The 62918-nt window shown below is 37.1% G+C and overlaps 2 protein-coding genes and 1 pseudogene across 2 annotated transcripts; 1 reads left to right on the top strand and 2 right to left on the bottom strand.

Moving 5' to 3' along the window:
• Positions 1–15943: 15943 nt before the first annotated feature.
• Positions 15944–16326, top strand: LOC120187289 (indole-3-acetic acid-induced protein ARG7-like). Its single transcript, XM_039191040.1, has one exon. The coding sequence runs from the start codon at positions 16019–16021 to the stop codon at positions 16319–16321; it is 303 nt and encodes a 100-aa protein (XP_039046971.1). The 5' UTR covers positions 15944–16018; the 3' UTR covers positions 16322–16326.
• Positions 16327–21582: 5256 nt separating this feature from the next.
• On the bottom strand, positions 21583–24089 carry LOC120187318 (cation/H(+) antiporter 4-like). The gene is made up of 3 exons (XM_039191060.1): positions 23355–24089; positions 22156–23078; positions 21583–21586 (listed from the first exon to the last, which is right to left on the bottom strand). The coding sequence occupies exons 1-3, from the start codon at positions 24087–24089 to the stop codon at positions 21583–21585; spliced, it is 1662 nt and encodes a 553-aa protein (XP_039046991.1).
• A 15018-nt stretch (positions 24090–39107) lies between these two features.
• Positions 39108–42224, bottom strand: LOC120187310 (annotated as a pseudogene).
• Positions 42225–62918: the final 20694 nt, after the last annotated feature.

The following is a 62918-nucleotide window of genomic DNA, read 5'->3' as shown; positions in this document are numbered from 1 at the left end:
TAGTTAGGGGATTAGGGTTGAAACCCTAAATTGTTTTAGGGTTTGAAACCCTAATCTGATTTAGGGTTTGAAACCCTAATCTGATTTAGGGTTTGAAACCCTAATCTGATTTAGGGTTTGAAACCCTAATCTGATGGGTTGGTTCAGTCTGGGTTGTCAAGTGGGCCGGGATTGTATTGGGCCTCACCGAGTTTGGGCCTCAGTCTTGTAATTCTGCTGTTGGGCTTAGGGATTAGGCCTGCAAAAATTGTAAATAATAAATAATAATAAATAATAAGATAACGATAATAATAATAATAATAATAAAATAACGGAAAAAACCCGGACAAAAACGGGTGTCAACAGATGCCCCTCTTTGCACATTCTGTGTTAACAAGAATAGGGCAAGACGACAAGAAAACACGTTTTTTTTTTTTTTTTGGTTCTCCTCTTTTTGGTTTGAAAAAAAATGGATAGTTTTGTTGGGGGGGACGACACTGCTCATACGCAATGAAGAGGTCTGGTCGTCTAAGGGTGACACGGCTCCTACGTGATGAGGAGATCTGGTTATCTTTAGGGATGATAACTCGGTTCCTACGTAATGAGGACGACTGGTTATCAGGTTACACGGCTCTTACGTGATGAAGAGATCTGGCCATCTAAAGGTGATAACACGGTTCCTACGTGATGAGGACGGCTGGTTATCTATGGTTGACACGGCTCATACGTGATGAAGAGATCTGGTCCGGGGGATGACACGGTTCATACATGATGAAAACTCTGGCCATCTTTAGGAAGGGTGATAACTCGGTTCCTACGTGAGGACGACTGGTTATCCTAATGTTGACACGGTCCTACGTGATGAGGAAGTCGGTCAGTTGATGTTGACTGATTCATTGCTTCAATAAGTCTTGAAGATCCTGTAAAAATGGTTATATGCTGATTTCATGTTATCATATGCTCTAAGAATGATCTAATGTTTTAAAGGGTTGCTCAGTTCGTTCCTGGCATTGAGACTCTCTCATACTCTTTGATCGAAACATGCGATATTTATGCATTTATCCATGCCTGGTTACTTTCTTGACCTCTCATTAAATATTCTTTGACTTGGTCCTTCTGATCTACCCCGAGAGAGTTTATCTTGCATCTTGATTCTTTGGTCATTGATTGATTTTTCAGAGAAATTCATTCAGAATGGACTCTCCTTGTTACATGCCTTTAAATTGGGACTTCTTTGCTTGGGATATGATTATGTTGAAACTGATTTCTTTGATTTAAACCCTCTTTTTCCTCAATGATTTGTTTATGATGATGGGAGCGTGCCTTTGCATGTGTTCTCTGGTGAACACCTGTTTCAAAATCCCCATAATCTGACACTTTTCAGAGTAAAGCATAGTAACCGATGTTGTTATTGATTAGTAATTTGGTGAATATATGCGAGGACATTGAATCAAATTCAAAAATTTCACTGAAGATAGATAATGAGAAAGTACAATCTTTTGGGACAAGAAAGCAAGTATATACAAAAAAAAATGGGCAAATATAGTGAATATCAAATGCTGAGTCCTTCTATTCTTCACCCCAAATATTCTCGAAAGTTGACATGTGTTTCGAAGATTCAGATCGTACAAAAGATGTGTGAGCATGAGAGTCTTTCCCTAAACGTTAGGCTTCCGAGGGAATCCACCATTTCAATTTCTGATTATTCGAGCCGTCATTACGGATTTTCAACTCGAATCCTACTTTGGTTTCAAGATGCCCATTTTGGGTTTTCATTTTGAACCCTCCTTTATTTATTTTTTCTTCTTTTTTCATTTTTTTTTCATTTCATTTTTTTCCATCATTTTTTTTAAGTGTAATATCGCTTGACCGAATCTGAATTCACGGGATTAGGCAAATCTTCTCCATCCATTTCTGTTAACACCAAAGCTCCCTGAGAATGCCTTTTTTACAACATAGGGACCTTCCCAGTTCGGCATCCACTTCCCTCGAAAGTCTTTTTGCATAGGTAGGATCTTTTTTAGTACCAAATCACCTTCACGAAATTCTCGAGGCTGACTTTCTTGTCATATGCTCGTATCATCCTTTTCTGGTACATTTGGCCATGGCAGATAGCTCTCAGCCTTTTCTCCTCAATCAATTTAATTGATCAAACCTACTTTGTACCCAATCAGCCTCGTCCAGTTTCATCTCCATCATACTCTCAAAGAAGGTATTTCCACCTCAACGGTAAAACTGCTTCCATCCCATATACCAAAGAGAATGGTGTTGCCCCAGTAGATGTACGAACGGACGTGCGATAAGCAAGCAACGCAAAAGGTAATTTTTCATGCCAGTCTCTATATGTTTCAGTTGCTTTTGTGATGATCTTCTTGATGTTTTATTCGCTGCCTCTACTGCCCCATTCATTTTGGGCGATAAGGAGCCGAATTGTGATGTTTGATCTTTAACTTTGTGCAAACTTCCTTCATTAAATCGTTGTTCAAATTCAATGCATTATCTGTGATGATCCTTTCAGGTGTTCCATCTACAAATGATTTCTCTTTTAAAAATCTGCACACTGCTCCTTTTGTGACATTAGCATAAGAGGCAGCTTCAACCCTTTGGTGAAGTAGTCTATAGCCACTAAGATAAAACGATGTCCATTTGAGGCCTTCGGTGAAATTGCCCCAATGACATCGATGCCCCACATTGAAAAACGGCCAAGGTGCGTTCATTACATGGAGTGGTGAAGGAGGAACATGTATTTGGTTATCATGAATCTGGCATTTATTATCTTCGAGCAAATCTGATACAATCTCCTTCCATAGTGGACCAATAGTCCCCAAACCTCATGATTTTTCTAACCATTGTGAATCCATTAGCATGTGTTCCAAAACTCCTTCATGGACTTCCTCAAGTATTTTCTTGGCCTCGATTCTATCCACACATCTCAAAAGCACCTGATCCTTGCCCTTTTTATACAATATATCTCCATCAAGGACATACCCCATTGCTAATCTTCTTAAGGTCCGTTTATCATTCTCCGCTGCCTCTGCCGGTAGCCCGATACTTTACGTATTGAGAATATCATAATACCATGGGAGATTATCATCCTCTTCTTCCTCTATGTTGCAACAATGAGCTGGCATTTCTCTTATACTCATCCGAATAGGCATCATTCGAGATTGATCATCGGCCTTAAACATAGCTGCCAACGTAGCCAAGGCATCTGCCATTTGATTTTCTTCACGAGGAAGATAAGCAAAAGAAATTTCTTCAAACTCTTTGATCAACTCCATCACTAAGTTCTTGTACTCTATCAACTTGGAGTCTCGAGTCATCCATTCCCACGAAGCTGATAAATAACCAGAGCAGATCGCCGAATACTTCTAGGCTTCTAACTTTGCGCTCAATTGCAGCTTGAATACCCAAGATACATGCTTCATACTCTGCCATATTGTTAGCATTCAAAGGCGAGCCTACTAGTACAAGGATAATGATCTCCTCATGGAAACTAGTATTGCCCCAATTCCATGTCCCACAGCATTAGAAGCCCATCGAAGTTCATTTTCCATGCTTCATTTTTCGGAGTATCTTCTTCAGTAACAAATATATCATCAAGTCCTCATTCGGAAAATCAAATTTACTGGCTCATAGTCTTCTAATGCTCTGCTTGCCAGGAAATCTGCAATAGCACTTCCTTAACTGATTTCTGGTTCATGTAGACTATATCAAATTCGGACAACAACATTTGCCATCTCGCCATCCTTCCAGTTAGAGCCGTTGATTCCATCAGGTACTTTAATGGATCCAGTCTTGATATCAACCAGGTAGTATGATACAACAAATATTGTCTCAGCCTCTTAGTAGTCCATACCAAAGCACAACACAGCTTTTCGATGGAGGAGTATCGAGTCTCACAGTCAGTGAATTTCTTACTGAGATAGTAAATAGCTCGTTCTCTTCTTCCAGCTTCGTCATGTTGGGCCAACACACATCCCATTGACTTCTCAAAGACAGTCAAATATAAAATCAATGGTTTGTTTGGGATTGGTGGCATCAAGACAGACAGTAATTAAGTAACTCTTAATTCTATCGAAGCATTCTTGGCAGCTATCATCCCATTCTCCTGGGTTTTGCTTTCTCAGTAATCGGAATATTGGATCACATTTCTCGGTCAACTGAGAGATGAATCTGGCAATATAATTTAACCTTCCCAGAAAACCTCGTACTTCCTTTTGCGTTCTAGGGGGAGGTAATTCCAAAATGCTTTGACTTTATCAGGATCTATTTCTATCCCATTCTCACTGACTACAAATCCCAATAACTTCCCTGAAGTAGCTCCAAATGTGCACTTGGTTGGGTAAGCTTGAGCTGGTATTTTCTTAATCTTAAAATAGTTTCCTTAAGACTTTTACATGTTCTTCTCCAGTTTTGTGATTTGGCAATCATATCATCCACGTACACTTCTATATCCCTGTGCATCATATCGTGGAACAACGTAACCATGGCTCTTTGATATGTTGCCCCGGCGTTCTAAGTCCAAAGGGCATCACCTTGTAGCAAAACGTACCCCACATTGTCACAAAAGTTGTCTTTTCCATGTCTTCTGGGTCCATCTTAATTTGATTGTAACCTGAGAAAACCATCCATGAAAGAGAAAGAGCATGACCAGCCGTATTGTCAACCAAAGTATATGTGGGAGTGGAAAATTATCTTTGGGGCTCGCTCGATTGAGATCCCGGTAGTCAACACACATCCGAACTTTGCCATCTTTCTTTGGAACTGGCACTATGTTTGCTACCCATTCAGGGTACTTGGCCACTTGTAAAAATCCAGCATCGAATTGTTTTTTTACTTCTTCCTTGATTTTAATAGCATACTGGTCTCATTCTTCGAAGTTTTTTTGCTGAACAGGCTTGCATTCCGTTTTATTGGTAGCTTGTGCATCACAATGTCAGTCTCCAACCCCGGCATATCTTGATAAGACCAAGCAAATACATCCCTATATTCCCGAAGAAGGCTTATAAGACCATCTCTTATTTTTGGTGAGAGTGAAGTGCCAATTTTTAACTTCCTTTATATCCTCTTCTGTTCCCAATTTATTGTTTCAGTTGTCTCTTTGTGGGGCAATATTTGTCTATCTTCTTGCTCCATCATTCTAACAAGCTCAGAGTTTAACTCACATTCCTCTTCATCTTTATAACCCTCAGATTCTTCGAGACACATGTCATTTTCAAAATCAATTTGTGGTTCAAAAGTATCACTCGAACCGTTGATATCTGAAGACCTGCAATCAAAAGGAGTATATTTGGCTATGGACAAAATTTTATCTAATATTTATTAAGAGAATAATTATCAATAAGAATAAAGAATACTCAAGAGATGAATAAAATACTTGCTAAGATTAGAATGAAAGAAGAACACTGTTTCATTAAAGCAATGACAAATAACAATTTGTCCTTTTACAAAAGCCCTATTATATTGGGTCAAAAGGAGACAGATTTGTTATTATGCTTACTTTGAAAAGTGCTTATAGAACACAGGGAGTTCTTCAACAGTGTAATTGTTCAAAACATAGCCAGGAGGACACGGACGGATTGATGCCAATGAACACTCTCCAGTAGACTCTTCTGTGATAACGTTGATGCTCAGGCTTCCCAATAAATCTTCAACAATTCTTATCTTCAATATCCCCTAACGTTTCAGTGTCAATCACAAATCCTCCAGACACAAAAGATTTGGAGAGGTGGAATGACCATGGGTCCCCAAACAAGATCTTCTCCCTTTACTCTTGCCTTCCTCCTTTCCTTAAGCTTTTGTGCATCCTTGACTTTATCATGGTACGTTGGTTGTGTATCCGAGACCAAAATAATTTCTTTTAGGAACTGGAGCCGACCCTTCAGTGATTCCTTGCAATTTCTTTCCCAAGCCTTTCCCTACCTTTGCTCCTCTAGCTAAGGTCTCCTTTAATTGCATCTTTGTATTTTTTGAAAGATGAGGAATGGGAATTCTTTTGCCTTCAGAAATAAAAGTAGCATTAACAAATTCCAAGGACTGGAAGGAGGACTCTAGCATTTTCATCTACCCCTACATATGGTGCATCTGTAGTGATAGAGGCAATGATATCTTCTTCCGCTTTGATGGTCACCAGAGTCCCATCACAATGAATCGGAGCTTTTGGTGAAGGGAGGAAGGAACTGCCCAGCCATGTGAATCCAGGGTCTCCCTAGCAAGCACTATAACTCGGATGAATATCCATGACAACAAAATCTACTTCAAATGTTGTAGGGCCAATTCTGAGAGGGTTTCCCCATTATCTTGCGTTCCGTCCCATCAAATGCCCTTACAGCATTGCTACAAACCCTCATTTGTGATACATCCACAAGAAGTCTATTTAGAGTGGCGAATGGCATAACATTCAAGGCCGATCCGTTGTCAATTAATACACCTGAGACGATAACTCCTTTGCAATGAGCCGTAATGTGTAAAGCCTTGCCCCTGCCTTTTTTCCTTCTTCAGGTATTTCGTCATCATAAAATAAATAAAATTATCTGCATTAATATGATTACCATCCTGTCCACCCGTTCCACTGGTATATCCTTCCCTACAAAAGTTTCATTCAGCACTTTGATCAGAGTATTTCGATGTACTTCCGAATGCAACAGTAGAGATAACATTGAAATCCGCGCTGGGTCTTATGAAGCTGTTCCACAATATTATACTCGCTGTGTTTCAGAAACTTTAAAAATTCCTGAGCCTCCTCAATCTTAACAGGCTCATTCAATTTATCCTCAGGATCTTTAATAACCACATCTCTTGCTTTATCAGCCTTTCCAGGAGCATAGCATCTTCCACTCCTGGTGAAAAATCCAACTTCAGCAACCTCTTCCTTCTTACTCTCAGGAGTATTAATTTGGCATGTATAGTCCCAGGGAACACTCTTGTTACTCTTATAGGCAAAAGGCGCAGGGGTTTTGATCACCACCCTAGATGTTATACTTCCACTGCTGGCCTCGTAATTTGGCTTCGATATGACCAGGACAGGCTTTTTTAAATTCTTTTCGCTTCCCTTGAATTTTCTTCAGAAGCGCAGATATATCTTTCATTCTCACTCATTCTTTCTTCATAGAACTGCAACTCCTGCTTGTTCATTAATTCTTGGACTATTTGCCTGAATTCTTGACAGTCCTGAATCTGATGACCATTTTCACCATGGTATTCACAAAGTTCTCTGTTTTTTCCATTGAGCATTCATTTCTAGGGCTCAACAACCCTCTCTCCTTTATTTGAGCATATACCCCTTCATGGTGTTTTTATTTCTTCAATTCTCCTTTAACTCTCTGATTTTCCTCAATAACGTTTACTCCCTGATTCTGATGATTTGGAAGCGGTTTGCAGCAACACATGGTGCTTCAGAATCATAAAGGACCCACCTTTCTCTTGATCAGATCTTCCACCACTCTTTTAAAAGCGAGACACTTTTCAATGTTATGTCCTCTGAGATTTGCATGATATTCGCATGTCTCATTTTCGTTGAACCATTTTGGATAAGGTGGTTTAATTGGATCAATGAATTTTGGTGACACTATGTGAGCTTGGACTAATCCATGGAAGAGCTCGCTGTAAGTCATTGGTATGGGAGTGAACGTCATCCTTTCATTGTTATGCTCGCGCTTAGTCTCTCCTTGGGATGAAGAAGAATTTCCCATCTTCGGCTTACTCACAGAGAAATTTACATTATTCACCTCTCCTTCTTTCCTTTTCACATAGGGTTTCTTTGCAGGAGTTTGGCTACCGACAATCTGCCCCTTCTTTAATGCTCTCTCGATCATCTCTCCGCACATCACGATATCAGAGAAGCTCTTAGTTGCCACTCCTAACATATGATCAATATAAGGAGATTTTAACGTATCTATGAACATGGTTATAACTCCCTCTCAATAAGTGGTGGGTGCACTTGAGCAGCAATATCCCTCCAGCGCTGAGCATATTGTCGGAAGGTCTCATTATGCTTCATCTCCATATTTTGGAGAGTAACACGATCAGGCATCATATCGGTAACGTGTTGATATTGTTCTTTAACGCATTGGCCAAATCCTTCCAAGACCCTATTTTAGCTCGGGTTAATTGGTTATACCATCTGACAGCTGACCCCGTCAAGCTGGCCTGGAAACAGTGAATTAATAGCCCATCATCCTTCACGAATCCTGTCATTCTTCGACAAAACATGGTCAAGTGAGCAACAGGACAAGTTTTTCCATCATACTTTTCAAATTCCGGCATTTTGAACTTTGGTGGTAATACTAGGTCTGGCACAAGACTCAATTCCTCTGCATTCATTCCGTCTTGAGAACCCTGCTTTCCCATTTCTTTAAAAAACCCTTTGCACCAGTCCTTTAAATGCTCCGGTACTTCCGTTTTAGGTTTCTCCATTTCCTCAGGATCTACATCAATATACTCATAAGGACTGTTTTGAGGGTTAGTCGTGGCCATTTGAACCTTTACAGCTGAAGACCCTGCAGGATGTTCCACTAGCTTTTCAGGTGAGATAACTAGTCTCGGGGTAGACTCCTGCCTAGAAACTTCAACAGGGGCAGCGCTTGGTTCTTTAACTGTTTCAGTACGTAACCCAGACATCTTGGTCATCATCTCATTCATCATATTAGCCTGGCTTTGCAGGATTTGATCTATAATTGACTTTTGTGACTGATCCATCTTTGCCTGCCATTCTTGTTGTATTCTTATAAATCTTCTTGCATTTCTTTCTTTAATTGATCAAGCTTGGCCTCCATGGCTCTACTTCGCGTGTGATAAGGATTGGAGTTCTTACTTGCCAGAATCGTCTGTCACATAACCCTTCGAAATTAATTTTATTGTTCTTTTAAATTCGAATGCATATTATTGGTAATGTGCTATAATGATACATTTTATTGGTGATGCATTATAAATGATGAATTTACTTATGCATAATGAATGATGCAAGTATGAAATGCAAATAAAAGGCGTTGACCCAAGTAGTAACCATTCGGAAATACTTTCATTGGATAAAAAGTTTCACTCATTACAAAGGAGTTCTATTACATATAAGGCCTAGCCCTCAAACTCAGCTCTACAATTTCGTTCATAATGGCGATGATCTCCCTTGTATATTCAGAAACCGGATTTGTGCGCAGTTGGATGATCTCCGCTCTATTGGCTAATTCGTTCATGTACCGAGCCACTTCACCCATTTGAGCAATAGCTTCCCCCATCATGCGCTCGCGTTCTTCTACTAAGGATCGATAATGCTCGTATGTATTTTCCCATCCCTTATTGATGCGTTTGATCTCTTTTTCTAGATTGGTAATATGAATTCGACATTTCTGGAGTTCACCCTTTAATTCTCTGATTTCCTTCTGGAAGGATTTGTTTTCTTCGAGAGCAACTCTTAGGTCCACTGAAGCGGGAGGAACTTGTACTTGCAGAAGGGACTGCTCAAGGTTCGATACATGACTTTTGAGCTCATCATTCATAGCTCGAGATTGGTTCATTTCATGTTCGAATCTCATCTGTAATTCTCCCATTTCTCCCGTGAGCTCATCTACTTGCTGACTTTTTGTCGAGAATCTCTGCATCCACGATCCAATCTGCCTGCTTTCTATCGAGGAATCGATTCCATCCCTGTCTCTCAGACCACATCTCTTCTTTCTTTTGCTTTCTTTCTTCTTCGAGCTCTAAAATTCTTCGATCTTTGTCCTCAAAGTCCTCAATTATACTGTTCATCTCAGTTTTTAACCCCTGGACTTGATTCTTTTCTTCTTCTAATTCTTTCAGGCTGACTTCTTTTTCTTCATGGAGTTTTTGAGCTCTACGAGCCTCAGCTTTATACTGCTTGACCAATTCCTTTTTATCGGCCTCTAGCTCGCATACTTTTGCTTTTCCAGCTTCTATCTTCTTGATCTTACACTTGTTCTCAATTTCCAGACTTTGATTCGCCGTCTTGCAGCTGCTAATTCTCTGGATCCAAGTCTCTTTCTCACTTGCTGTACCATTTGATAATCCTTTTTTAAATCTTCTAAATCGGCTTCCACCTCCTCTTTCCGTTCTCTCATCATTATAAACTGTCTGGCATGAAATTCAGCCTCGATAGTCAACATGAAGTTTTCTCTCTCCATCTCTTCTATTTTCTTGGAATCTTTAGCCTTTTCCATTTCAAACTCGATTCTTTGGATTTCCAAATTCGAAGGGATATTTCTGATTTGTTCTTCCATCGACCCTGATCCCTCTCCAGATGTTAAAGGTATCTTATCATTTATCCTCCTGATTCTCCAGGCTTCATAATCAGGCGTCAGATAACATCCGCTCCAATTACTTTAGTCCTAAAAGTCATCCTCCAGGAATCAGCCGCATCTTTGATTTTCTTTCTATAATTGCCTTCTTTATAATCAAATTCAGCACCAGTCAACCCATGAGTCATGGGAACAAACTTTCGGGCACCGTACTGTCTCAATATCAACAAAGGAGCGTATCCCACTCCTCCCCACAGTCCCAATAATATGATCCAGTCCAAATCTCCGCACTTGAACAAGATTTGTGTATGCATCAGCCACGGTGTTCGCCATGCTATGTTTTGACTTTGTAGATTCCGGAAGAAATCAATCCATTGATCTTTCTGAGATACTTCAGGCCACTCCTTCGTAAGGTACTCAGCAATAGGAGAATAATCTTTCAAAAAACGGTTATAGTTGACTTTTTCTTCCTTCCAGAAATGGCTTCTGATCCACACAGTAAGCAATTGAGCACAGCCCATAAACGACCTCCCCCCAACCTTCTACATATATTCAAAGATCGAAAAGTTTCAGCAAGAATTGCATGGACTGGATTCACCTCTCTTCCTAACTTCTCAACCAAATCGACTACTGCTAGCTCGATCAATCCCAAACATTTTGGAAAGATTACCAAACCATATATACCCAAAGCAAATACATCTCTACGCACGTTTTCATCTACATGTGCTTCAGCTATCTTTTGTAAGTGAGACCATGGCACTCCCTCACTTTCTCCCTTGCGTTGCAAACGATCATTCACCCATTTGTCGCTTGTGCCCGAGATCTTTGCAAGCTTTGACTTAAAGGAAGGCCCTTTTATCGACCGGGAGTAAACTTTGTCCACTTTAACGCTTGTCAAATTCAACAGAAATTGGTATTCCTCGAGGGTTGGAGTCATGTCCTCTCGGTTGAATGTGAAACAACTATAGGCCGGATTCCAAAACTGTATTATGCTTCGTATGAGAACCGGGTCTACCTTCACGTATATCAGATGAAATATCCCCATAAGTCTGCTGAAAAGCTTGCCTCTCAATAAATTCCAACTTTCCCAAATGGTTTTCAATCCCTGAAGCTCATTCTGTTTTAAAGAAGATGGTGTATAATCAGACAGATCCGACACGTAGTTCCCTGATAGACTATCTCCCTGCTCTTTCTGCTTGGCCTCGGACCAGTTCCTTACATCTGCTGGATTCACTTCTCTGTTTAGGAAACTCCTTTCCATCGTGAAAGTCTTTCCACTTTATCGCTACTCACAGATCAATCGCCTTTTCTAATGATATGTCTATGCAGTATGAAAAAATAAACAAAACAAACAAACAGTTAGTCAAACAATTGCATAAATTTAACATAAAAATATAAGTAAAACAGGAAAAAATCTATTCTATTTATGCATTATCTACCTGAATAATATTCCTCAAAAAGGGTCCTACCCAACATGCTCTCTACCCTCCTAAATTAATTAAATTCTAACTGCACCTAAATTCTATTTCACATGCTTTAACAGAATAAATCTATTCTACATACTCAAAAATAAATAAATAAAATAAAAAGGTTAGAGGGTTTCTCCATTGTGTACGCCTATTTTGGGTACCTATTGACGGACAGAGGTTCAGTATGACTCTACCTAGTGTGACCGTTCTATGGTTCACTATATGCATGGTTTCAGCTCTAACAGGAAAAAAAGGAACTCGAATTGTCCTTGATGTCAGTGCCCCCTTGGGCTACCAAACCCTCAATCCTCACCCATTACAGGTTTCAAACGGACCGAGTTCAATTCGAGGGGATTCACTGCCTTATACCCATACGAGGAATAAATTCCTACGAAGGTATAATGTATGTATCCCATGGGTTATTTGCTAAAACTCATACGAAGAATAAATTCTTACGAGAGTAAAGCAATTACCCTAACTAATTTGGATCGAAACTCATGTCTAGAGCTCATGTTATGCTAATGAAAGTGATGTGTGTGAGGAGAAACAAACAAACCTTTGACACAAAAAACAGGAAAAAAAACACTCAACGAGAACTAAAAAATCTGAAAAAATGAAAACAATTATAATGTTAGTATATAAAAATCAATAAAAATTCAATACGTAGATCATAGTTTTACTAAAGATTCGAACTTATAATTTCCACCATAACGACCATATATAAGCGACCGACAGCCTGACTCTCTAGGTCCCCAGCAGAGTCGCCAAGCTGTCATAACCATTTTTTTTGCATAAATTTAACATAAAACAATTAAATATTATTTTAAAAACAATTACGACTTTATTTTGGAAAAATTGGTGATTTTGAATGGATTTGAATAAAATTTAAAAGAGTCGCCATCGACCTTTGGGTTAGGTAGGTTGAATACCTAAAAACGTCTTTTAAAAACAATTTTAAGAAAAATAATTTTATAAGACAAAAATTTGGTCTACGTTACCAAAGATTCATTTAAAACAGGTTCGGGAGTCGGTTACGTGTGGGGAAGGGTAAACACCCCACAACGCCCAAAATTGGTACTGTGTAGCTTACACATCGTCGTAAATGGTGGAAATTACAATTTGAATATGAAGTAAAAAAATATGATCTATTTATTGAATATTTGTTAAAATTAAAATAATAGAAATACTTCACTTGGTAAGAAATCTCAAGATTTGCAATCCTCCAACGGGAAAGCTATCTCATCTATTTCTTATCTATAAAGTATATCCTATCTTTGAATTACCACTAATAATATCGTCATGAGTAGAAAATACGATATGCTTAATTTATGTATCGTTAATATTAACATAACAACCATTGATACAATGAAAATTATGAAAATAGAATAATAAATAAATTGTGATTTATTTATTGAATATTAGTTAAAATAAAAAATCCTTTTCTCGATAAGAAATCTCGAGATTTGCAATCCTCCGCCGGGAAAGCTACCTCGTCTATTTCTTACTTGTAAAGAATATTTTCTCTTTAAATTAAAAGATAACGACGAAAATTGACATAAAATACATCATATTATACTTTTCCAAACATACATCACTCATATTAAGATTCAATGAAGAAATAATAATAAAGATTAAAATTTAAATATTAAACAATATGACCATCAAATAAATTAATCAAAAAATAAAAACAATAAAATAATTTCTATAAGCTTGTAAAAGGAAAAATTTGCATTTTTATTTATTCAGTTTGAACGTCGTATCGGATTGTACCACCTCGATCCAGTGATACTTTCCACGCCCGTTCTATAAATATGTGTTCTTGAAATTATTCGAATAATATACAATAGAGAAATACAATGGAAATAAATATAATAAATATGCAAGTAGAATCTTTACATTAAATGAAACAAACAACATTATTTACATAATACAAATAACCAAATAATAAATTCATATATAAATGACTACAATGAAAATAAGTAAATATTATAAACCAAGATAACAGGATCAAAAAGCAAGTAAAAAGGACTAGAATAACCAACACATAAACTCACAGAGCAAAAATGGTAAAATCAGAAACTTAAAGGACTACAATGAAAGAAACAGAAAATAAAAACTAAAATAACAATTTCAGATAAATCAGAGTTCATACTAAAAAAACTAAATAGCATATGTACTAAGCTAAAAATAGCCCATAATCATGTATAGGACTAAAATGAAATGAAAAAAACATAAAGAACTAAACCACAATTAAGTCAAATATTAAACAAGGACTAAAACGAAACATGCATAAAATAATATGGCCAAATTCGAACTTTAATAAAAATGTAATAATAAACAGATAAGGACTAAGATATAATGAAAGTAAAATAAATAGACATTAATCGAAATTCAACCCAAAATATGATAGTAGTGATCAAAATAAAAGTTTCATAAATAAAGGGTATAATGTCTAAACTTTCAGAAATATTAACAATAACCAGTCCAGTGACCAAAATGAAGAAAAACATAAATTACATGTCCAAATTCGAAGATCATAAAACCTACATAATATATAGACTAGTGATGTAAACAAAACAAAATAAAACTATAGGCTAAAATAAGCTTGCATGGATTTCCTTTAGTGACCAGATTACACCCTTACAGAAGCTTGGGGGACCTAAACTGTTGTTTACCCATAAATGCTAAGGACACGCGTGCAAGATTACAGAGGTAAGAGGACCAAATGGGCTATTAGCCCTTAATCCCATCACTCGGCCTCACTCATGCTTCAAAACGACGCCGTTCGACGTCTGAAATATAACCCTTTTAAGGGTTATTCTGAAACCCTAAAATCATATACTCTCCCCCTCATTTCCTCAGCCGATCTCCCTCTCTCCTTCTCATAACAGAGAGCCGAAAAGGCTCTCAACACTTCTCCTTCTCAACCCCTCTCTTCAGCAAACAGAGAACCCAAAACTCCCCGGCCACCGTGGATCGGTGGCCATGGGGAGTAAACTCATCTCTCTCTCACCTACAAAACCTAAGCGACTTAAAACCCCAAAACCCACCTCACTCCAACCCTAACCAACCTAGAAGAGGAGAAGGCTTTACCTTCAGATACGGGGCTAGCTGAGATCGGAGAAGGTCACAACGAGGTTCACGGTGGTGGTTCGAGGAGGAGGTAAAACTTTTCTTTCTTCTCTTTTTTTTTTCTATTTCGAATTTCTCTCTGTCTCCTCTGGTTTTTTCTTCCTTTTTTTTTCTTTCGTTTCCCTTGCTTCTTTATTGAGTATCTGGTGAGATGATGATATCTAGAAAAATAGGAGATGGGTCTCACTGACTTTGCATGATTACATCCCGATTTTTCGGGATTTAATCTGTTTTTAAATGGATTCTCGGATTTAGGCTACTGTTATTTGACTTGGTTACTGTTTTTACAGGAACCGGTCACTGTTCATGCAGGAGAACAGTCGGCGGCGACGGGACATCTCGGCTTGGTGGCTCGGGTTGGCTCACGGTTGCTCACGCGGCTCAGGCATGACTGGTGAAGATCAACGTGCGGCTGGGGATTGGAATCTGGCTTGAGCGGCGGCTGTGTAGTTAGGGGATTAGGGTTGAAACCCTAAATTGTTTTAGGGTTTGAAACCCTAATCTGATTTAGGGTTTAAAACCCTAATCTGATTTAGGGTTTGAAACCCTAATCTGATTTAGGGTTTGAAACCCTAATCTGATGGGTTGGTTCAGTCTGGGTTGTCAAGTGGGCCGGGATTGGTATTGGGCCTCAACCGAGTTTGGGCCTCCAGTCTTGTAATTCTGCTGTTGGGCTTAGGGATTAGGCCTGCAAAAATTGTAATAATAAATAATAATAAAATAATAAGATAACGATAATAATAATAATAATAATAATAAAATAACGGAAAAAACCCGGACAAAAAACGGGTGTCAACACAGTGATCGGTCGAAACCTATCACCTGTCATATGTTATGCCCAAGTTTCATGCACATCCCTAATAGAAACGATCACAAAACAAAAGAAGAGATACAAATTTTATAAAATAACCCTAAACAAAAAAGAAAATCAGAGACAAATGAGGATAAATTTCATCGATGTTGAAAATAAGAATACGTTTAGTTATGTGCGATTTTTTTATTCAATAAGTGAGTTATATCATAAATTTTTCGGATCGGATCAAATAAAATTCAGATTACAAAAACTTTTACAACATAGTGATTTGTGTATATATATGTGTGTGGTTAGGACTTGTCATTTCAAACCCACTAAAGCTTTCTATCATTGAAGCCAACCTTTAAATTTCCTCCATTTCATACTCAAAGATGGGCATCGGATTAGTTCATGCAAAGCAAAAGCTCCAACAAACCCTATCGGCGAGAATCGGGGACGCATCGGCGACGACACCGAATGTCCCGAAAGGCCATATCGCTGTTTACGTCGGAGAAGGCAACAAGAAAAGATTCACGATCCCGATATCTTTCTTGAACAATCCTCTGTTCCGGGACCTGTTGGATCGAGCAGAGGAAGAGTTCGGGTTCAACCATCCGATGGGAGGCCTCACCATTCCATGCAGCGAAGTGTATTTCATCAGAATTACTGCAATCTTAAACACTTCAAATAGATGAAGCAGTAGTAGGAGCAGCAAAACCACAACAACCTATGAAGCAGTGTCTTGTTCTCTGGCTCAGACAAATCCAATCCCATTTAATCAACTGTAATTTTGTACATTAAACGGTTTGCAAAAACATGTCCCATATCATTGAAGCCGTTGGTGCAGATTCACAGAGTACTAAATGCGGTTGCGGATACAGTCAATTAGTCGTAAGGCTACGGTATCACGATTACGGATACTACAGATGTTATGATATGTTTAAAAGAAAACAATTATGATTTTAAATTACGAATGTAATGTTACGATGACGGTAAAAATCATTATGATATAATTGTCGGTCGTAATTTAATATTGGGTAAAGTACACAAATTGTCACTCGGTTATAGGATACTGCTTTTTTAAGTTCGTCGATTATTAAAAATAATATAAATTGATCCTTTGACTATATAATATTGTTTTATTGAGTCCCTCGACTATTAAAAGTTACAAAATTATCACTCGTCTATTAAAAGTTACAAAAGTTAGCAATTTAATGTTAAATCCATAAATACCATCATTTTTTAAACAGAAAATGACGATTTTAGAACATATTAAATAGTCGAGTGACCATTTTGTAACTTTTAATAGTCGAGGGACTCAACAAAGTAACACTCTATAGTCGAATGACTATTTTATAACTTTTAATAGTCGAATGACTTATTAAAACTATATCCTATAATAAGAGGACTATTTGTGTACTTTACTCTTTAATATTGTAGTACAAAATATTGATGGTTTTCTCTATATTCATGGAAATTATGATGCAAAAGCAAAACAGTGTGAAGAGTAAGAGTAGGAATATTGTAAGATTTTTAGGTTATATATGGTTTTACCCTAGTTTGGAGAAGTCTATGAAAGTCCATTTTTATTACAAACTTTTTAGGATAATTACGTTAAACGTCCCCAAAGTATAACTTAAATTCTAAAATAGTACCAAACTTCAAATAGTTTTTTGCTCAAATCCTCAAAGTATTATATCTAACAAGAGACCATGGCATGGTAAAATTATTATTAAGTCCCTCCAAAATAAGTTAAAGCATGATAAAGTTGCATTTTGCTACCTTATATAATAAAATTATGGTGTAATCTTTCTAAAACTTGTAAAGTTATAAGCTAATACGTGATAAAGTTGAATTTCACATCTCATAAAATGGTAAATTACGTATTTAGTACTTAAACTATCATTTTTAAAATGTTTTAGTACCTAAACTTTAATTTTTTCCAAAAAATTCCTAAAGTTTAGTTTTTGTTTCATTTTAGTGCCCCCATTCAAAATTTAACGTTAAATTTTGAATTTTTTTGAAAGTTTAGGTACTAAAATAGACCAAAACTGATAGTTTAGATATTAAACGCATTAAGTTTTTAACGGTGTGGTACTAAAATGAAACAAAAACTAAACGTTAGGTATGATTTTGAAAAAATATTAAAAGTTTAGGTACTAAAACCGACAAAATCTAATTGTTTAAGTACTAATTGCATAGTTTACCCTATAAAAATTGTAATTTAATTTTATGTTCTGTAAATTTTATCATATTTGCCCATGAATCTAACGTGCAGCATATTTAAATCCCGCTGGGATCCAAGGGTCTTTACGCCAAAAATTTTGTAAAACTCCTATTAGGGACCCTTTAGAAATGATAAAATTATAAGTTAATAAAATAGTAAAAATTTCATTTTGGCCCCAAGAAAATCATGATTCAATTATGACCCCTAACTTCTTTTTTGACTTCACCTTGGCCTCTCAAATGCCAATGATATCGTTTTTAACGCTTCGGATTTAATTACACAAATAGTCCCTTAAATATAAGATACTACTTTATTAAGTCCCTTGACTATTAAAAATTAAAAAATAATCCTTCAACTATAGAAGGTTGCTTTGTTAAGTCCCTCAACTATTAAAAGTTATGAAATGGTCACTGACTATTCATTATGTTCCAAACTCGTCCTTTTTCGTTAAAAAAATTTACAATTTTTTAAGTTGGATGTTAACATGATGACTAGGATATGATAGTCATTTGAGATTCTAGGATCGAGTTTTATCGTATCACAGTCAACAAATTAACATTCAGCTCAGAATATTTGTTCATTTTTAGTGAAAAAGGACAAGTTTGGAACATATTTCATAGTCGGGTGACTATTTTGTAACTTTTAATAGTAAAGGAACTCAATAAAGCAACATTCTATAGTTAGAGGACTATTTTATAACTTTTAATAGTCAGAGGACTTAATAAAATAATATACTATAGTCGAGGGACAATGTGTGTATTGTACCCTATATTTTAATATAATTGACGTCAGATTCAAACAAGTATTTAACACCCAATTTAACGTTAAACTAATAGAAAACTTAGTGGATATTAGTTTGAATAGTACTCCATTAATACAATTTGAAGTTTAAAGCCTAATTTTGAATAAAGTCATAAATTTGAAATATGTGATACAATTAATCCATGGGAAATTACCAAAATTTGGATAAACATGGTGTTTCCTTTACGAGTAACAGTTTCATTTTGGCCCTGGTGGGGACCGGACAATTAGAAGTACGATGATGGACAGTGACGGTTTTGTCTTGTAAGTGAGTAAAGGTTGGCCATTTAGAACCCACAGTTAATCATCCACGTGGCAACATATGGGATACTAGAAAAAGACCACTCCTAAGTTAACAATCATTTTCTGTAATAATTTGCTTCATCATCGTCGTCTTCACCAACACACAATCAAATTTGTAGTAACAACTGTTGAAAGGAAATTAGTTGCAGAGAGGAAATGATTAAAACTAGAGGGACTAAATTCCAAGCTAACCCAAACGTAGAGGGAGTAAAAAACAAAATTAGACCAAAACGATCAAGTAGATTTACATTTACTGCTTTTGCAATAATATCCTCTTTGATGTCTGTCCCTAGTGTTGGAAAACATCTATATAGTTGGTGACTTAGAGTTATCAAGAGATGTCCCTGCAATATTAGTATAATGGACCAACACCGAGGACCTTGAAGAATGAAGACCCTTCACTCAAATTCACCATTCAAATGCACCCAAAGCTTTGATTCGAATCAATGAATCAATTTGATTGCAGAAGTTTGAAACGTTTCGGTTTATCTAAGCTCGGAACTCATCGTCTGTAATCTCGACTCCTAACGAAGCGAAAATGACTACACCGCGAAGAACTATTGCGGAAGTTAAGCGAATCTTAAAAGTCTACGAGAAATGTGCATTGAAGATGAGACCTAGAGACATTGCAAGCTGGCAATGACCAAGCCTAGTTTGGTACGTAGGGGAAACGACTCTGCTAAGCTTTTAAGGCTAAGTTCAATGCTTCAAGTACATGATGAAAACGAATCATCAATGTTAACTTGAGCCCTGTGATGTCTTTGATGTCGAAAGTGCATCGTAATTCAAAACAAAGGCGTCGAAAAATACGTATTTCGTACACGATTTCGCAACTTCTACATTGCACTTTTTCGAGTTTATTTGTAAAGGTCGGGCAGAATGCTTCGTATCAGACAAAACAGAACCACGTGGAACTTTAACTATGCTGCACAACTATATATAGGTGTAGGTACCAAAGGTGTCATTTTAACACTATTTTGATTGCAGTCTAAGTCTAATACGTGTATACAATCAGTGGGGTTAGCTCGGACCAAGAAAATGCTCTGCGGATGCCTTTTGTCGAGAATTTGGGATCCGTCTGCGACGAAGATTGTTGCGAAAGGCCATTGCAGTATACGTAGGGGAACCAGCAAGAGGAGGTTCATGATTCCTATTGCTTACTTGAACCATCCTCTATTCAAAGGCCTGTTGAATATGGCCGAGGAAGAATTCGGATTCGACCATCCGATGGGCGGTCTCACGATTCCGTGCAGCGAAGAGTATTTCATCGGTATTTCGAAAATGTTGAAATTTTCATAGACGGTGACCATAGGTCATGTAACTGTGCTATGTTGTTTTAGCACACTTGCAGATACTGCCCCATGCTGAAATATTCATTGGCTATCTGTAAATAAACACTTCTAGGTAAAATTGTGCTAATTAACCCTTCGCTGACAACAAAACACGTTACTTAGCACAATAAAGAATACATACATACATACATGCATGTGGTGTTTCAATATTTTCAAGTAACAGAACAAAGAGGGAGACAGATTACATATATCCTTTTTTGTCACTTTGCAATTTGCATGCATGAAGACATCGACATGTACTTCTGATTTTTCCAGTAGGATATTGTAATATCATCGAAACTTGTGCCTAAAGGGGACCCGCAAAGCTACTAATTTTAGTATATCAGCCCACTGGTTTTCCAGTTCATCTCTGATGTTTTCTTCGTCGCATGGTCTTCCTACGGTAGAGTGTTGTTTTGTTGATACCTTTGACTATTAAAAGTTATAAATGATCATCCGATTATTCATTATGTTCCAAACTCGTCTTTTTTTTATTAAAAAATTGAAGGTATTCTGAGCTGAACGTTAACATGTTGACTGTGATATGATAAAATATGATCACAGATTCTCATATGACTATCATATCTAGTCATCATGTTAATATCCATCTTAGACAACCGACAATGTTTTTTAATGAAAAAAGGATGAGTTTGGAACATAATGAATAGTCAGATGACCATTTTGTAGCTTTTAATAATTGAAGGACTTAACAAAGTAACATTTTATAGTTGAAGGACTATTTTATAACTTTTAATGATCGAGAGACTTAATAGTATCCTATAGTCGAGAGACCATTTGTGTACTTTACCCAATTAAAAATTAATAGATTGATTCTTATTTGATTAGTGTGATTGTTATTATAAAATTTAAGAAGACATGAGTTTTAAGCACATTTAACTTTATAATATTTTTTTTATTAAAATATCATTTTATTTGAACATATAATGTTTTGTACTTATTTTAGATTATAAAAAAATTATAATATTTTTTTAAAATAATGATAATTGAATTTTACTAACAAAATAAATGAAATAATCAAAATTACAACGCATCTAAGTATAAAAAAAAGAACAAGGACAATAATCACCAAAAAAAAAACTTATAACAAAACATTAAACTCAAAGATGCAAAGAAAAAGGAAACTTTCATTTGAGAATAAAGACCAACATCAAAAGAATCTAATAACCTTCATAAAAACTAATTATCTCTGTCGAAGGAAACACTTTATAAAGTGAAGAAGGAGTGGTGAGCGAATCAAACTATATGATAGACACCTTTTTACACAATTATGATTCTACCTGCAAACAACCTTTTATCGTAGAGGAGATCTAACAATAATGGACCATCGATAAACCAATCAGAAAAGAAATGTCGTGAGAGTCTTTGAGCGAGAATCAAAATGATCGTAAAAGTATGCGTAAACGAACTAAATCGTAAGGATCGTGCCACAAGAACAGAGAAAATATGTCACAAAGTTAAAAAAACATAAATCACCAGTAAAAAAATTAATAATCACCGATAATCGAGATCCAACGTTATGATTGATATTGTCGTCGACTAAACAAAAATCTAATAGAAACAAAAAGAAAACATAAAATATTAAAAAAACATAGGTTAAAAAAGGGGAATGTATTATTCTCGAATTTTGAAGATTGTTTTTTCCCCAAGTAAAACATGCACTTGACCATTTGGTCAGTTAGCGGTGCATTTTTCAAGATATTATATACGCCGTGACGTTATTTCTGATTAATGCAATTATGTTTTCCTTTTGAAAATATCAATTATTTAATTGATTTGTTTGAATAGATTGGAGTGATTATAAGATAATATCTGTTCAAAATCATTTTTAATCATTGATAATATATACCTTGCAGATTCAGTTCCATCAGTTACTTGTTCCTCAAGGTACGTTGACTTTACACTTTCTTTGATGTCACTCAACATCTCCTCATCAAGCATTCGATCAATCTCAGCCCGAAAGGTGTCTAATCTGTTGCTGGATTTGAGATGAATTACAGTAAGGCTAACACTTTCATCTTGAGAAATTCGTTTAGCTAAGGCTAGAGCCTCTCTATCATCTTGTCCCCCCATGAAGATCACAGCAATGTTGTAGGACGAGGAGTTATGTGATGATGATGATTTATCTGTGAAATTGAAGCTATTAAGATTGTGGCGTACGTCGACAAGGATACCTACCGAGCAAGGTGCCATTTCAAGGATATGGAAATTCAGATTTCTGATGGTTTGATCTTCAGATTCGGTGCTCCCGTCGATGCACCACCGGTGAAACGGAAGTAGTATAAACGATGTTAGTCGGTCCATGGCAAGCTTACATATATCCTCGTACATAGAATTCGGTGGTGAGACTGCAGTGAAAACTTTCACCGATACAGACTCCAAATAATTTCGCTGGAACTCACTGAAAGCGACGATTGCGTTCTCAGAGTACGAACAGTTCGACTTGGTTTTCGGTAGCGCGTCATGAGCAATGAAAATTGGTGTGGCTCGTCCACGGAGCTTGACTAGGTGAAGAACATCCAGAGCAATGAAGCTGTCTCTGGTTAGACAGCAGGCATGCAGTAGGCTGATAATAGAGTTAACATTGTCCGGTACGTGAATGCAACTGATCATCCGCAGCTCCTGGTTGAGTTTGGTATTCATGATGGTCCTTTTCTGAAAGCATAAATACTTCCTAGATGGATCATAAAGCCTTTTCACAAGTATTGGCACAATGCTTGACACTAGAATGATCATAATCGTCAAGTAACAAAACATTTCATCCGACATAATCTGCGATTGTTCAAAGAGAGAACAAAAACAATATAGCGTTAGGCATATTTTTTAGACCTATGTTGCTGATGTAAAACCCATTTTGTTCATTTAGTATTTTCGTATATGCTAAATAGTTGGCGTAATATGTGTCACGTAATCAATTTAGCACAACTAAAAATGTTAAATCAGCAACATATATTAATCGTTAGTGAATTAAAAATATTCATCCAACATGAGTTATTTTGTCCAAAAATTGAAACGTGATCATAAGCATATAAAGAAGAAGACACATACTGTCATGTCTTTCATGTTGCTGTAGGAAGCAATCTCAACGATGCCTTTGGATATCATGATAAGAGAAAATGCTAAAGAATCCTTTATGGGCATCTTGCAGAACATGGTCAGCACCAAAGAGACCCCAAATTTGACAAAAAGTGTGACCGCGGCTCCAACCACATGGTCCTTGGTGTACTGGGAAGGGTCTCTAATGTCAGATAGATTGAACCTCATGCCGGATGTTGCAAGGAACACAGGCAAAAATAGTTCCGAACTAACAGGGTCTAGCTTCTCGACTAGAGAAGAACCCAAAGGTGGTCCCTCCGGTACAGCCAAACCAAGAATGATCGGACCATATTTGGTTTGTAAACCAATCGTTCCGGCAAGCAAAGGTGCCACCATGAAGGCCACAACGATGACATAGAACCATACATCTTTTATACGGCCAGTCTCGGTCGTGTGGTTCGCCATCCATTTCATCGCAGGTCGTAGCACAAACGCTGCAATTACAGTAACAAACATTGTAACTCCCATATGAAATAGAACCCCTTCTGTTCGTTGTTGAAACAACTTGTTCAACCAGATGCCAAACAGCGTAATAACTATTGTCATCATGTCACCAATAAGCGCAGCCGCTAATCCTAGCCTACCGAGTTCCGAATTCAGGATTCTCAACTCCATGAGAAGGTCATGTATGACGGGGAACGAAATCCCGGCATACGTCGTCGCAAGAAAGTAAGTTATGTGAATCATATAGACACCAGTTTGACGAGTCGTAACCGTTATCAAACAAGATATGATAGGCACAATGACGGTGATGTTGGGGAAATCGAGTTATTTCCCACACGAACGTAGTTTCAAAATTGACCTAAAATGTCAAGATCAAAACCACCAAAGGTTGCACAGCGGATAAATCTGTCAAAATATTGAATATTGAAACACAATGGAAAAAACCGAATAAAAACAATAAAGGAGAGAACACACCAAATTTACGAGGTTCGATGAGAATATCGTCTACTCCTCGGGCACCACACCGGATGATAACTTCACTATATCGCCAATATTACAACAAATGGAATTCTTTAGAATTCCCAAAGTGGGAGAATGAAAATACAAGAGGAAGAGAGAACTTGTTTTGGGATGATTTCCAATGAAATACTTAGGCCTATTTATAGTTAGTTTTAAGGACTAAACTTATAAATAACATAATATTTTAGGGATCAAACATGAAAAATAAGTTGGCCACCTACCAAAGAATTTTCCAATGTGTACAAGTTAGCCACCAAATATGAAATTCCCATATTCAAAGTTTGGCCACCAACCAAGATGAAATTTCCAATAAATTGGCCACCAACCAAGATGAAATTTCCAACTTTCCAACTTAATTTCAAGCCAAATCTAACAAATCTCCACATTGGCTTGAAATTACCAAGCCTACTCAATTTCTTCAACTCCCCAAATTTGTTGTGCCTCTAATTGCGCTCACAAGCGCCACACACCCGAAGGTGTTCATACTTTCAGGATGTTAATCAAGTTCAAACAATGATTGAACTTGATTACTGTTACCACCTTGGTCATCATATCTGCAGGATTTTCTGATATCGCAATTTTCTGAAGTAGAATATTTCCTCCTTCAAAGATCTCCCGCACAAAGTGATATCTCACGTCGATATGCTTAGTCCTTGAATGGTGGACTTGATTTTTCGCTAAGTGAATAGCGCTCTGACTATCATAATAGAGACTAATGTGACTTTGAACAACTCCCAAGTCTTCCATCAACCCGTTAAGCCAAATTGTTTCCTTTACAGCCTCTGAAACAGCCATGTATTATGCCTCTGTAGTAGACAAGGCCACCGTATATTGCAATGTAGACTTCCAACTTACTAGGGCTTTAGCAAAAGTAAACAAATACCCAGTAGTTGATCGACGCTTATCCAAATCACCAGCATAATCAGAATCAGCATATCCAACCACACACTGACCAAGTGCTTCATCATGTTCAAAAACTAAACCAACATCCACGGTTTGTTGGAGATACCGTAAAATCCATTTCACAGCTTGCCAATGTCCTTCTCCAGGATCATGCATGTACCTGCTCACAACTCCAACTGCTTGTGAAATGTCATGACACATACACACCATTGCATACATCAAGCTCCCAACTGCATTAGCATATGGAACTTTTGTCATATACTCTCGTTCTCTGTTAGTTTTAGGAGATAACTGAGAACTAAGTTTCAAATGAGAAGCTAGTGGGATACATACATGTTTGGCATTTTCATTCATGTCAAAACATTGTAATACCTTTCTCAAATACTGTTTCTGTGTTAAACAAAGCTTCCCTCTCTATCTATCTCTGCTTATCTCCATACCAAGAATCTTCTTGGCCTCACCTAGATCTTTCATCTCAAACTCTTGATTCAACTGAGCCTTTAATTTATATATCTCCTTTTGACTCTTCGAAGCGATCAACATATCGTCAACGTACAAGAGAAGATAAATGAAAGATCCATCTTTGAGCTTTTTCAAATACACACAATGATCATATTTGCTTCTAGTGTACTTTTGCCTCCTCATAAAACTATCAAATCGCTTGTACCACTGTCTCGGAGATTGCTTCAATCCATATAGCGATTTGTTCAGCTTACAAACCCATTTCTCACAACCACCATCTTTGTATCCTTCTGGCTGAGTCATATAGATCTCCTCTTATAAATCACCGTGCAAGAAAGCCATCTTTACATCAAGTTGAGCTAGCTCCAAATTCAACTGTGCTACCAAGGCCAACAATATTCTAATGGAGGAATGCTTCACAACATGGAAAAATACTTCATTGTAGTCGATTCCCTCCTTTTGAGCATAGCCTTTAGCTACCAACCATTCCTTGTAGAGAACATCTTTCTTGCTATGAGATCCATCTTTCTTTGCAAATACCCACTTGCATCAAATTGCTCTTTTACCTTTCGGTAATTGATCCAGTTTCTAAGTGTTATTCTTTTGGAGAGATTGCATTTCTTCATCAATGACACTTTTCCACTTATCACTTTCCAAGATTTGTATTGCTTCTTGGTAAGTGATAGGGATATGATCATCAACAACTGGAAGGGCATAGGCCACCATATCAACAAATCGAGCAGGTCTACGAATTTCTCTCATTGGCCATGTAACTGCAAGTGGTTCTGGTGTCTCCAATGGTTCTTGGGTTTGAACATCTTCATCTTCTGATTCTTCTATTGGAGTTGAAGAATAAGTTGCATCAACTTCTGGGATCATCGTCTACTGAAACTCCACCTGTTTTGGAGTATGCTCCACATGATGCGGAGTACTACTTGTCTGGACAACTTCATTTGTTACCTTATTTATTAGGGAAGATTCATCAAAGGTAACATCTCTGCTACAAATTATCTTCTTGGTGTCTAAACACCAAAGGCGGAATCCCTTCACTCCATGGGTGATACCCATAAAGAAAGCCTTCTTTGCTCTCGGATCAAGCTTGAATTCCTTCACATGATAATAAGCAGTTGATCCAAATACATGTAAGGAATCATAATCAGTAGCAGGTTTTCAATACCATACATCCAATGGTATTTTTCCTTCTATCGCTGATGACGGCAGACGATTGATGAGATAACCAGCATATGTCACAACCTTAACCCAAAATGCCTTGCCTAACTCAGCATTAGACAACATACATCGAACTTTCTCCAATAGTGTTTGATTCATACGTTCTGACACCCCATTCTGTTGTGGTGTATTTCTAACAATGAAGTGTCGAACAATACCATACTCATGGTAAACGTTAAAGAATGGGTCACTTTTATATTTCCCTCCATTGTCCGTCCTAAGACGTTGGATCTTTCTACCAGTCTGGTTCTCGATCATATTTTTCCATTTCAGGAAAATTCGAAGCACTTCATCTTTAGGCTTCATCAGATACACCCAAACTCTTCTTCTGGAAAAGTCATCTACAAAAGTTACAAAATAATGGTTTCCTCCCAAAGACGATGTCTTTGAAGGACCCCATACATCTGAGTGAATATAAACCACAATACCTTTTATATTATGTATAGTGGTGCCAAACTTCACTCTTTTCTGCTTTCCCAGAACACAATGCTCGCAAAAGTTCAATTTGCAAGCCTTTGCACCTTTCAACAATCCTTTCTTTGCCAGAATTTGCAAGGATTTCTCTCCAGTATGTCCCAACCGCATATGCCACAACTGGGTTGCGCCCAAATTATCACCTCCGGAAGCTGCTGCAACTGCTCCAATAATTGTACTACCTTGGTAGTAATACAAATTATTTTTTCTTATGCCCTTCATCATCACAAGTGCGTCATATGTGACTTTTAAAACTCCATCTCTCATAGTGACTACTGAGCCTTTGGATTCCAAGGCTTCCAACGTGATGCGATTTTTCTTCAAACTGGGCACGTATCGGACATCCGTCAGAACTCTGGTTGATCCATATTGATTCTTTAATCGAATTGAACCTATCCCAACAGTTTTACAGGCATTGTCATTGCCCATATAAACAACTCCTGTATTTAGTTATACTAAATCGGAGAACCACTCCCGATTAGGGGACATATGATAGGTGCAACCCGAATCTAATATCTATTCATCTGAATGGAATGTTGTTGATGAAGCAACCAATGATATGTCAGAGTCATTTGCATCATGCTCTGCAACACATGCATCTGGGGCAACTTTTCCTTTCTTCTTCAACTTCGGACAATCTTTCTTTCAATGGCCTTTCTCATGACAAAAGACACACATTCATCTTTTCCTAGTCTGGACTTCAACTTTGATCTCCCTCTCCACTTTGGCTTTTGACTTTTTGAGCGACCTCTTGCCACCATGGCCTCCGCTGCTTTGTACTTGCTCTCCTTCTTGGTTTTCTTCCTAAGCTCATAACTATACAAAGCAGCAGTTACATCTTTAAGGGTAACATTATCCTTACCATGAAGTAACGTTGTCTCAAGGTGCTCAAATTCATCTGGAAGAGATGACAACAACATCAAGGCCAAATCTTCATCTTTGAAGGTTTCATCCATTCCTAATAAGTCTGCTACTAGCTCATTGAACACAGTGATGTGTTCATTCATATTGGTGTCTGATTGATAATCAAATCTGAACAATCTTTTCTGAGAGATTTTCTTTAGGAATTTTTCCTCCAATTCTTTCCACATCTTACTTGCAGAAGTCTCGTTCTTGTAGCCATACTTCTTCTCCCTGGAAAACAAGATCGAATTGTGCTGCGCGCCAAACGATTGATTGTTCCCCATTCTTTCTCCTCCATATATTCGGGCTTTTCTTCCTCAATGGCGATGTCTAGACCTTGTTGGATTAAAGCGTCTAACACCTCGCCTTTCCACATGCCAAAATGACCGGATCCATCGAACAACTCCATCGAGAAATTTGTATTTGACATCATCCTCCTCACCGGTCTGGATGAAGAGCTTGATGTCTCAACTGATCTGTATTTTGGCATTTTAATTCCAACGAACAATATTCAATAGCACGAATTGTATCTTTTCAGCAACAGAACCACCAGGATAACCTCAATCGAAGCTCTGATGCCAATTATTGGGGAAATCAAGTTATTTTCCACACGAACGTAGTTTCAAAATTGACCTAAAATGTCAAGATCAAAACCACCAAAGGTTGCACAGCGGATAAATCTGTCAAACTATTGAATATTAAAACACAATGGAAAAAACCGAATAAAAACAATAAAGGAGAGAACACACCAAATTTACGAGGTTCGACGAGAATATCGTCTACTCCTCGGGCACCACACCGGATGATAACTTCACTATATCGCCAATATTACAACAAATGGAATTCTTTAGAATTCTCAAAGTGGGAGAATGAAGAATACAAGAGGAAGAGAGAACTTGTTTTGGGATGATTTCTAATGAAACACTTAGGCCTATTTATAGTTGAGTTTTAAGGACTAAACTTATAAATAACCTAATATTTTAGGGATCAAACATGAAAAATAAGTTGGCCACCTACCAAAGAATTTTCCAATGTGTACAAGTTAGCTACCAAATATGAGATTCCCATATTCAAAGTTTGGCCACCAACCAAAATGAAATTTCCAATAAATTGACCATCAACCAAGATGAAATTTCCAACTTGCCAACTTAATTTCAAGCCAAATCTAACAGGTGAGGATACCGATATACATGGCCTTCATCCCAGAATGGAATGTCAAGCTGAGATCCGTCTTCACACCACACAAAAACAAATATAACAGTAATCCGAAACCTCCCACCGTCCCCAAAATCGCAACACTATCCTCCGATTTGTTACCGAAAGAGAATTTATCACCGAAAAACGTAGGACCAAGTATTACCCCTGCCTGCATTAACAAAACATGCATGCCGATCGCCGACGACCCTTCCATTAAAACTTCATCAAAATCAGAAAGAATAAAACAAAAACAAAATCTTTTACTATATGAGAGCTTTGCACTTACAAGGATCTGGGAAATGAACAATGGAAGTCCTAGTTTTTTTAACAGACTGTGAAGTATCTGCGTGAGAACGAAGATCACAATCACCTGGAGTTGAAGTCTGGGCCCAGAATAATCCCAGAGCTCTCCATTTCTATGTTTATCAAGAAGCAACGCAGGCAAGCCCGGAGAGGTTACCTTGGGAGGAAATACAAGACAAGCATGTACCGGTTTTTTTTTTCCATTCAGTTTTATTTTCTTGTTTCCTGCATGCTGCAAAGATATTGATGGAACGATGATGATTCTGTGTCGCCGTAAACCGTTGATACATCCCTGATTACTTGTTAGACAACTTCGTCCAAGCTTTTGGTTGCCGATTGAATGTGCCTAATAGAAAATCTGTTCACAATAATGATAATACAAAGGCTGATAGTTATTAACCAAAACGAAGTAAACCCAACAATAATTATATACGAGTACGACTTTTTTTTTATCATTTTATTTAATGCTAATAATATATTTTCTATTTTATTATTAGATTTTTTAATAATTTTGTAGATTTATTCGACTATTTATATTCAAATCAAGTACGGTTCAAGTTATAATTGGAACGATTCTCTCAATACTTATCTTACTTAAATGATTGTAAAATCTCATGGAGTAGTTAACCGATGATGGTGATTCAACCATATAAAAAACATTTAAAGGATTTTCTTGAAGTTTTTGAATTTTGTGTTTAATCTAGCGGTTTTACATGATATTCTCAAAGAGATTTACTTAAATAATGCTTAAATATACAAAAGGTGTACAACGTTGCTTTTGGCTCCAATTTAGTACCTAGCTTTCATTCCGTTACTCAAAACGGGTTAAGCCGTGATGGACCGTTTAAATCGTGACGGACCGTTAAGTGACACATTTTACAACTGGTAATTTTAAAATTTTTATTTAAAATTAAAAATTAAAGTTATATATTATATATATATATATATATATATATATATATTAAAAAGAAAATAAATTTTGAAATAAACCCAAAATTTGAAAACTTCATTTCAATCCATAAACCCACATCGATCTCGACGAAGCTCCACCAACTTCTTCTCCCCTCGAAGACCAAAACCCCCATGCAATCGTGACCGATCGATGGTCTATCGGCTGTTGGAATCTTGTGGGATCACAATTTTTATCATAGGGTTCGCTAGGTATAAAACGTTGATTCGCCATCGATCGACCATGATTCATGCGAGTTTTGGTCGTCGAGGGGAGGGGAGGCCAGGAGGAGCTTTATCGACAGCAAGAGGAGGCGATAGCTGGATTTAGGGGTTGGAACGAAGGTTTTCAAAGTTTTGAATTTATTTCAAAATTTGTGTTTTCTTTTTAAAATATATATATAATTTTCATTTTTTAATTTTAAATAAAATTTTTAAAATTATCAGGATGTGGCATGTGTCATTTAACGGGAAAATTAACGATGTTCCTAAACGAGTAATGGAATGAAACGTTAGATACCAAACTGAAACGAAATAAACATTAGACACTAAACTGAAACCAAAGACATACGTTGGACACATTTTATATATTTAAGCCTAAAATAAATATATTTTAATATTCAAGTTTAAATAGATAAATAATATTTATTAATTCAAAATATTCAAAATTTCCCCCCAAATTCAAAACCCTAAAAATTGGGAAATTTTCTTCAAATCCCTAAATCAAACTCATTGATCAAATTATAAAAGGGTCAGAGTTGTGACGATTCAAAAACCTATGAAGTTTAGAGATCAATCCTACCATTAGACCAAAATTTATTAATGTCCAACTCTAATCTTTTTCTCCCGCGCGACCGCTTCCATATTTTCTTATTTTATTTCTTTTCCAGTTGCGCGACCGTCGGCTATTCTTTTCCCTTTTTCATTTTTTTGCTTTCAACGATCGCCGTTTGTTCGCTCTCCCTGCCGTCGTTGTTTCTTATTTAGGTAGGTCGTCGTTCGTGTTCGTCTGGTCGTACTATCATCTTTGTGTGCTGGTTTGATCGTTTCAACGCACCTCTTGAATAAGGAGATTCAAACTGAGAACCCCTTCACGCCGTGATTGCGCCACCGTTTCTTCGAACCGGAAATAATTACAACGACGTTTAATTATTTCGTTAATTAGAAAAATGATGGATGAGAATTAAATCGGATGTTGAATTTTGCGGGAGAAATTAAACTAGGAATCGAGTTGCCTCCTCCGCCGTTACTCATGAAATTCAAACCGACCCGAATTACTCGTGTTGAGCGTGAGTGATAGTTGATATTTTTAGTCGTCTGAATTTATCGGTTATTTAGATTATTTATTTATTTATTAAATTATTTTGTAGTTTCCGATTCGGGTCAATATACTGTTCGGATTGACCGTGGAGAAAGTTGTTATCGTCTTTAGTTGTTTGTTGTGATGTGTCTCTATTCGATGCTACATTATTTTATTTGGTTTTTATTTGCTTGATTGGTTGAAAGTTGATTGAAAGCATGTCTAATTATGAAATTGATTGTGATAAATATAATTCGAAAAAATGACTGTCAGAATCAGAATATTGTTATGCATACGAAACATTTGAATGTGTTAAATTATCGGAATATATGTTTCAGAATATTTGATTATGAAATACTTTTATTCGGATTGGATTACACATCGAATATGTATGCCATTTTGCATGTTCTATTGAGTTGGATTTTGAAAGGGGAAGTTTAGTGCATTCATTAAGAGTAAATGTCATTTTCGGATTCTGTAGCATGTCTTTGTGGTAGACCCCATTTCGAATGGTGTGATTGTAGATAGTGTGGTTCTGTGGATCCCACTCTTCGAATGGTGCGACAGGTGTATGGGTGCATAATCATTTGCATGACATTCAAATTATGTTTATCTTCGATTGATTCATAATTGTGATTATTATTGGTTGATTCAAACTTTATTATGTTTTGTAAATTGTTGCACTTTAGAGAGACACTAAGTTTAATAGCTTACATCATTCTAGTTTTTCTTTCAGATACTTGAGTTAGGTATATCGGTAACTGGAGGGTTTCAACTTCTTTCTAGATTTTATTTTATTATATGGAAATTATTACTCAAATTTCGTATTCGGGTTTTGTAACACCCTAAACCAGTACAACACACGGTCGATCAATTAGGATGCTACACGAAACCACCGAAGTGGTTGACCAACACTTTTTCATTTCTCATACTTTAAAACGATCATTTTCATAATAAATCAATCATAAAATATAATTAAAACTTTACACTAGGGAGCTCCCAAAATAAATATGTACATACAACATAATACATACCACTTTTAAAATAAATTACGACTCAACTTTACAACAGGATTTATAAATATACATGCCCTTTTTAAAAACGCTGAGACGTACTCTGATCTGCACTGGGTCTGGACCTCGGTCTAAGGCTCCTCAATTGCTCCACCTAATCTACATAAGGAAACAAATCCCAAACACTAAACTAACTAGCTTAGTTCCACAATAACAACTAAATCATACTAAAAGTGTATCATTGAAAGGCTCAAGCTATCAAGTCTACTGCCTTTTTTAGTGAGTATACTTGTACACTCACTCTTTACTCTATAACAAACATCATGTTGTGGCTTAGGGTTCTGCATCTCAGAGCTCGCACACCCTTCTAGTCTACGAGGTGGTTACATAGAATCTCTGCATCAGTTAACCCCATGAACTAGCTCACTCCTTGAGTGTCGGACCTTGCACCCAAGCTAGTCTGCTTAAAGTGCCTTGTGCACTCCCTAAGGATATATTCGGATTCAAAACTACTGTAGCGTTCTAGGTAGGGGGTTTCGAAACCTACTGTAGAGGTTTCGAAACCTTTGTCTAAATTACATTCTGGACAAAAGGTTTCGAAACCAGTCATAGGGGGTTTCAAAACCTCTTCTATAACTTCAAATTTTTACCCATTTAAACACTTTCAAACCCTCACAAAACCATTCCAACATTTCCAATTGACCAACATAAGTTTATACATGATAAATGGATTATAAAGGGGCTTTAAACAAGTTAAATAACACCATAAACTAGAAACCATGGATGATCATACATGCTTCAATCTCAACTTTCTAGCTATCATGCATTTTCTAGTGACCCACAAATGGTATGAGGGAGTTGTAAATGTGTTACCTTGCTTTGGTGGCTAGAACTCTCCCAACTCACCCAATGTTCAACTTTTTTTACCTCTTGCTCTTGATCTTTCTCCCACCTCTTTCACTATACAAAAGTGAGCAAAGAGGTTAATTTATCTAGGGGTTGGATACAATCTAAATAAATTCTCTATAACTCAAATCCACTCAAAAATGAGCTAAACACCATAGATAATCATAAACCTCTCAATACCCATTTTTGAAAACTAATACTAAAACTTGCAAGATGGAGTTTAATGTGAAGCTTGAAGGGTGGGGAGAAATATTCTTACCTTGGTTTAAAGTAACCTAGCATGAATCCTTAAATTTTATCTTAGGAGAGGAAGAAGAAAGAAAAATGATGAAGAAGAAGAGGATGAGTGTTTGGTGAGAAAATAGAGGTGGTTCACGTAAATAATAAAATGAAGGGGTTTTTAGCTTTTTATTTGAGCTATGGGTAAACTACACTTTTAATCCCTCTACTTTTTATTTTATAAAATTCTCATCACCATATATAAAAACTCTTGAGCCCAACCCAAGCCCACTAATACTAAACTTGGTCCAACAATTATATAAGGTATTTTGGGCTCAAACTTTGGGTCTCGAGGGCGTTACAAGATTCATTATTATTTTTGTTTGGAATTTTTTACTATTTATATTTATTTATTTATCTTAGACTTTGGTTGTAACACCTTTAACCCGCATTCGAGCCCTGATACAAGTTAAGGATGTCACAAATATTCTGTATAACGTTTCTTGTTTGAACCTGATAAAATTTTGTTTCTTTTCAAATCTCCTAATTTAACATATATTATCAGACTATTTAACAACATAAAATCATAATGTAATATTTTAATATCCGATTTACATTCGATCTTGCACACTATCTGGGCAGTTTTATATTATTTAATATCATAATTTAAAATTGTCTAATTTAAAATTTAATCGATTAATCTTTATAACATAATGTTTTACTACACTCATACATAACCACTTAGTATCTTATCATATTTTCACCTTTCTTTATTACATTTCCTATACTATATTATTTTCCATTTAAGCACAGTTTCTAAAATTTCTTTTTACAACTTTATATATAAAATAATTGTAACATCAATAATCAAGATTATTTCAAAATAGGTTTCTTTTGTTGTTGTCTACCACCACACAACCACCCGGTAACAAAAACATTTATTATATTATCTTCGTTACACAAATATACATATCATTCAAATGTAAATTCAAACAAATATAATTCACTATCTATAAATCATTCAGTGTAATTTACACTATGTTTATAAAATTATACTGTAAAATATAATTAAACTTGTATAATTCATTTTTCCTATAATGTTCATTTTTTATATCGTTTCTCTTTTCTATCTTGTTCATTTATCTTATACCGTTATATATCTTGTACTATATTATTTAATATATTATACCGTTTATTGTACTATTTCTTTAATTTCATTTTATAGCTCGATACATAATCAATATTCTAAAAATAAATTCCAGCATAGTTCTTCAACTATTAAACAATTACACTTAACTTCTAAATTTTCCCATAAATTCGATTAGATTCTTATAATTTTACAAGTTTCTAATTTAATCTAAATCATCATCCAAATATCAAATTAGCACTCTAACATTCAATTTAATCATAATACATCAACTAATAAACTATTGCACATTAATCACCCATCTTTCTCAATTTATGCGATTAAATCCCTATATTTTAACAATTTTCAATCACATTCCAAGCATGTAGAATCACTCGTACATCATTTCTAAACCTTGTATACTTTTTCCACTATTTTTCTTTATTTTCTTCCCGTAGGCCGAATTGAACAAAGTGTATTAAACTTAATTTTCAACTTGATGCAAGCATGATTTCATCTTCTTAACAACATAAAAGATAATGTTAAAGTATGAAATCTAATCGTTTGAATTTTTTAAATAAATTTTAAAAAGTAATTATTTGAATTTTTTTTAAAAAAAAACCAACCTTACCTAGTTGTTTAATTCTTCAGCAAAAGTCGACCTCCAATTTTATATATAGTAACTGGCAAGTTGATGGAATGTTCGTAATGCAAAACAATTAAATAATATGCAAAATTAAACAAAAAGGAAAGTAAATTTGCAGAGGCTACTTACCTTCTTTTCTCATATGGGGTTCACGGTCTTATTTATAAAGGTGGAGGAATTCTAGATAATTCTCATGAATTATCTTATTTACACTTGTAAAAATTTAGTTAAATAAATATAAAATTCATTTAATGCAAAATTACAATTTTATCCTTTAAAATCTTAATATATACCATTTTTTTCATGTATGACATCATCCCTTACCCCATCATAATCATTAAAAAAATCATATTTATTAATTTTTCATGTTTGCCCTTGCACTTTTTTCAAAGTCTGAATTTAGTCACTTTAATTCAACAATTACACTTTAACATGAAAAATCTACTTAAATCTACCAATCCGTGCTAAATTTTACTGATTAAAAATATAAATATAATATTACTAACCTCATACTATCATCCTTCGATTTTTATAAACTTTCAATTCTGTCAAATTATCCGAATATTTTACTAATCTTTAATACTTAATAGACTTTTATGCAAACTCCAAATCAAAAATCTAAAAGCCACTAAAATATTATTCTTGAGCTAAGCTACTCATTTACAAACCCAAAATATAACTTCTAAAAATTTATATTTTTAGTTCATGTACTTTTATAAATTTACACTTTGATCCCTAAATTTTGAAACTTACATTTTCATCACTAGTCCAAAATATGGGATATTACATTGGTATTTTGAAATTTTATTTCGAACATTGGATTTAGAATTTTGGATGACATGAGATTGTCTTCAATTTAATTTATAAACTGAATTAATTTTTTCCTTAATTTTTGAAATCAATAACGTGAAGGATAAATTCGATGTTTTATTAAATTACTTTTGGGCTAATTTTTGGGAAAGTGAGTTAATGAGCCGTTAGGTTTTTTCTAGGTCAGGTAAAGAGGGTTATATTTAATAGTATCAGAGACAAATTTAACTCTCAGGCTGTGGGGCATGACCACAAAATTTATAACTCAAAATTATTTTTACATGATAAAAATATTTTTGGGTTAAAATAAGAATTTTCGGAATAAAAAAATTATTACTTTTCCTTTTCTTATTATTCTTTTTATTATGAAAATAGTAAATAAATATTTAAATTCGGAAACCTCGAGTATCAATTATGGCATTATGACTCTGTCTTTTGTAGATGGTTCATATGACCTATCGTAAGAATTCTTGTATAATGACAAGTCAAGGTTGGGGTCGTACTACTACGGCTAGAGTTAACCTTTCACCCCCAACGAGTCAAATCCAACATACGAATGAGGTTAATGACATTGAGAGAGATTCGCAACCTGCAAATTAGACTGGAGTTCAACAGGTCGGGAATGAAAACTCACTTGCACAACAGACTCAGGGTGATGGTTTACATGAATCTGAGGACGGTGAGACAGTTGGTGATAATAATGCTGCAGTGAACCGTGAATTATTTCATTATCTCCGTCAGACTGAGGGTGCTAGAGAACTTATCTTGACTGAGTTATTAGTTATTGGGATGATTATGTTTGTGAGTAAGACTGGATTTGACCCCGCTGATGCTGAGTATTGGTTAAAGAAGATGTAACGATTGTTTGAAGAGATGAAATATCCCGTCGATCGTAGGTTGAGAGCTGTTGCATCACTGTTAGACGGTAAGGCTCAAGACTGGTGGGAATTTGAGCAGGATACTGTTTCGACTGGGCAGGTTACATGGGAGTACTTCCGACAGATTTTCCGAGATCATTATGTGGGGGTTGAGTCTTTTGCAAAGTGTCGAAAGGATTTTCTTAAAGTTTCAGGAGGCTTTTCGACACCTTTTGCTGCTGTTGTTGAACAATAAACAAGACAAAATTGCCAAAATAAATCTGAAGATGAAAGCAAGTCCTCAATAGTCCCAACTTCTTGAAATTCACACCATTCTCCCAACATTATAAAAATGCAGGATATGGGAGAGATCAATATGTTTGGTTATGAAAACTCTAAGGAAGTTCGATTTCTCATTTTATATTATGGATGGATGGAGTAGTAAGGTTTAATATATATAAGCATCCACGAATATATAATTTTATATTAGGGAACGAACTTGAACTTATAAAATTGTAGGGGACGAAAATAGATTTTCAATAGAAAATACATAGAAAAATATAAAATATAAGATAATTTTAAATTTTCAGGGACCAACTACTCCACCCGTCCCCTTCGATCCATCCCTGTATACAAGCATGGGAGTGTGACATCTGGCGAGATGTGGGCGAGATTTGATGGCATTGACTACATTTCACGTTTTGTTTTATGTCGGGCATATATAAGTTTGCTTCCTCTTTAGGATGGATGGAGTTTTTCTATGTCATTCATTTGTGTTAGTTCAAGTTTTGATTGTATTATTTTGTAGGTTTCAGATTGTGAGGTGTTATGTAGAAAGATTATGGAGGCATAGGTAATATTCTTGTATAAGGATATTTTCTTAAATTTTTTGTCATATTCTTTGTTTTAGGATTGGTCCTTCTATGGATCCTTTTGAGGATCATTTTGCATTCACTTTATGTGGATTTTTCAATAAATAAAATATTTTGTTGTGTGAGAAAAATAAAAATGCAATGAACTCGAACAACTTGATTTGGTTTGAATTTCATAAACTTGATTCGATTCAAATAAATTTTGGATCATATAATCAGACTCGTCAACTTGAAATTTTTTTACTTGAATCGACTTGATCGGATACTCACCCCTAAGCTAGATATCCCCAAATTCCTCTAGAAACCTTCCAGATTAGATCATCTGCAATTGTTGCACAATCAACAGAGAGTAATTGCCAATAAAATCTACATATGAAAGTAAGTCTCCAGTAAGTACAATTTCTTGAAATTCACACTGTTTCCTGGAGACCCAAGATTTGGGGATCTTTCACACTTATATCGTCTCCCGACAATGATAAGCTGATAGTCTTCCACATTGGATCGAAGAAAATTTGACGTTTCAGTTCCATCATTTACTTGTTCCTCAAGGTACCTTATCATCTGCATCGGGTATTAAGCAGACCTTTGCTGCTGCTGTTGTTGAACAATCAACAAGAAATAATTGCCAACAAAACCTGAAGATTGAAGTAAGTCCCCAATAATCCCAATTTCTTGAAACTCACACCATTCTCCCAGCCCCAAGGTTTGTGGATCTTCACACTTGTATCGTCTCCCAGCAATGATAAGCTGGTAGTCTTCCACAATGGATCGAAGAAAATTTGAAGTTTCAATTCCATCATTTACGTGTTCCTCGAGGTACGTTAATTTTACACTTTCTTTGATATCACTCAACATCTCCTCATCAAGCACTCGATCATTCTCAGCCCGGAAGGTGTCTAAGCTGTTGCTGGCTTTGATATGAATTACGGTAAGGCCAACACTTTCATCTTGGGAAATTCGTTTAGCTAGGGCTAGAGCTTCCCTGTCATCTTGTCCCCCCATGAAGATCACAGCAATGTTGTAGTTTGAGGAGTTATGTGATGATGACGACGACGACGATTTATCTTTGACTGTGAAGCTTTTTAGATTGCGGCGTACGTCAAGAAGGATCCCTACCGAGCAAGGTGCCCTTTCAAGGATGTCGAAATTCATATTTCTGATGGAATGATCTTCCGATTCGATGCTCCCGTCAATACACCACCTCCGGTGAAATGGAAGTATTATAAACGATGTGAACCGGTCCACGGCCAGCTTACATATATCCCCGTACATCAAATCCGGTGGTGAGACGGTGGTGAAAACTTTCACCGATACAGCTTTCCAAAAGCTCCGTTGAAACTCATTGAAAGCGATGATGACATTCTCGGAGTACGATCGGTTCAACATGATTTCCGTTGGCTTGTCATGAGCAATGAAAAGAGGTGTGGCTTGTCCACTAAGCTTGACAAGGTGAAGAACATCCAAGCCAATAGAGCTCTCTCTGGTTGGACAGCAGGCTTGCAGTAGGCTGATAATAGAATTAACATTGCCTGGTACGTGAATGCAACCGATCATCCGCAGCTCCTGGTTCAGTTTGGTATTCATGATGCTCCTTTTCTTAAAGCATAGATACTTAGATGGATCGTAAAGCTTTTTCACAAGGATTGGCACGATACTTGACACGAGAATGACCATAATCGTCAAGAAACAAAACATATCATTCGGTATAATCTGCGATTGTTTCAAAGAGAGAACAAAAACAATATAGCATTAAGCATAATTTTTAGCCTCAACGTTCCCTTTAACCCTTATCTTTTGGAGTATTTTAATTCTTAACATTTTAAGCTTTTTGTCATAATAATTCAATAGGATGAAAACCGTTAATTAACTTACAATCAACGCATGTTGTTGATTACTATTTTTACATGTTATAAATTACTGATGTGTAACAACATATCATGTCATCACATTGAATGACATGACACATGTCATATCCACATTAGATGATATAACATATATCATGTCATCACCTTGGAGTAATATGGCACATACCATGTATCACCTTGGATTGATATGTATAGGTCATTTCATCATCCTAGGTGATTTGGTATATGCCAAAACCTCAAGAAACTCGATGCGTTATATCATCATCTTAAGTAACGTTACACATGTCATGTTATCATCTAAGATGATATGACATGTGTCATGTTAATAATTTAATACATATGAAAATATCCTACCAATAAAATGTAAATGTTTTCCTCTATTAATGACTATTTTTACGTGCGTGAAGGTTAACTTTAATATTAAGCCTATCTCTTTACGTGCGTGATCTTAACATATAAAGAAGAAGACACTTACGGTCATGTCGTTCATGGTGCTGTAGGAAGCAATCTCAACGATGCCTTTAGATATCATGATAAGAGAAAACGCTAAAGAATCCCTTATGGGCATCTCGCAGAACATGGCCAGCACCCAAGAGACCCCAAATTTTATAGCAAGTGTGACGGTGGCTCCAACCGCATGGTCCTTGGTGAACTGGGAAGGTTCTTTAATGTTAGATAGATTGAACCTCATGCCGCATGTTGTAAGGAACAGAGGCAAAAGTAACTCCGTGGTAATAGGGTCTAGCTTCTCCACCAGAGCAGAACCCAAAGGAGGTCCATCCGGTACAGCCAAACCAAGAATGATCGGACCATATTTAGCTTGTAAATGAAACTGTACGACAAGCCAAGGCGACAACATGAAGGCCACAACGACGACATAAATGTGTACATCTTTTATATGGCCAGTCTTATGCGTCTTTTTCACCATCCATTTCATCGCAGGTCGCAACACAAACGCTGCAATTACAACAGCAAGCATAGCCAATCCAATATCAAGTAGAACCTGTTCTGTTCCCTGTTGAATCCATATTTTCAACCACATGCCAATCATCGTAACAACTAGTGTCACCATGTCACCTATAAGCGCAGCCGCTAATCCTAGCCTGCCGAGTTCCGAATTCAGGATTCTTAACTCCGTCAGAAGGTAGTGTATGACCGGGAACGAAGTCCCGGCATACGTCGTTGCCAGAAAGAAAGTTTTGCCCAATATCAAGTCGACACCACCTTGACGGATCGAAATCGTTATCAAACAAGATATGATAGGCACAATGACGGTGCGGATACCGATATACATGGCCTTCATCCCGGAATGGAATGTCAGGCTGAGATCCGTCTTCACACCACATAAAAACAAATAGAACAGTATGCCGAAACCTCCCACCGTCCCCAAAACCGCAACACTTTCCTCCGATATGTTAAACAAATATAATTCATCACCGAAAAACGTAGGACCAAGTATTATCCCCGCCTGCATCAACAAAATATGCCGATTGCCGACGACCCTTTCATTAGAACTTCATTAGAATCAGAAGAAGAAGAAAACAAAATCTTTTACCATATGAGAGCTTTGCACTTACAAGAATTGGGAAATGAACAATGGAAGTCCCACGTTTTTTAACAGACTGTGAAGTATCTGGGTGAGAACGTAGATCACAACCATCTGGAGTTGAAGTCTGGGAACAGAATAGTCCAAGACATCAATTCCATGTCTATATGCAAGCAAGCCTCGAGTGGTGACTTTGGGAGGATATGCAAGACAGATCTCTATCTCTACTTCCCTTTGATCCATTCGAGTTCCGTAGATTGTTTCATTAATAAGTGACATTGTTTCCTGCAAGCTGCAATGATATTGATGGGGATGATTGTTGGGGAAAACGGGTTATTTCCCACACGAACGTAGTTTTAAAATTGACCTAAAATGTCAAGATTAAAACCACCAAAGGTTGCACAACGGATAAACCTGTTAAACTATTGAATATTGAAACACAATGGAAAAGAATCGAATAAAAAACAATAAAGGAGAGAACACACCAAATTTACGAGGTTCGACAAGAATATCGTCTACTCCTCGGGCACCACACCGGATGATAACTTCACTATATCGCCAATATTACAACAAATGGAATTCTTTAGAATTCCCAAAATGGGAGAATGAAGAATACAAGAGGAAGAGAGAACTTGTTTTTGGGATTATTTCTAATGGAAATACTTAGGCCTATTTATAGTTTTGTTTCAAGAACAATATGTTCAAAGTTTGGCCACCTACCAAAGAATTTTCCAATGTGTACAAGTTAGCCACCAAATATGAAATTCACATATTCAAAGTTTGGCCACCAACCAAGATAAAATTTCCAATAAGTTGGCCACCAACCAAGATGAAATTTCCAACTTGTCAACTTAATTTCTAGACAAATCTAACAAATCTCCACCTTGGCTTGAAATTACCAAGCCTACTCAACTTCTTCAACTCCCCAAATTTGTAGTGCCTCTAATTGCGCTCACAAGCGCCACACACCCGAAGGTGTTCATGCTTTCAGGATTATGCATGTACCTGCTCACAACTCCAACTGTTTGTGAAATGTCAGGACGCGTACACACCATTGCATACATCAAGCTCCCAATTGCATTAGCATATGAAACTTTTGCCATATACACTCGTTCTTCGTTAGTTTTAGGAGATAATTGAGAACTAAGTTTCAAATGAGAAGCCAATGAGATACTTACATGTTTGGTATTTTCATTCATGCCAAAACATTGTAATACCTTTCTCAGATACTGCTTCTGTGTTAAACAAAGCTTCCCTCTCTGTCTATCTCTGCTTATCTCCATACCAAGAATCTTCTTGGCCTCACCTAGATCTTTCATCTCAAACTCTTGATTCAACTGAGCCTTTAATTTGTCTATCTCCTTTTGACTCTTCGAAGCGATCAACATATCGTCAACGTACAAGAGAAAATAAATTAAAGATCCATCTTTGAGCTTTTGTAAATACACACAATGATCATATTTGCTTCTAGTATACTTTTGCCTCCTCATAAAGCTATCAAATCGCTTGTACCACTGCCTCGGAGATTGCTTCAATCCATATAGCGATTTGTTCAGCTTACAAACTCATTTCTCACAACCACCATCTTTGTATCCTTCTGGCTGTGTCATATAGATCTCCTCTTCTAAATCACCGTGCAAGAAATCCGTCTTTACATCAAGTTGAGCTAGCTCCAAATTCAACTGTGCTACCAAGGCCAACAATATTCTAATGGAGGAATGCTTCACAACAGGGGAAAATACTTCATTGTAGTCGATTCTCTCCTTTTGAGCGTAGCCTTTAGCTACCAACCGTGCCTTGTAGCGAACATCTTTCTTGTTATGAGATCCATCTTTCTTTACAAATACCCACTTGCATCCAATGGCTCTTTTACCTTTCGGTAATTGTGCCAGTTTCCAAGTGTCGTTCTTTTGGAGAGATTGCATTTCTTCATCCATGGCACTTTTCCACTTATCACTTTCCAAGCTTTGTATTGCTTCTTGGTAAGTGATAGGGATATCATCATCAACAACTGGAAGAGCATAGGCCACCATATCAACAAATCGAGCAGGTCTACAAATTTCTCTCCTTGGCCTTGTAACTGCAAGTGTTTCTGGTGTCTCCAATGGTTTTTGGGTTTGAACCTCTTCATCTTCTGATTCTTCTATTGGAGTTGAAGAATCAGCTGTATCATTTTCTGGGATCATCATCTACTGAAACTCCACCTGTTTTGGAGTATGCTCCACCTGCTGCGGAGTACTACTTGTCTGGACAGTGTCGAAACGATTTTTCCTTAATGGTGAAAAGGTGAGATTTTAAAAACCACATTAATTTTTAATTTACCTCTTTCAATTGATTTTTAATTTAAAAACAAATGCGATTTAAAAAACCTCTCGTTTCGAAAAATTTTGGATTTCCTTTACGATCGAAAAAAAAATACAGTTCAAAGAGTCGCCACCAATCTTTGATTAGGGTGTGATTGGGCACCCAAAAATACTTTGTCATTTTAAATAAAAATTAATTTTAATTAAAACAACAACTTGAAGTCTGCGTTACTAAAATCCGAGTTCGGGAGTCGGTTACGTGTAGGGAAGGATTAGCACCCCCACAACGCCCTAAAACGGTACCTAGTCGATTAATTAACGTCTTTGCAATGAACTTTACAAATTCGAATTTATTTTAATTTTTGATCCCATAAAGCAAAAATGTAAATTTAAAACATTCAAAAACACCCAAACAAATTAAATTAAAATTACCAAGTCATTTTAGAAAGATAAAGAATGTTCGATTATTTACAAATATCGAGACCAGATCTTAAAGGTATAACAACCTTTTCTCGATATATTTAAATAAACGAACATTTCTTTTTCTCTCGTTCCCAAATTTTAGGTGACGAATCAATTTTTTTGGTTTCACTTTCGGGATACACTTTTAATTTAAAATCATTAAAAGCGGACCTCAAATCAGTTATGACTGCCCACTTAATACAATTTTAAATTAAAAGTGTATTACCCTTAGTCCGATTATGTAACAGATCAAGTTATGCAAATGAGGTTACCATGCGAATCGTGTATAAAAAATATCATGTCAAAATTGATTAAACAAAATTAAAAATACCATACAACGTGACATACAAAAAATCATATACACATATTTTCACTAAAAAAATCATAAACCGTGCATATTAACATATTATGTACACATATGACTTAAAATATAAAAACAAAATCATAGCGTGCTAAACTATAAATTAAAAAAAAAGTATATATATACATAAATATAATGATTAAGTTCAAATACACATAAAATTAAACATACTAATTAGGAATTAAAACAAAGACTTAAAGAAAAACAAACATAAATATAATGGACTTAAGCCTAAAATAAAGTATGGTGATATGGTACATACATGCATACAATGACATTGACGTACATTAGAATTATACAATAAAACATACTATTAATAATTCGATTCCATATTCAAAATTACCATGAAGGACCAAAATAAAATAAAATAAATATAGGAATGCAAAAATGTAAATCTAACAATAAACTAAACGAACATGCCATAGGTCCAAAGTGTAAAGAAAATAAACAGCAGGCCTTTTCCATAAAAATTTCATTTTAAGGCACCTCAAACCTAATATAACCCAAGTGTTACATGGGACCAAAATGCAAGTTCCTAAAATTACATATCAAATGTAAAAATAGTAAAAAAAATAGCCTCAACACAACACTGGACTGAAATGAAACACGGAGAAAATTAAGAGGCAACATTAATATACTAGCAAAGCTCGATTTAGGGATCAATACGACACAATTCAAAGCTGCGAGGACCTATATAGATATTACCCCAATGTCTAAAACGCAGTTCATCTCCACCAGACAACAACACGCTGCTGTTTTGACTCTCTGGAACGACGCCGTTTTGGTATAGAAATATATAGGATATATGGGGTGAATATTTAACCTAATTTACTTCTTCTCTCAACCCCTAAGCCAGACAACTCTTCCCCCCCTCGCCGCTTTTCTCTGGTTTTTTCCCAACTTTATCTCCCTCATTCTTCAAACCAAGACGAAGCGTAGCCCTCAACCATGGCAACCACCACAGCTGCCACCTCCCCGACAACGAGCCTCTCAACCGCTAAACCAAAACCCCAACGCCTAGGTTCTAATTGTTCCCTCGAGACCCCTCAAAACCGAACCTACGTCTACTGTAGGTTTCCTTCTCCCTAAGTTTCGACGAGAAAATGATAAGAACCCCTCTATCCAAGGACAATCCCGACCGAGACCTACTTAAAACCCATCAAATAAGGTTTAAAACCAACATGCATGACTGGAAAATAGCAAAAAACAAAAAAAAAGTGAAGGATTTACCTTCTCACGGGTCGTGGGTTCCTAGCAAAGACGACCAAGGCTTCTGGATTCAAGAGGTAAGTCTATTTTCTTGTTTTTTTTAGAATGGTGATTTCTATATTTTTTTTTGATCGTTTTTGGTTTCGCTGTGGTTGATGTTTTTCTTCCTCTCGTACTTGTCAATGGCTGTTAGTTTCTCTCCTCCTTTTTTTTGTTTTTTCGTTGGTTTTTCTTTTCACTGTTTCTCCCTTTTCTTTTTTGATTGTGTTGCCTTCGTGAAGTATCCCCTTTCTGATGGTTTCCAGTAGTTAAAAAAAAAACTGACCTCCCTCTTTCTTTTTTAGTGGTTAAATGTCCCACGTTTCTGGTAGTTATTTCCCCACTATCTCTTTTTTTTTTTTCTGGTTTTTAACTTCCCAAACAAATTAAGCATCTACAGCTGCCCCTCTTTGTTCATTGTCGTGTAACGAGAATAGAGCAAAGATCAAAAGATGATTGAATTTGTCTGGTCCTGAGAATGTTACGTCAGGATAAATGAGACTTGAAACATCTTCAAATGACGAGCCTGCTCCCTATTCCTTCAGGAAGTATAAGACTCGAGCAATCTTCATAAAATGTGTCTGCTCTCTATTCATTCAGAGAGTATAAGACTTGAACAATCTTCAATAAAACGGGTCCGCTCTCTATTCCTTCAGAGAGTATAGAACTCGAAAAATCTTAAATAAACAGGTCCGCTCCCTATTCTTTCAGAGAGTATAGGACTCAATCTTTAACAAACGTGTTCGCTCCCTATCCGTTCAGGGAGTATAGAACTCGATCTTCAACGAACTTGTCCGCTCCCTATTCATTCAGAGAGTATAGGACTCAATCTTCAACGAACTTGTCCGCTCCCTATTCATTCAGAGAGTATAAGACTCAATCTTCAACGAACTTGTCCGCTCCCTATTCATTCAGAGAGTATAGGACTCAATCTTCAACGAACTTGTCCGCTCCCCATTCATTCAGAGAGTATAGGACTCAATCTTCAATAAACGAATTTGCTTCACTACTCTTTCGTGAAGGCTTAAATTTGCTTATTTTGAAGGTCAAACTTGTTTGAAAGCCATTGGATATTTGAATATGCTTTAGCTCAATTTTCGTATAAACATCATTCTTTTCAAAATCTCCAAACCAAATATCTTCATCTCAATGCTTCAATATCTTCAATCTTCAACTATCATTGAGAAACCTGCAAATGCTTAAGTCATCATGCAATTACGAATGCCATGATCCTATTCATGCCTAAATGTATGCAAATATGCAATTTGATGCATTTCCTTTTTCGAAGGAACTCTATCTCCTTTGGATCTCGATGGAACTCGGCTTCATCTTGGGCACAAAACGTTTGACCAGTTCACCCCAGTTGACACTCTCAATTCCATATCTCTTACCTTAACAGTACCTTGACTTATTTCTTTCTTGAAACCCGTCAGTACCCATGACCAACTTCTTGATTAATGGTAACCTCATTGGGTCATCTTTTAATGGCTGAGATTTTCTTTGAATTTGAGGATTTTAGTTTCCCATGGCCACACAAGCTTACATGTTTAAACCATTGTCAACTTCAGAATACCTGCATTTTCCAAAACCTTTTGCACAATAATACAAAATGATCTCATGTACTTCAAGTTAAGCTATATGTTTTAACTTTTCAAAATAAGATACTTGTAAAAGGGAAATTATCAAGAAAAGACATCTCTTTATTTATATAAATACAGATAATTTTAGGCAACTAAATGGCAAACTTTTAACTGGAACCAGTAAAAGAACAAAAGAGTAGGCGTCTTCAAATATCAATAATGCAAATGCTTTTGAACTGGCACGCCGTTAGAATGTCTCGAGCGTAGCTTCTGTCAAAAAGATCTCCAAAATTATGATGCTTAAGAGTATGAAGCTCTTTCTAAACTCCCAAATCTCATCATTGGATGCCCTAAACCAGTATCGAATCTCATATGCATTCAATTTTTCTCCTGGTTGTTTTCATCGAGACTCATTAATCTTTAGTCTCATCCTTGATCACCAACTGTCATTGTTACCATCCATATTAGGAGCTCTTTCCACTTCCAAAATTGATTCAGAACCTCCACCATGCGCGAATTCTGAATTTCAAATTCAACTCAAGTCGCCCTTTGCGGGTTTTCAACTTGAGACCTCATTTGGTTCCAAGACGCCCTTTTGGGGTTTTCATCTTGAACCCTCCTTTTATTTCTCTTTTTTCATTTTTCTCTTTTTTCATTTTTCATTTTTTCTTCCCTTTTCCATTTTCTTCTTTTTCTTTCTTTTTGTTTTTTCCATCATTTTTGTTTTTTCTCATTTTTTTCTTTTATTTCTTCTTCAAGCAAAATATCTCTTAACAGCGTCTGAATTCACTGGATATGGTAATTCTGATCCGTCCATTTCAGTTAGGACTAGAGCTCCCCCAGAAAAGGCCTTCTTGACAACATAAGGTCCTTCCCAATTGGGCATCCATTTTCCTCTGAAATCCTTCTGAATAGGCAAAATCCTTTTAAGCACCAAATCTCCCTCATGGAATTCTCGAAGGCGAACTTTCTTACCATGTGCCCTTATCATACGTTTTTGGTACATCTGACCATGACAAATAGCTTTCAATCTCTTTTCTTCAATCAAATTCAACTGGTCATACCTAGCTTGGACCCATTCTGCCTCATCAAGCTTTACCTCTGACAAAATCCGAAGTGAGGGAATTTCCACCTCAATAGGTAAGACAGCTTCCATCCCATAAACCAAAGAAAACGGAGTTGCCCCAGTTGAAGTCCGTACTGAAGTTCGATAAGCAAACAGAGCAAAGGGCAACTTCTCATGCCAATCCTTATAGGTCTCAGTCATTTTCTCTATGAGCCTTTTGATGTTCTTATTGGCCGCCTCTACTGCCCCATTCATCTTTGGGCGATAAGTAGTGGAATTATGATGCTTTATTTTGAACTGTTTACAGACCGAGTCCATCATCTTATTATTTAAATTCAACGCATTATCGGAGATAATCCTCTCGGGCAAACCATATCTACAAATGATCTCTTTCTTCAAGAATTTACATATTGTAGACTGGGTAACATTTGCGTAAGAAGCTGCTTCTACCCACTTGGTGAAATAATCTATGGCTACCAGAATGAAGCGATGACCATTTGAAGCCTTGGGCGAAATTTGTCCAATAACATCCATGCCCCACATTGAGAATGGCCACGGAGCTGTCATTACATGCAACGGATGAGGAGGAGTATGTATCCTATCTCCATAAATCTGACATTTGTGACATTTTCGGGCATAATTGATACAGTCTGTTTCCATAGTTGACCAATAATACCCAAATCTCATAATCTGCCTAGCCATAGCATGCCCATTAGCATGGGTACCACATATTCCCTCATGCACTTCTTCAAGAATCAATTTGGCTTCTTTCGCGTCCACACATCTTAACAAAACCTGATCCAAGCTTTTCTTGTATAGAGTCTCACCATCAAGCACATACCCTGATGCCATTCTTCTAATGGTTCTCTTATCATTCTCAGTAGCCTGTTCTGGATAACTCTGATACCTTATATATTGCAAGATATCATAATACCAAGGGTTTCCATCTTCTTCCTCTTCGATGTTAAAACAATGGGCTGGATACTCATAAGCCTTCATTTCAATGGGCATCATATTTGAATGCTCGCTCATCTTAAATGCCGCTGCCAGTGTGGCTAAGGCATCTGCCATTTGATTCTCTTCTCTGGGGAGGTAATTGAAAGTTACTTCCTCAAATTCTTCAACAAGTTCCATAACTAACTTACGGTATTCTACAAGCTTGGGATCTTTTGTCTCCCATTCTCCTCGGAGCTGGTATATTACCAAAGCTGAATCTCCATACACCTTAAGCATTTTTACTTTGCGTTCAACAGCAGCTCTAAGACCCAGAACACAGGCTTCATACTCGGCCATATTGTTTGTACAATCAAAATTAAGCCGACTGGTGAAAGGATAATGTTCTCCCTCTGGTGAGACCAAAATTGCCCCGATTCCATGTCCCATGGCATTTGAAGCACCATCGAAGTTCAATTTCCAATATTTACTAGTGGATGCAACTGCTTCTTCTACTGAAATAGCCATTAAATCTTCATCTGGGAAATCAAAGCTCAACGACTCATATTCTTCCGAAGCCCTGCTTGCAATGAATTCCGCTATAGCACTTCCTTTAATTGCCGTCTGGTTTACATACTGGATGTCAAACTCGGACAATAAGATCTGCCAACGAGCTAATCTTCCAGATAATGCAGGCACACCCATTAGATATTTCAAGGGATCAAGCTTGGATATAAGCCAAGTAGTATGATACAACATATATTGTCTAAGCCTTCGGGTAGCCCATACTAAAGCGCAACACAACTTTTCAACGGGTGAGTATCTTGTCTCACATTCAGTGAACTTCTTGCTGAGATAATAGATAGCCCTTTCTTTTTTTCTCAGTTTGGTCACGTTGCCCCAGCACACACCCCATTGAATTTTCATAAACTAACAAATAAAGAATCAAGGGTTTGCCTGAGATGGGTGGCGCTAAGATTGGAGTGCTCGACAAATATCTTTTCACTGCTTCAAAAGCTCTTTGACAATCTTCCCTCCATTCCCCTGAGTTATTCTTGCGAAGAAGGCGGAATATGGGATCACACTTTTCTGTCAGCTGTGAAATAAACCGAGCTATATAATTTAATCTCCCCAAAAATCCTCTGACTTCTTTTTGTGTTCGTGGGGGTGGCAAGTTTTGAATAGCCTTTACTTTATCTGGGTCTATTTCAATTCCTTTTTGGCTTACTACAAATCCCAACAACTTTCCAGATGTCACCCCAAAAGTACATTTATTTGGGTTGAGTTTTAGTTGGCATCTTCTTAGTCTTTTAAAAAGCTTTCTCAAATTCACAATATGTTCTTCCTCTGTCTTAGCTTTGACAATCATATCATCGACATAAAACTTCTATCTCTTTATGCATCATGTCGTGAAATAACGTCACCATGGCCCTTTGATATGTTGCCCCGGCGTTCTTCAATCCAAACGGCATTACTTTATAACAAAACGTTCCCCACATGGTAACGAACGTCGTTTTTTCCATATCTTCAGGATTCATCTTAATTTGATTGTAGCCAGAGAAACCATCCATAAAAGAGAACAAAGAATTTCCAGCAGTATTATCCACTAGAGTGTCTATATGTGGCAAAGGAAAATTATCTTTTGGACTGGCTCGGTTGAGATCCCTGTAGTCAACACACATTCAAACTTTCCCATCCTTCTTCGGTACTGGGACAATATTAGCTACCCATTCAGGATATTTGGCCACTTTAAGAAACCCGGCATCAAATTGTTTTTTAACTTCCTCTTTAATCTTGAGCAGCATCTCAGGTCTCATTCTTCTCAGTTTTTGTTGTACCGGTTTACATTCAGGCTTTATTGGCAGTTTGTGAACAACCAACTCTGTATCTAAACCCGGCATATCTTCGTATGACCAAGCAAACACATTCTTGTATTCTTGAAGCAATTCTATCAAATCATATCGACCTCTAACTGACAGAGTGGTACCAATCTTTATTTCTCTCTTATCCTCATCTGTCCCCAAATTCAAAATCTCAGTAGGCTCTTTATGAGGTAGAATCTGCTTATCTTCATTCTCCACCATTTTCATCAATTCAGAAGGTAGTTCACATCTCTCATCATCATCACAATCTTCGATTTCCCCTTGACATATAGGCTTCTCGAAATCAATCTCCGGGTCAGAGTCATTGGCATTCATATTATTGATATCTGAGCTCCTGAAAAAATAATGAAAGAGAAGATATATATACATATATACATATGGGAGGATCTTTTCCCATATAAATAAATAAAAAGAAATAAATACATACATATATACAACAAAGAATGAATGAATGAAATGCATGGGAGAATGTTTGCCATTTGGAACTAACAGAATGCATCTTTTATTGAAAGCAAGAAAAAAACAAACAGCTTAACCCTTTACATAAAATCACCTATTTCCCCAGGGTATGAACAACAGGGAGAAAGTTCCAGTGCATTACTCTGTAACAGATTTGTAAACTACAGGCAGTTCTTCCGCGGTCCAATTGTTCAACACGAAGCCCGGTGGTGCAGGATAAATGCTCATAGCTCTCATTTCCTCGGATTCATCATCAGTTATACCATTAATGCCTAAATCTCCCAAGGCATTCTCAACCATCGTCTCAGTGTTCCTTGAATTCCCTTGAAACATATGCCCCCCAGACATGAAAATGCTACTCAACGGCGGGAAGGTCATGGGTTCCCAGCTAAGGTCTTCACCAGCCAATCTGGCCTTTCTGATTTCTTGGCCCTTCTTAATTCCCCTCATCTTATCCCTCGAAGTTGGCTGATATCCCAAACCAAATCGATCTTTTTTAGTAATAGGGCATATGGGATTCACCGGTCCTTGCAACTGTCGGCCTAAACCCTTTCCAACTTTTGCTCCTCTTCCAAGAGTCAATTTAAGCCCCATCTTGGTACAGTTTGACAATCGAGGCTTTGGTATCTTCTTGCCTTCGGCCAAAAACGTAGCATTGACAAATTCCAACGATCTGAAAGAACACTCGACAGCTTGCTCATCAACTTCAATATACGGAGCAGTAGTAGAAACAGAAGCAATAATGTCCTCTTCAGCATGAATACATACCAACCTTCCATCAATCACAAATTTCAGTCTCTGGTGCAATGTGGACGGAACTGCACCGGCCTGATGAATCCAAGGCCTTCCCAACAAACAATTGTACGTAGGCATAATGTCCATTACAAGAAATTCCACTTCATAAGTTGCTGGACCAATATTCAGAGAACATCAATCTTGCCCAACACTTCTCTTTTAGTCCCATCGAAAGCTCGAACCACACTTTGACAGGTTCTCATAAGTGTACTATCTAATGGAAGCTTTTTCAGAGTCACTAAGGGCATCACATTCAAAGCTGAACCATTATCAACCAAGACCCGGGACAACACATACCCTTTATATTTAACTGTAATGTGCAAAGCCTTCTGACTACCCATCATCCCCGAAGGGATTTCATCCTCAGAAAAAGATAAAAAATTATCAGCTTGTATATTGGAAACTAACCGATCCAACTTTTCAATGGGTAACTCTTTCGGAACAAAAGTCTGGTTCAAAACCTTTAACAGAGCATTCCTATGGACCTCTGAACTCAAAAGTAATGATAAAACAGAAATACGGGCAGGCAACTTGTGTAATTGTTCCACAACACTGTACTCACTGTGTTTCAGGAACTTCAAAAATTCTACCGCTTCACTCTCGGTTACTGGTTCATTAATAACAGGCTTATCCTCTTCTATCTGCACATCCACTTTTTTCCCTTTATCAACTGCAACCTTCTTCTCAGACTCTTTAGGTTGATTAAGAGAATAACACCTACCGCTTCTAGTAAAGCGTCCCACCTCATCTACTTCATCATTCTCCTTTGTTACATCTCCCATCTGGCAATCATATCTCCAAGGCACTTGTTTATTATCCCGATATGAGAATGGAGATGGAGGTGTAATAACCACTTTCGGGGCTACCTTCTCAACAACTTGATTTTTGGGAGTAATAATTAGGGGACAACTAGCATTGTATACCCCTTTAGACGACCCTTCTGAAGCGCAAACTTCCGCTTCCTCTTCTTCAGCAATCTCTCTAAAGAACTCAATTTCTTTATTGTCCATCATGTCTTGTACCAAAGATAGGAAATCATGACATTGCTGAATACTGTGTCCTTCATTGTTATGATACTGACACACCTCTCCACTGTTAAACTGTTCACCCATCAAACTGGGCTTCAACAATCCTACCTTGACCATCTGGCACCACACCCAACTCATGGGTGATACCACCTCACTAACATTCTTTACAATTCTCTTTCTTTTTTCTTCAGTAATCGCATTAACTCCTGCCCATGCATGGCTTGGCAACGGATTCTGAGCTATATTTGGCTGCTCACTGTCACCAAAGTTGATGACATTCCTCGTTCTCAAAGCTTGGACAACCTTCTTAAAAGCAGTACAATTCTCAATGGAATGGGGTTCCCTGCATGGTACTCACACTGAGCACTAGCATCATACCATTTGGGAAAAGGAGGTTGCATTGGTGTCACGTGATATGGCGAAACCACATGTCGATCATACAAAATCTGAAACAATTCCTTATAAGTCATCGGAATTGGATCAAATTGAGGCCTCTCTCTCCTCTGGTCCCTTGCCCCTTGTCTATTGTCATTTTGTGTTGATGACCCTGCTCCTTGAGGACGGGAAACAGTAGTGTTATTAGAATCGTACTGCCTCACATTACTGACTTCGTTTTCCTTTTTCCTCGTTGGTGGTCTCTTACTAGACTCTCCTCCTTCGAGCTTTCCACTCTTAATCGCCATTTCAATCATTTCCCCTGCTGTAACCACATCAGCAAAACTTCGATAAGGATTACCGATAAGATGCGAGAAAAAAGGAGCCTTTAAGGTGTTGACAAAAAGCATATTTGTTTCCTCCTCTTCCAATGGCGGGTGGACTTGCACCGCTACATCTCTCCATCTTTGAGCATATTGTCTAAAACTCTCGTTAGACTTCTTTTCCATTCCTTGCAACATCATTCTGTTGGGCCTAACATCCTTCACATGTTTGTATTGCTCAAGAAAGGACTTAGCCAAGTCTTTCCACGATTTAATATTAGCTTTACTCAACTGGTTATACCACCGGATTGCCGAGCCAGTTAAGCTTTCCTGAAAGCAGTGTATCAACAATTGATCGTCCCCTATGTATCCGGTCATCTTCCTACAAAACATAGTGATATGCGCAGAGGGACACCTAGTACCATCAAACTTTTCAAAGTCAGGAACTTTAAACTTTGGAGGCAAGACCAGATCGGGAACTAGACTTAACTCCTTTGCGTCAAATCCATAGACACTGGTATCTTCCTTCATGGCTCTGACCTCTCTTTCTAACTGCTTCCATTTCTCTTCCAGCTGATTGTTTTGATCCTTCTTGGCTTCTTCATCAAGGTCCGGAACTTGATGATATTGATGTTCTTCCTGATACGAACTAGATCCAGGCTGTACGTTAACAGAAGCACCGACTGGATTAATGTGCACCTTCCCGACATGAACAGGGGTCACTTGAACATTCTGAGATTGTTCTGGGGTTAACCCTGGATGATGAAGTGGGTCTTCAGTTACACCTTCTGGCATAGGGCTTTTCCCATGTTCTGGATTTCTTCCATCCAACATACTCGCAAACTTGGCAAACATCTCCTTTTGGGCATTCATCATATCTTCTTGCATTTTCTTAATATTATCTTGTAACTCCGACTGAACCTTCTCAATTTGGGCAAGTTTGTCTTCCATAACTTTCTTCCTGGTTCTGTAGATATGCTTGGGATTTTCCAGTATTACTCTGTCACAGAGTCATTTTGTTATCGCTGATATTTATTAATGAATATGAAACATATGATTATGAATGAATAAAATGCGATGCAAAAAATTAAATGCATTAAAAATGCATATGCAAAATGCAGGGTGTTGATCCTGGAACGACTCCTTAGAACAACTCTTTATATTAGAACGACGTTCAATTACAAAGTTGAAACATATCACAAATAAATTTGCACCATCTCTCCTATTTCTTGTACGTGTGCTAGTAACTCTACAATCTTCTGGTTTTCTTCAGCCTCTGGATCCAGTTCTTCATTTTACATCAGCAGCTTCCTCAGATAGAATGACCAAATATTGAGCTATTCCCCGCGCGTGGTTTAGGTAACAAGCAATAAAATCCTCTATTTGCTTAACTCTCGCCTGAGCTCGCTCCCATCGAAAACGCCACTGTATATCCCCCTCATAGGGAACTATCGATAGCTCACTTGCTTGCCTCTGAAATTCTTGAACCATGGCTTCAAGCTCACTCACTTGTTTTTCCAGTCTTTCAACCTCTCCTTGGCTCGAGCTACCTTCCTTGTTTCGATATCGTCGTAATGTAGTCTCTAAACTTGAAATTTTCTCCTTCAACTTTTCATTCTGGGCTTGATTCTTTTGTAACCGCTGCTCTAAAGAATCCTTTTCTTTCGATAAAATTTTCACTTGGTGCCTGCTTTGCTTGAGCTCTTCTTGACTCTCTCCGGCTACTCTTTTGAGGCTCGCCACCTCTTGCCTCAGTTCGACAGACTTACTCGAGCTAGAACCTACTTGAGCTTTTACCATTCGCTGATAAGTTGACCGAAGATCGTCAAAGTCTAGCCGAAGTTGCTTCTCTACTTTTTCAATTCGATCTGCTCTACTCTTCTGAATGTCAATCTCCAATCCTTTTTGATACACTTCATCTTCTAGCTTCTGCAAAGTCATTCTCCATTGTCTCCGTTCTGCTTCGAAATCGTGCTTGGCTAACTCTAATGGAGATGGCACCACTTTCAACTGTTCCTCCACCGGCTGAATATTTTCAGGATTCACCATCAGGATATTGTCATTTACTCGACCGCTTCTCCACTTCTCGTACTCTTGAGACAACTCGAGATCATAGGTAAACAGATTCACACGATGAGTTTGCTTCCAGGCCTCAGCAACCCCTTTAACTTTACCCTTATACTGATCTCCTTTGAATGCAAAATCCGACCCTACCAAGTCCCATGTGGCTGGAATGAACTGCCTTGACCCATACTGTCTGGAAACTAGTAGCGGAGCATACCCAACAGAACCCCATATACCTGGCAAAGAAACCCAATCTCGCTCTCCACATCGGTAAAGTATATCTGAAGAAGTATTCCACGAAGCTCGCCACAAAATATCTCCATCCCTGATATCCTTGAAGATGACCATCCATTTTTCTTCGGTAAAACCCCCAGGCCACTCTTTAGAAAGAAAATCCTTCAAAGGTGAGAAACCGTCTAGAAATACTCGTCCTGGTGCTCTTTCAACATGTTTGAAATGACTCAGAATCCACACTAGCAGCAAAGGCGCACATCCTATAAATCGTCCTTCTCCCTCGCGCCTACAAGAACTCAAAGATCGGAACGTCTCAGCTAGAATAGCTGGAATTGGATCCACACGCTTGTCTAATCTTTCAAACAAGTCAACGACTGATACGTCTACATATCCTAACACTTTTGGAAAAATAACGAGCCCATAAATCCATAAAGCAAACAAGTCCAGCTTCTTTCTCTTATCAGGATGATGAGCAATTACTTCTTTCAGAGCAGCCCAAGAAATGCACTCGCTGTCTCCCTTCTTCTTAATGTTTCTGATTACCCAATCTTCACTCATTCCGGTCATCAATAGTAATTTCTTCTTAAATGAAGGAGTGACTGGCAGCTTGGTATATATTCTATCTATTTGGGACCTCGGACAACGGACCAATGCTTGATACTCCTCTATTGTTGGTGTCAGGTCTACTCTACCAAATGTGAAACAGCTATAAGCCGGATTCCAGAACTGCGCCAATGCTCTAAACAGATTTCTGTCAATAGGAACATCCAGAAGATAAGGAATATCGCCGTACAACTGATAAAACATCTCCTTATCGGCTGCTTCCCATCTTCCCCATATCTCTCTTAGCTCACTCAGATCATTCTGGCGTACGTTGATGTGAGTGTAACCAAATAACTCTGACACATATCCAGGCATCACGCTGTCTCCATTGGTCAATTGGGACTGTTCCGACCACCTCAAAACATCTGCATTGTCCTCAACCTCTCTCTGAACCGTTCGTTCCATATTACTGGCCTTCTATATGGACATCGACCCCAAATCAACACCATGTAATGGATCGTGCAATGCAAAACATAAAAAAACAAGGCAAAGATAACAAAAGATCGGTTAGTAAACATAAAGCAATTAAGTCGGGATAATAATTTATTCAAAAATCCTACCCACACATGCTAGCTACCCAATCATGCTTTATCAGATCGTACCCAACATGATATCTACCCCCATGCTTTGTTATTCACAAAAATAAATCCTAACCGCATGATATCTAATTGCATGCTTGTTCAAAAAATAAACCTAACCGCATGATATCTAATTCGCATGCATTTATTCGAAAAAACGAAAATAAATGACTCAAAAAAGCTTTTCCTTGTGTACCCTCCTCACGGGATTCTTAAGGTTCGGGTTTGGTTCAACCTAAATTCAGGATCTATGTTCACTATATGCCGGGTTAGGTTCTAAAGTAATAGGTTCTCGAATTGTCCTTGCCGGTGCTCCCTTGGGCTGCCGAACCCTCAATCCTGGCCCATCACAGGCTTTAGGGGATCGAGTTCAATTTCGAGGGAACACACCTCCTTATGTCCATGCGGAGGTGAATACCATCACGAGGACCATAAGGCGTGAGCTCCAGGAGCGATCCACTATCCCATGCGGAGGTGAAAACCACACGAGGGCATAGTCTCTCACTCCTACTTAATTAGGACGGAGCGGGTTTTTAGCTCATGTTATGATAATGCAGCTGTGCAGTGTGTGAGGAAAAGCGAAAAAACAAACAATAAAAACACTCAAAATCAATTCCTAAAACAAATAATTATTCTGAAATCATTAACAAACAGATTAGTACAACTATTTAATTGTCAATCAAATTAAAGAAATCAAAATACAAACGAAACTTATTTAAAAACCAAACAAGGGATCAAAAACCAAATTAAAACGAATTTGTAATTTTCAATTGCAAAGACAATTAATTAATCGGCTATCGGCTTGACTCTCTAAAAAAAAAAGTCCCCAGCGGAGTCGCTAAGCTGTCGAAACGATTTTTCCTTAATGGTGAAAAGGTGAGATTTTAAAAACCACATTAATTTTTAATTTACCTCTTTCAATTGATTTTTAATTTAAAAACAAATGCGATTTAAAAAACCTCTCGTTTCGAAAAATTTTGGATTTCCTTTACGATCGAAAAAAAAATACAGTTCAAAGAGTCGCCACCAATCTTTGATTAGGGTGTGATTGGGCACCCAAAAATACTGTCATTTTAAATAAAAATTAATTTTAATTAAAACAACAACTTGAAGTCTGCGTTACCAAAATCCGAGTTCGGGAGTCGGTTACGTGTAGGGAAGGATTAGCACCCCCCACAACGCCCTAAAACGGTACCTAGTCGATTAATTAACGTCTTTGCAATGAACTTTACAAATTCGAATTTATTTTAATTTTTGATCCCATAAAGCAAAAATGTAAATTTAAAACATTCAAAAACACCCAAACAAATTAAATTAAAATTACCAAGTCATTTTAGAAAGATAAAGAATGTTCGATTATTTACAAATATCGAGACCAGGTCTTAAAGGTATAACAACCTTTTCTCGATATATTTAAATAAACGAACATTTCTTTTTCTCTCGTTCCCAAATTTTAGGTGACGAATCAATTTTTTTTGTTTCACTTTCGGGATACACTTTTAATTTAAAATCATTAAAAGCGGACCTCAAATCAGTTATGACTGCCCACTTAATACAATTTTAAATTAAAAGTGTATTACCCTTAGTCCGATTATGTAACAGATCAAGTTATGCAAATGAGGTTACCATGCGAATCGTGTATAAAAATATCATGTCAAAATTGATTAAACAAAATTAAAAATACCATACAACGTGACATACAAAAAATCATATACACATATTTTCACTAAAAAAAAATCATAAACCGTGCATATTAACATATTATGTACACATATGACTTAAAATATAAAAACAAAATCATAGCGTGCTAAACTATAAATTAAAAAAAAAAGGTATATATATACATAAATATAATGATTAAGTTCAAATACACATAAAATTAAACATACTAATTAGGAATTAAAACAAAGACTTAAAGAAAAACAAACATAAATATAATGGACTTAAGCCTAAAATAAAGTATGGTGATATGGTACATACATGCATACAATGACATTGACGTACATTAGAATTATACAATAAAACATACTATTAATAATTCGATTCCATATTCAAAATTACCATGAAGGACCAAAATAAAATAAAATAAATATAGGAATGCAAAAATGTAAATCTAACAATAAACTAAACGAACATGCCATAGGTCCAAAGTGTAAAGAAAAATAAACAGCAGGCCTTTTCCATAAAAATTTCATTTTAAGGCACCTCAAACCTAATATAACCCAAGTGTTACATGGGACCAAAATGCAAGTTCCCAAAATTACATATCAAATGTAAAAATAGTAAAAAAAATAGCCTCAACACAACACTGGACTGAAATGAAACACGGAGAAAATTAAGAGGCAACATTAATATACTAGCAAAGCTCGATTTAGGGATCAATACGACACAATTCAAAGCTGCGAGGACCTATATAGATATTACCCCAACGTCTAAAACGCAGTTCATCTCCACCAGACAACAACACGCTGCCGTTTTGACTCTCTGGAACGACGCCGTTTTGGTATAGAAATATATAGGATATATGGGGTGAATATTTAACCTAATTTACTTCTTCTCTCAACCCCTAAGCCAGACAACTCTTCCCCCCCTCGCCGCTTTTCTCTGGTTTTTTCCCAACTTTATCTCCCTCATTCTTCAAACCAAGACGAAGCGTAGCCCTCAACCATGGCAACCACCACAGCTGCCACCTCCCCGACAACGAGCCTCTCAACCGCTAAACCAAAACCCCAACGCCTAGGTTCTAATTGTTCCCTCGAGACCCCTCAAAACCGAACCTACGTCTACTGTAGGTTTCCTTCTCCCTAAGTTTCGACGAGAAAATGATAAGAACCCCTCTATCCAAGGACAATCCCGACCGAGACCTACTTAAAACCCATCAAATAAGGTTTAAAACCAACATGCATGACTGGAAAATAGCAAAAAACAAAAAAAAGTGAAGGATTTACCTTCTCACGGGTCGTGGGTTCCTAGCAAAGACGACCAAGGCTTCTGGATTCAAGAGGTAAGTCTATTTTCTTGTTTTTTTTTTTTTAGAATGGTGATTTCTATTTTTTTTTTTGGATCGTTTTTGGTTTCGCTGTGGTTGATGTTTTTCTTCCTCTCGTACTTGTCAATGGCTGTTAGTTTCTCTCCTCCTTTTTTGTGTTTTTTCGTTGGTTTTTCTTTTCACTGTTTCTCCCTTTTCTTTTTTGATTGTGTTGCCTTCGTGAAGTATCCCCTTTCTGATGGTTTCCAGTAGTTAAAAAAAAACTGACCTCCCTCTTTCTTTTTTAGTGGTTAAATGTCCCACGTTTCTGGTAGTTATTTCCCCACTATCTCTTTTTTTTTTTCTGGTTTTTAACTTCCCAGACAAATTAAGCATCTACAGACAGCTTCACTTGTTATCTTCTTTACTAGGGTAGATTCATCAAAGGTAACATCTCTGCTACAAATTATCTTCTTGGTGTCTAAACACCAAAGGCGGAATCCCTTCACTCCATGGGTGATTCCCATAAAGAGAGCCTTCTTTGCTCTCGGATCAAGCTTGGATTCCTCCAATGGTGTTTTTCCTCCTATTGCTGATGACGGCAGACGATTAATGAGATGGCCAGCATATGTCACAGCCTCAGCCCAAAATGCCTTGCCTAACCCAGCATTAGACAACATACATCGAACTTTCTCCAATAGTGTTCGATTCATACGCTCTGCTACCCCATTCTGTTGTGGTGTATGTCTAACAGTGAAGTGTCGAACAATACCATACTCATGGCAAACGTCAAAGAATGGGTCACTTTTATATTCCCCTCCATTGTCCATCCTAAGACGTTTGATCTTTCTACCAGTCTGGTTCTCGATCATATTTTTCCATTTCAGGAAAATTTGAAGCACTTCATCTTTAGACTTCATCGGATACACCCAAACTCTTCTGGAAAAGTCATCTACAAAAGTTACAAAATAATGGTTTCCTCCCAAATACGATGTCTTTGAAGGACCCCATACATCTGAGTGAATATAATCTACAATACCTTTTGTATTATGTATAGTGGTGCCAAACTTCACTCTCTTCTGCTTTCCCAGAACACAATGCTCGCAAAAGTTCAATTTGCAAGCCTTTACACCTTTCAACAATCCTTTCTTTGCCAGAATTTGCAAGGATTTCTCTCCAGCATGTCCCAACTGCATATGCCACAACTGGGTTGCGTCCAAATCATCACCTCTGGAAGCTGCTACAACTGCTTCAATAATTATACTACCTTGGTAGTAATACAAATTATTTTTCCTGATGCCCTTCATCATCACAAGTGTGCCATATGTGACTTTTAAAACTCCATATCTCATAGTGACTACTGAGCCTTTGGATTCTAAGGCTCCCAACGAGATGAGATTTTTCTTCAAACTAGGCACGTATCGGACATCTGTCAGAACTCTGGTTGATCCATCTTGATTCTTCAATCGAATTGAACCTATCCCAATAGTTTTACTGGCATTGTCATTGCCCATATAAACAACTCCTGCATTTAGTTCCACTAAATCAGAGAACCACTCCCGATTAGGGGACATATGATAGGTGCAACCCAAATCTAATATCCACTCATCGAAATGGAATGTTGTTGAAGAAGCAACCAATGATATGTCAGAGTCATGTGCATCATGCTCTGCAACACATTCCTCTGGAGTAGCTTTTCCTTTCTTCTTC

The sequence above is a fragment of the Hibiscus syriacus genome, unplaced genomic scaffold, assembly GCF_006381635.1.
Source record: "Hibiscus syriacus cultivar Baekdansim isolate YM2019G1 unplaced genomic scaffold, ASM638163v2 tig00004040_pilon, whole genome shotgun sequence".
NCBI classification, from domain to species: domain Eukaryota; kingdom Viridiplantae; phylum Streptophyta; class Magnoliopsida; order Malvales; family Malvaceae; genus Hibiscus; species Hibiscus syriacus.
Note: the sequence above shows the minus strand (reverse complement) of the source record. Positions and strands in the feature narration are given on the sequence as shown.

What these genes read in the sequence shown, in the direction of transcription:
- LOC120187289 (XM_039191040.1), top strand. Translation starts at nt 16,019, where the DNA reads ATGGGCATCGGATTAGTTCATGCAAAGCAAAAGCTCCAACAAACCCTA.
- LOC120187318 (XM_039191060.1), bottom strand. Translation starts at nt 24,089, where the DNA reads ATGATTCACATAACTTACTTTCTTGCGACGACGTATGCCGGGATTTCG. An exon ending in GCAACATGAAAGACATGACA is followed by an intron (nt 23,079 to 23,354) that starts GTATGTGTCTTC and finishes GAACAATCGCAG; the next exon opens with ATTATGTCGGATGAAATGTT.